The sequence below is a fragment of the Panthera uncia genome, chromosome A2 (assembly GCF_023721935.1).
Source record: "Panthera uncia isolate 11264 chromosome A2, Puncia_PCG_1.0, whole genome shotgun sequence".
Classification (NCBI taxonomy): domain Eukaryota; kingdom Metazoa; phylum Chordata; class Mammalia; order Carnivora; family Felidae; genus Panthera; species Panthera uncia.
Genome location: NC_064816.1, coordinates 10,932,203 through 11,003,449, shown reverse-complemented (window position 1 = coordinate 11,003,449; position 71,247 = coordinate 10,932,203). Strand labels below are relative to the sequence as shown.

The window sequence follows — 71,247 nt, the reverse complement described above, 5'->3', positions numbered from 1 at the left end:
TGTGAGGGGAGTTTCGCTGACCCTTCACCCAGACCCTTGTTCAGTAAGAACTTGGAGCCCCCCACCCCCGCACGCCCACAAGGGAAATGCTCACCAAGGTCACCCAGCTGGCATGTGCCAAAGCCAGGATTTGAACCTGAGTCTGTCTGATACCCTGGGACCTGAGACCACCACCGCTCCAGCCCCACTGCTGTGTTTACTAAGCCAGTGTGGGGTGGAGGAAGCAAAGGGCCCTGTGTCCTCCTAGAAATCTCGGAGACAGACTCCAGGGGAACTGTGTGGGTTACAGAGCTTGGCCACAAATGCCGAAAAGCAGGCATGACCACGAGCTCTGTGGCACCATCATGATAATTAATGATAATTATAGTTAACACTGACATGGCTCTCAATCAGCTCATGCTCTTCTAAGTGCCTTGCATACATAAGCTCATATATTAATTTTCACCTAACCCTTTGAGATAGATAGAGGCTATTACTATTTCCATCATATAGCAGGATAAACTGGAGCACAGAGAAGTCAAGTGACTTGCTCAAGGTGACACAGCTAAAAAGTAACAGAATCAGGATTTGAACCCAGGTGGTCTGACTCTAGAGTCTACTCATTGAACCACTACACTATACCCTGAGCAGACTTTTGTGCTTGACCTTCAGCCCCAATTACCCTTACAAACAGTAGCCACCACCCATTGGGTGTCAGTGCCACCACTATTGGGAAACAATCTTTGTGAGTGTTTGGCATTTCTGTACAACTTGCAAACAGTGGCATGGGCAAGGTTTTTTTGGTTGTCTTTTCAAGGATGTTTGTATAGCAAACAGCCATGGAAGATAGTTTCTTCCTGCAGAGCAGAGAGCAGGTTTGTTTGCTGTCCCTATGATAACGATAATGCCTCCCTCTGAGATAAAGGTGGAGCGGGTTTGTGTGTAATCTACTAGAAAAGTCTGGGATTTCTCAGCATAGAGCTCCCCGGCTGTGGTTCAAAGACATTTTGTGTCCATTACCTACCTGGGATCACCTGAATGGTCCCTGTGGGACTTGGGAAGAACTGGCACAAACAGGAAGTTCATGCCACCTGCACTGCAAGTAATAAAGTCTTTTGTCTCTGACCCTGGAGTCTCGTGTCTTCTGCCAGCATCCAAAACTGTATCAGGTTAAATTGTCAGCTTGCAGGGAGGGTGACAACCCAGACCCTTCATAGTTCTTGGTACTTATTTGCTCTCTCTGATGCCACGTGTCACCAGGGTGTCTCTCATGGGATCCTGGATTTTATCCTCTCACCTCTGCTGTTGCCTTTCTGAGCTGGTGCAGAATGGAGTGGTGAAGAGTTAAAGCATGCAATCCTTTTAAGGTTTATCTCTCACCTTTGGTGCTACTGATGTTTCAGGCCAGATGGTTCTGTGATGGTTCAAGGCCGTCCTGTGCAGTGGATACTGTGGAGCAGCATCCCTGGCCTCTACCCATTAGATGCCATGAGCACCCCACCCCCAGTCATGACAACCCCAAAATGTTTCCATACATTGCCAACTGTCCCCTGGGAGTGGGGGGGGGGCAAGCTAAATTGTTCTTGAGAATCACTCCTTCTAGGAAGGATCAACATCTTTCTACTCCCCCATTTATATGGAAATGATTCCTGAAATGCCCTCAGTTTGAACACTGGCATATCAGAATTCCTGAGACTTTGAAAGAATGGATTAATGATAAAAAGTAACAACATTGTGCACCCATGTTCATAGCAGCATTAGTCACAATAGCCTACAGCTGGAAGCACCCCGTGTATCCACTGATGGATGAATGGATAAAGATAAATGTGTCATATCTTGATACAATGGATTACTCAACCTTCCAAAGAAAGGAAATTCTGACACACACTGTAACATTGTTGAACCTTGACAATGTCATGCGGAGTGAAAGAAGCAAGGCACGAAGGCGTAAATACTGTCTGATGCCACCTATAGGAGGTCCCTAGAGGAGTCAAATTCATAGAGACAGGAAGTAGGATGGTGGGTGCCAGGGGCTGGGGGAGGGGGATGGCGAGTTAGTGTTTCAATGGGGACAGAGTTCCGGTTTTTCAAGATGATAAGAGTTGTGGGGATGGACGGTGGTGACAGTTGCACAACCACGAGAATGTACTTAATGCCACTGAAGTGAACACTGAAAAACGGTGAAGATGGAAAATTTCATGTTATGTGTTATGTGTATTTTACCATGGAATATGCAACATGGGGACTTAATTAGCCTTGGCTGGAAGTCAGGGAGGCCTTCCCCAAGGAGGTGGCATTGAAGTGAGGTCTAAAGGACGACTGAGAGGTGGGGTGGTAGAAACAGGTGTTGCATATATAAAGACCACAGGTGAGTGGTCTTTTATTTATTTTTTATTTGTTTTTATTTTTTAATTTTTATTTTTTAAATTTAATTAATTAATTATTATTATTATTATTATTTTTTTTTTTTTTTTTGAGAAAGAGAGAGAAAACATGAGCAGGGGAGAAGGGGCAGAGGGAGAATCTCAAGCAGGCTCCACGCTCAGGGTGGAGCCCAACTTGGAGTTCAATCCCACGACACTGGGATCATGACCTGAGCTGAAATCAAGAGTCAGACGCTCAACCCACTGAGCCACCCAGGTGCCCCTTACCACATTTTTTAGAAGTAACAATTAATAGCATTTGTTGAACACTTACTATGTGCCAGGCACTGAGTGTTTTAGATGCAATGTCTCAGCATTTACAAACTTCAGTCATTCCTATATCACCTCTACCTTCCTGTGCATGTCTTACTTTGGGTTTCCCTAAAAGTAGACCCCAAAACGAGGATCTTGCCCGTCATGGATGCCACACCTTATCCTGTGTCACCCTGCTCACATCCCTGTGCTTTACGGGTTAATACCTTTATCTTAAGAGAAAACTCAGGCTGGCCCAAAGCTACGTGGGAAGGAAAAGGCTGGCTTCCATTCTCCCCTCCTCTATAACATGGAATTGTGACCTTGTAGTTGCAGTATCTTTTCCAGTCTGCCTTGTGGTTAAGCCACATTGGTGGCTAAGTCCTCACTGCTGAGATGGGAATGTAAGTTATGTGTGTGCCCTCTGGGCTAAAGCCTGAGGACAGAAGACCTCCCTCCCTCATGCTCTTTGGCCCCTTGTTTGCAAGCTGGAATTTGGACATGCCTATGACCCAGCTTGCAAACAACCCCAGTGTCTTAGGGATTGATGGAAATTGGTACCTAAAACGGCTGCATGAAGAGAGCTTCCTGCCGACCCGGGACTCAGAGAAAAATCAGCTTCTGTCTTGGTTGAAATACTGCATTTTGGGATTCTCCCTTTTTGCTGGAGCTTTAGACTTTTGTCCTAACAAATAGAGTAGCCGGTCCTGGAAGTGGGGTGCTGCCATGGCAGTAGGTGGCATTAGCTTAGAGGCTGGGTTGTGAGGACATGGTACCCCAGGCTAGAGCTGGGCATCCTCTTCAGGTCACAGCCAAGGTGAAACTATAATCGTTGAGAACCTGGAAGATCGTTCAGGTGGTTACGAAGCCTGCATCTCTAGATGGAGGGATTAGAAGGAGCAAGAACAGGGTCACCTGGGTGGCTCAGTCGGTTTAGCATCCGACTTCGGCTCGGGTCATGATCTCGCGGTCCGTGAGTTCGAGCCCCGCATCGGGCTCTGTGCTGATAGCTCGGAGCCCGGAGCCTGCTTCGGATTCTGTGTCTCCCTCCCCCTCTGCCCCTAACCCACTCGCATTCTGTCTCTGTCTCTCTCAAAAATAAATAAACATTAAAAAAAATTTAAAAAAGAAGGAGCAAGAATATCATTGTGAATTGGCTGCTCCTTGCTGAGTTTTGCAAAGTATTACAAGAAAGATGTGGACTCAAGGGACAAGAGTTGGTGCATAGAGATAGAAAAGTCGACAGATGAGAGTCCTCAAAGGGTTGGAGAAACCCCATGATCCTGATTTTGGAACCCGTGGTTAAGCAGGGCATTGCCTTCTGCAGGGTAAGAGGCATCCATTTCAAAAAATGTCCATTTTATTTTATTTTATCTTATTTTTGAGATTGAGAGAGAGAGAGAGTGAGTGAGAGCATGAGCAGGGGAGAGAGGGAGAGGGATGGGGGGAGAGAGAAAGACAGAGAGAGAGAGAGAAAATCTTAAGCAGGCTCCATGCTCAGTGCAGAGCCAGACTCGGGGCTCGATCCCACGACCCTGCAATCATGAGCTGAAATCAAGAGTTGGATGCTCAACCGACTGAGCTACCCAAGTACCCCAAGATGTCCATTTTTTTCAAAAATGTGTTTCCATCCAATTTTATTTACCCAAACAGGTGGTGGGCCAGATTTGGCCCATAGGCTGTAGTTCGCTGACTCTTGTCCTGACTCAGATTGTTTTGTTTGTTTGCTTACTTGTTTGTTTTTAGTTTCAGGTGTACAACCTAATGATTCGATATTTGTATATATTGTGAAAGACCACGGTACCTCTCGTTAATGTCATCACCACACATGGTTATACTCTCCTTTCTTCTTGTGAAGAGAAATTTTAAGATCCACTCCCTTAGCAACTTTCATATATGGTAGAGTATCATTAACCACAGTCACCAGGCTGGACATTGCACTCGATGACTTATTTATTTTATAACTGGAAGTGTGTACCTTTTGACCACCTGTACCCATTTTCCCTATCACTCACCCTTCAGCCTCTGGCAAGCATCCATCAGTTCTCTGGATCTAGGAATTTTTTTTTTTGTTTTGTTTTGTTTTAGGTTCCTCATATAAGTGAGACCAAACAGTATTTGTCTTTCTCTGACTTATTGCAATTAGCACAATGCCCTGGAGTCATCCATCTTGGTGCAAACAGCAGGTTTTCCTTTTTTTTTTTTTAAGAGGTGGGGAGAGGTAGAGGGGGAGAGAGAATCTCAAGCAGGCTCCACACTCAGCGCAGAGCCTGACGCGGGGCTCGATCCCACAACCCTGGGATTATGACCTGAGCCAAAATCAAGAGTCAGACGCTTAACCAACTGAGCCACCCAGGCTGCCCTGGGGTAGAATTTCCTTCTTTTTCATGACCAAATAAGTCACCCATCTTGAATAAACGTGACACAGTTACTAATGGACCCACCAGATAAGGAATTAGGGAACCCTCAGCATGAAGTTCCCCTTTTAGAAACCTCTGGATAATCTAAATAATGGACCACTTGAGTGACCCCACTTTCCCCTTCCAACTCCCTAATTCTTGCTCTTATGCTTTAAATTAGCCAATACAGGGGCACCTGGGTGACTCAGTGGGTTAAGCGTCCAACTTCGGCTCAGGTCATGATCTCACGGTTCATGGGTTTGAGCCCCACATCGGGCTCCATGCTGACAGCCCAGAGCCTGGAGCCTGCTTCGGATTCTGTGTCTCCCTCTCGCTCTGCCCCTCCCCCACTCGCACTCTGTCTCAGTCTCTCAAAGATAAATAAATGTAAAAAAAAAAAAATTCTAAATTAGCCAATAGAGAGTGAGCCCCCCAAACCCAAGGCACCTCATCCATGGACCCTAGTAAACACAGAGCCTGAAGTCTATGTTCTCTGTCTCCCTATAACCTTGCTGCGTGGCCCCCAGGTGTGCTGTGTACCCTCCAGAAATATGCAGAAGAGTCTTATTTGTTTCAAAGTTCCTCAATAGTTGTTGCTAAGGTGTACCTTGTAATTGTAGCAAGAACCATGAGGGCTGTTCCACCACAACACTGACTCCTGTCGAGGGGGAAATGTCTGTGGCCACCCTCACAAATAGCACAGGCTCAGGTGAGTGCCTTAGGCATTCCTAGCCAGAGCATCACCAACAGTGGGCTGAGACCAGCACACAGGTCTGCCAAGACCTTTGTTTTCAAATGACCTCAAGTAGCCACCGTTAATGTGCTAGAGAGACGTGAGCACATCAAGGAATGCAAACATTCTGTCTGGGAAAGAACTTTGGGCGTGGTTACTGACTCAAAGCAAATAGCCTACTAAGAGTTCTAGAGAGTTCCTTCGAAATCAAGGGCCCCCGCCTGTGCCTTTTGGCACTAATTTGCATCAGAGGAATCAAAATCTATGACAGCTGCAGAGTTCCTCAGAAGGGTATCTCCTTGATCTCAGTTGATCTCAGCTCAGGTCACGATCTCATGGTTCGTGAGATCAAGCCCCGAGTTGGGCTCTGCACTGACAGCGTGGAGCCTGCCTGAGATTCTCTCTCTCCCTCTCTCTCTCTGCCTCTCTCTCTCTCTCTCAAAATAAATAAACATTAAAAAAATGTTATGGGTTGCCTCATGTCTCCTCCCCAAATTCATATCTTAAAAATAGGATTGTTGCAGATATAATAGTTAAGATGATGTCATTCTGGAGTAGGGTGGGTTCCTACTCCAAGAGAACTGGTGCCTTTATAAAAAGGGGGTGTTTGGAGACAGCCATGCACACCAGGAGGATGCCATGTAATGACGAAGACATGATCTACAAGTTAAGGGACACCAAAGATGGCCAGCAAAGCACCAGCTTCTCCCCAGCTAGAAGAGAGGCTCGGGACAGATTTTCCCTCACAGCCTCAGCAGGAGCCAATCTGCCAACACCTTGATTTTGGACTTTAGGCCTCCAGAACAGTGGGAGAACAAATTTCTGTGTAAGCCACCTCATTTGTGGTTGTTTGGTTGGTTGGTTTTGGTCTTTTTATTTGTTTGTTTGTTTTTACAGAATCCCCAGGAAACTAATACAGCCCATACGCTGTTCATCCTGACCAATATAGAAACTGGTACCAGAAGTGAGATGTTGCCATCCCACAAATGAAGAACCAGTTGAATGAGCTGCCTGGTCCGGTGGTTAAGGACACAAATTTTGCAGGCTGGGAAAGCTGGTAACCGTTGTTATGCCAAAGAACCTCGTCCAGAAATACTGCCAAGGGTGACAACCTGACAGGTAGATCATATGTCTCCTGAGCCTGTGTTTGCAGGATTGGAAAGAGCTAGAATGTCACCGTGAGTTGGCTGCTGCTTGCCGCTTGCAGCAAGGAATCACAAGAAAGAGATGATCTTGGAGGAGAATTGGCCACGTTTCAAAGTCAGAAACATCACAAGGTTAGAAGAGCCAACAGCTTCCTGTTCCTTCAAAACAGTGTAAATAAGGATCTTGCCTCCCACCTAAGGCTATTGTTTCGGGTGACCATTAACAGGGAGTGACAAAAGTGTAGGTAGTTCAAGGAAGCAAATATTGCAAATTAAATAAACACAAGAGCTCTGGCTAGAAAAGCCCATCGGATCTGGTGCCTAGCAATGGAACTCACTGGAAACAACAAGACCAGATGTCTACTCTAAGCTTTTTGAAGGAACTACGTTGTTAAAGAAACAAAGAGTGCAGTCTGCAAAATCTTATAACTCTTGAGCCTTTGCAATCAGGTCTTTTTATTATAGTTGCTTAACCTGAATCTTAACCAAATGGGGCTTGTGTTCTGGTCTCTCTCATCAGCAGAGCACTTCCTTTTTTTAGGCACTTCCTTTTTTGAAAATTTTTATTTGAGAGAGAGAGAGAGTGAGCTCAGGGGAGAGGGGCAGAGGGAGAGAGAGACAGAAGATCTGAAGCAGGCTCTGTGTTGACAGTAGAGAGCCTGATGTGGGGCTCAAACTCATGAACTGTGCAGTCATGACTAAAGCCGAAGTCAGATGCTTAACCAACTGAGCCACCCAGGCACCCTGAGAGACAGAGAGAGAGAAAGAGAGAGAGAGAGACAGAGAGAGAATTTAAGCAGACTCCACAGTCAACGCAGAGCTGGATGCGAGGCTCGATTCCACGACCCTGGGATCATGACCTGAACCGAAATCAAGAGTCGGACACTCAATGGACTGAGCCACCCAGATGCCCCAGAGAGCACTCTCTTTTAGCTGTGATGTGTTCTTCAGGCTGCAGTGTGAGCACCACATGGTCAGTGGTTTTGTTTGTTCCCTGCTGGACCCTCAGCCCTTCAAAGAGTGTCTGCAATGTAATAGATGTCCAATAAATAGCTGTTGGAAGGATGATGTAATAAACAGAACCAAGAGTGAAGTGAAAGAAATATCTAAGATTGGAACTATACAGGGCAATTTAGTACAGATGGGCCCCAGATTTGGACACTGAAACATCCCAATGTTATGGTCACTGAATAAACACTGGCTTCCTACCAATGAGGGCCCCCAAGGCGCCCGTCCTGTCACTGCTGTGTAGGCTGTACATGAAGGGGTTCAGCATGGGAGTGACCACCACGTACATCACTGCAGCCGCCGTGTCCTTCTGGGCCGTGTGGGAGGATGTAGGGCTGAAATAAACCCCGAAGAGTGTCCTGTAGGACAGGGACACCACAGAGAGGTGAGAGCCACAGGTGGAGAAAGCCTTCTGCTTGCCTCTCGTGGATGGGATCCTCAGCACGGAGGCAAAGATGCATGTGTAGGAGACCAAGGTACCCACAAAGGGGGTGATGATGGGTAGGGTGCCCCTGGTGTACAACATTGCATTATTGAGAAAGGTGTCAGAGCAGGCCAGCTTCAGCAGAGGGCTGAGGTCACAAAAGAGATGGGGAACCCGGTTGTGGGTGCAGAACAAGAGGCGAGTCAGTAATACTGTGTGGGTCAGGGCGTTCCCGAAGGCTGCAGTCCAGGATGCAGCCACCAGGAGGCTACAGAGGTGTGGCGTCACAGACACGGCGTAGTGCAGAGGGTGACAGATGGCCGCATAGCAGCCATAGGCCATGACCATCAGAAGGGAGCTATCGATGCCAGCAAACCAGATGAAGAAGAAGATCTGGGTCAGGCAGCCTGCGTTAAGGGATCCCTTTGTGTCCTGACGCGAGGTTGGCCAGCATCTTGGGAATGGTGGTGGAGGTGAAGCAAATGTCCACAAAGGCCAGCTTAGCCAGGAAGAAGTACGTGGGCGTGTGGAGTTGGGAGTCAGTGGCGATGGCCAGGACGATGAGCAGGTTCCCCAGTCCCATGACCAGGACATGCTCAGGAAGAGTATGAGGAGCAGCTGCTGTTGCTTGCGGTTCCCTGAGAGGCCCAGGAGCAGGAACTGAGAGACCCCGGTGAGAGTTGCCCCTTCCACCGCCATCTTGGAGCAATCAGAAAGGAAACCCAGGAGTTGTCCAGGGTCCTGACTCGGCCAGCCCTTGCACCGAGCCCTGGATCTCATGCCCTCTGGCTAGTTCCAGGCGTTCATCCATTCTTCCCATGCTCTCCCGCAACAGGACCCCCGCCCACCCACCTTCTTTGCTGCATGATTTCCATCAGTGAATACACCGTTCATTCCCCATCATCCACCTGCAGATGGGTGGACTGCTGCCAAGCACCGGGCCCATTTCTCACCCTCACCCCCTACACCTCTATGCCCCAGGGCTTCATCTGGGTACAGTCACGAGCTCAGCCTGCACATGTGGGGATGTGGGCATTAATATTCCCTGGAGTGACTTATAGCCCGCAAAGGACAGGGCTTTTTGGGCGACTCCCCTGGCTGCATCACTTCTGAGCGATGCAGTGCTGAGGTGTGCTTTCTCTGGGATCCCTAGGAACATCACCCTAGGAACATCAGCTGCCCCAAAGTGGGAATCTACTCATCCATGCCTCCCTTTCCCAAACATTCATTGGCTCTCCTGGGACTACCTCCTAACGAAACTATTTGCACTATTTCCTTGACTCAGAACCTGCTGTGGGGAGAATCCAAAGGAAGACTCAAGGATTCCAGAATTTCTTCCATCTTTGAGAGAATCCCTTCTCTGTCCCAAATAGCTCTCCAGCTACTGCTCCCTTTCCCTGCTTCCCTGGACTGCCATACTTTTCAAAAACATTGCCTGTTCTTACACGTCAAGAGGAGCCATGACCCCCCACCACCCCTCCAAGACAGCCAGCATGTGCCGGCACAAGTGTCCATTGATAAAATCCGGAAATGTTTGGCACAGGCTAGAGCATACGCTTATAGTCCTTCCAAAGAATAGTAAAATTAATCAACAATACAAATCATAACATAAACTCAATACTTCAATTCATTGCTGTTGAAGGTTGCAATGAGCTCTGATACATTGGCAACATCTGAGAAATATTTGCCAAACCTTTTGCCAGTTTGGCTATTGTCACTGTGAGCGGCATGGTCATGTGCTCATGAAATGCTCTGCACTGTAGGAGAGGTACCAGTGTGTCAGTATCCTCAAATCCGAGGTGGGCTTTGGTCTTAGGTAAGATTTACTTCGGCGTTTACCATTTGTGCATTGTAACTTTTGCGTAAGTGATTAAGTGTGCGATGCTTGGATAATGATCAAATCAAGTTTACAATAAAACATTAAAAAGAAAAGATCCAGGGGCCGCCTGGGTGGCTCAGTAGGTTAAGCATCTGGCATTGGCTCAGGTCATGGACTCGCAGTTCATGGGTTCAAGCCCCTCGTCAGGCTCTGTGCTGACAACTCAGAGCCTGGAGCCTTCTTGGGATTCCACGTCTCCCTCTCTCTCTGCCTGCCCCCCACTCGTGCTCTGCCTCTCTCTCTCAAGAATAAATACGCATTTAAGAAAATTTTTAAAAAAGGATTCAGGATGAAAAGGCAACAAGGTTTCAATAAGCTTTTTCATGTTCCTAGTAAATATGAACAGTACTCTGAATTTGTGGGAGAGGAGAGGAGGAATGCTATTCACTGTGAATTGTAACCCTGCAACATCTGATGATAGCAGAAGTCAGAGCATCCTGAAACAGTTTTGCTTCGATGTAAGACTCACTGTAAAATATGACAACTAATTTATATTTTTGGCAAATAATTATTTAGCAATAAAAATATAGATAGTTTATAGGAAGTAACAGGTGAAAGAGGTATTATATCCAAATACTGCTCACAAGCTGTTCACTCAAGTTTATTCATTTTGGAGAAACAGAGACAGAGCGTGAGTGAGGGAGGAGCAGAGAAAGGGAGACACAGAATCCGAAGCAGGCTCCAAGCTCTGAGCTGTCAGCACAGAGCCCGATGTGGGGCTTGAACTCACAAACCGTGAGATCATGACCTGAGCTGAAATCAGACGCCCAACCGACTGAACCACCCAGGCATCCCGTAAAAAAATTTTTTTTAATGTTTATTCATTTTTGAGAGGGAGAGACAGAGTGCAAATAGGAGAGGGGCAGAGAGAGAGAGGGAGACACAGAATTGTAAGCAGACTCTGGGCTTTGAGCTGTCAGCACAGAGCCCGATGCGGGGCTTGAACTCATGAACCATGAGATCATGACCTGAGCCAAAGTCGGACGCTTAACTGACTGAGCCACCCTGGTGCCCCAAAAGTAATATGACTTTTTAAATTTTTTTTTTAACGTTTCTTTATTTTTGAGACAGAGAGAGATAGAGCATGAACGGGGGAGGGTCAGAGAGAGAGGGAGCCACAGAATCTGAAACAGGCTCCAGGCTCTGAGCTGTCCGCACAGAGCCCGACGCGGGGCTCGAACCCACGGACTGTGAGATTGTGACCTGAGCTGAAGTCGGACGCTTAGCCGACTGAGCCACCCAGGCGCCCCAATATGACTTTTTAAAATACTCCGATGTATGGTTAAAAGTAACTGAGACTTTTAAGAAACAAAATAATTAATAAAACCTCAAAAACTATAATACCCATATGGGCATGACAGTACCATTCAGACTTGTGGATCTGTGCGTGGCGAAACCCATTTACTGAAAAGAAAAAACAGCTTTGTGAAAAATTACCTCAAGTAACTAAAACCTCAACCATGATCAGTGTCACTAGAATTGTTTCTGTAATTTATTTTAAAAGCGAAATTCAAGACCTTGAAAGCAGTTTTAGGTTTGTGGTTGATTGCACGAGGCTGTGTGATTTATTTCAGAACAACATTTGAACTAAATCTGACATAAGTAAAAAATAGAGTCAAATTTATTGGATCTGAAAAGGTGGTCACATGATGCTTGTGACAGCTTGGTGGTGTTTTAGAAATGTCATCTCCACGGAAAATATGTATGTGAAGACTTTCTGGGAGTTTGTAGAGATATAATGTAAGTCCAGAGTTTTGGGCAAAGTGTGCAAAACATTCTGGATGTTTTAATTTGGTATCATTCAAGTCTTTCTGTTTAGTTGTTGCTGAATGAGTCAAAAAAGATATAACTAAAATGGAATACTTTAAATATTTCTCTTAAAACTTTACATATGCCACCACGCATCCAGGAAATGCAGAGAATAAACCAATGTATCTGAAGAACTGGAGACGGAAATAGTGAAAATTGGAGGCGTATTTGGACGCAAATGGACAATCTGAGAGGAGCCAAAGCTGCAAAGAACAGACTGGAAATCAGGTCAGGTCTTGTAAATCCTTTTCTCAATAAAATTGTGGGAAAGGAGTCAGCCTTTAGAAAATAAAGGTGTGGGGCGCCTGGGTGGCTCAGTCGGTTAAGCGGCCGACTTCGGCTGAGGTCATGATCTCGCGGTCCGTGAGTTTGAGCCCCGCATCGGGCTCTGTGCTGACAGCTCAGAGCCTGGAGCCTGTTTCAGATTCTGTGTTTCCCTCTCTCTGACCCTCCCCTGTTCATGCTCTGTCTCTCCCTGTCTCAAAAATAAATGTTAAAAAAAATTAAAAAAAAAAAAAGAAAAGAAAGGTGTGTGTTTTTCGGTTTGTGTTTAGTGTTTAAGATTTGGCTTTAATAAATACATTTCTAAGAAGGACATCAATACTCTGGTTTTACAAAAAAAGGTTTGGTTGGGTTATTAAAGCTGATGGTAATTTGATGTATAAAAAGAACTGAACACATAAAAATAATTGAAAAAAAACCCCACCGAGACGGAAGTGAAAGATATTACAAGAATGAAGAAATGTGCGATACTATCTGAAAACCAACAAAATAAACATCAATCCCCAGGTGCGGGGAGTGGGAGACTATTTGGAGGTCCATGACTAGATTTTATGAAAATGAATTTGTTGTTTGATGACACGAGTAAAAACAAATCCATTTATGGAATCCTAAGAGTTGATCAAAGTATATCTGCGAAGCTCTGTGGGACAAATGTTAATGCAATCAAGCTCTTCAAATAAATAGGACAATTAAACCATTGCTAGAGCTTAATCACGTGAAGAGGTATTGAATATATAAAAATCTCAGGATTACAAGAGCTAGGACTTGGCTTTCAATTTGAATTGTTTGTTCAGTAGAAGGTGAGAAAGGGGGCGCCTGGGTGGCTCAGTCGGTTGAGCGGCCGACTTCGGCTCAGGTCATGATCTCGCGGTCCATGAGTTCGAGCCCCGCGTCGGGCTCTGTGCTGACAGCTCAGAGCCTGCAGCCTGTTTCAGATTCTGTGTCTCCCTCTCTCTGACCCTCCCCCGTTCATGCTCTGTCTCTCTCTGTCTCAAAAATAAATAAACGTTAAAAAAAATTAAAAAAAAAAAGAAGGTGAGAAAGGACTCAGCACCTTGAACATTGGTATTGATGTTAAGAGGAAATCTTGACTTTTTGAAGCTACAAGTGACCTAATGACAATCACCTTGAACCGTACCTCCTTCCATCTTTCCCTTCTCATTTATGATCTCACCTCCTACTCTCCACTGCACTCATTTCTGGTATCACTGATGTTCCCGGAACAAGCCAGACATGCTTCTGCCTCAGGGCCTTTGCACTTTCTGTTCCCTCTGCTTAAACATTCTTTTCCCCCAGATATCCACATGGCTCTGTTTTCCACTTCTGGCCCCTAAAATAACATATTTGTTAAGCAGGCAGGAGGAGCTTTTACAGAAGTAAACTAAATCTTGTCCTTTGTGTAGCATTTCACTCCCCCTCCCCGTAATATGTAGAGTACAATTCTGAATCCTGGTGCAACCACTATAGAAAACTATATGGAGGTTCCTCAAAAAATTAAAAAGGAAATGAAAACGGAATAGCTGAGAGCTATCTGCAATCCCAAGTTCATTGCTGCATTATTCACAATAGCCAAGATATGGAAAACAACCCAAGAATCTGTCAGTGGATGGTCAAGAAAATGTGGTATATGGGGTGCCTGGGTGGCTCAATAGGTTAAGCATCCGACTCTTGATCTGGGCTCAGGTCATAATCTCTCAGTTCATGGGATTGAGCCCCAAGCCCTGCACTGATACCTTGGAGCCTGCTTGGGCTTCTCTCTCTCTCTCTCTCTCTCTCTCCCTCTCTCCCTGCCTCTCCCCAACTCACGCTCTTGTGCTCTCTTTCAAAATAAATAAATAAACATTTTAAAAAAGAAGAAGGTTGGGGCGCCTGGGTGGCGCAGTCGGTTAAGCGTCCGACTTCAGCCAGGTCACGATCTTGCAGTCTGTGAGTTCGAGCCCCGCGTCGGGCTCTGGGCTGATGGCTCGGAGCCTGGAGCTTGTTTCAGATTCTGTGTCTCCCTCTCTCTCTGCCCCTCCCCCGTTCATGCTCTGTCTCTCTCTGTCCCAAAAATAAATAAAAAACGTTGAAAAAAAAAAAAAAAGAAGAAGGTTGTATGATTTCACTCATATGTGGAATTAAAGAAACAAAACAGATGAACATAGAGGAAGTGAAGGAAAAATAAGATGAAAACAGAGAGGGAGGCAAACCATACGAGACTCTTAAATACGGAGGACAAACTGAGGGTTGCTGGAGGGGAGGTGGGTGGGGTTGGGCTAAATGGGTGATGGGCATTGAGGAGGACACTTGTTGGGATGAGCACTGGGTGTTATATGTAAGTGATGAATCATGAAATCCTACTTCTGAAACTGGTGGTACACTATATGTTAACTTTCTTGGATTTAAATAAAATTTAAAAAAATAAAGAAAAGGGGCACCTGGGTGGCTCGGTCATTTGAGCATCCAACTCTTGGTTTCGGCTCAGGTCATGATCTCACAGTTTGTGGGTTCAAGCCCCACATTGGGCTCTGTGCTGACAGCTCAGAGCCTGCTTGGGATTCTCTCTCTCCCTTGCTCTCTGCCCCTCCCCCACTTGCACTGTCTCTGCCTCTCTCAAAATAAATAAATAAACTTAAAGTGAAATAAAATAAAATAAAATAAAATAAAATAAAGAAGAATGTTGTTTAGGTAAAGTTTAAAAACATGCAAAATGATTCTATGGATTGTTCATGGATATGTCCCTTGTAGTAAAGGTGCAAAATGTGTATGGGAGTGATCAACACTAGCTGTAGATGTTGGGTGTGTCAGAGAGAAGGGTAGGGAGGGCAGCGACATGGGCAGTATGGGAATATGGGAATGGTAGGGGGGGGATGTACATGGATGTTTTACTTCTTCATTTGAAGGATGAATACAAACTATGTTTCAGCCTGAAGCATGATCTATGCAATATCACACACACACACACACACACACACACACACTGGTCCCCACATACCTTGAAGGAACTCACCAGGAGAGATGGGTGGGTAAGTAAATGATAGATTCCACCTCACTCTCAGGTCAAGGTCACTGCGTCCCTCAAGCTCCCATCCCAAGGCTCCAGACACATCTCTTGGGTGCCCCACCCTTGCTGAACTTGCTCTGGCTCCCACAGGCCCCGTGTCAAGCCCAGCTCAGCGTCTACCCCCAATCCTGTTCTACCTCTGTGCCCGGGCTTAGCGCTGCCCTCACTGACCCCCCCAGGCACCTGGGTCAGAGATGCGGGTGGTAGCCTGGTCTCCTTCCGCCCCACTCACTGCATCCTGAAGGTTCTACCTGAGCTTCCTCTCTTCTTCCTCTCCTCCCAGTACCCTACTGGGTTCCTGTCTTGTCATTCTTCAACTTCAACCCTGCTCCTTCTCTGGACTCTTTGGTTCCAGATTTCCTCTTCTGGATGAGCCTCCATAACGGCCACCACCACAGTGAAATGACATGCCTCTCCCTTGCTTAGAACCCTGCACTGGCTCCCCATTGCCCTGCTGCTAACAGTTAACCTTTCTTACATGCCTCCTGTGCATGCCACGGCAAGGAGTTCGACATGCTTCGTCTTACTTTACCCTCTAAGATGGGCACTCTTACCTCCATTTCTAGGATCAGCAAGCCTGGAAAGGACAATCAACCACCCACCTTGCAGTTTCTTTTGCTCCAATCCTCCTCAAGCTCTCCAGTGAGGACCTCTTAGCACAGGACACTTCCTATTTTATTTTGTTTTCATTATACCGACAAATAACTGAAGCCCAGAGAGGCAAAGTCACTCTCCTGAGGCACACAGCAAGCCTGGCTGGAGACTCCACAGTCCCCTGCTTGTGGTTTACCCTGTCTGCCTCCCTTTCTCCCCACTCACCTACGGAAGGTGTCACCTCTAGCCACAGAGATGTGTCTCCAAAGGTGAGCCAGCTTTTGCTGGGAGAGCATTGTGGGCCACACGTGATGTAGAGGCAAGTCATTGGACTCACAAGAGGGAGCTCAAGGACCTGACAGAGTCAGATTTATCCCTCCATCCCATTCCTCGAGCCCAGTCCCCGAGTCCTCGAGTGTCTTGTTGGGGCACGTGCTAATTGTCCGCTCCACACTCTGTCCTACTGGCCTGTCTCTTTGGGGGGGAGGGCGACTGCAGCTTGCTCTGGGCCTTTCCCTCTACTCCTGAGCTGCAGGTGGCAGGGGCTCTGGTCTTATTCGGGGGACCTTCCCTGTGGGGCCTGAGCCCAACAGACTCCCCCTTCCACCCCCTCAGCTCTGCCTGGAGCTGCCTCACCACTGGGCTATGTCCGTGGCTCCCCTTTGCTGGAAGCAACAGACTACTGACATTTATTTCTTAATTAAGGTAAAATTCTTAATTTCAGAATTAGCCATTCAGAAGCGACCACTTCAATGGCATGTAGCATATTCCCAATGTTGTGCGACCACCACCTCTATCTAGTTCCAGAACATTTTTATCTCCCCAGAAGGACACGCTGTCCCCCTTCTGTACTCACTGACCGTCCCTCTCCCCCAGACCCTGGCAAGCACCAATCGCTTTCCATCCCTGTGGATTTGCTCGTTTTTGTTTTTTTATTTATTTATTTTTTTTTATTTTTGGGACAGAGAGAGACAGAGCATGAATGGGGGAGGGGCAGAGAGAGAGGGAGACACAGAATCGGAAACAGGCTCCAGGCTCCGAGCCATCAGCCCAGAGCCCGACGCGGGGCTCGAACTCACGGACCGCGAGATCATGACCTGAGCCGAAGTCGGCCGCTTAACCGACTGCGCCACCCAGGCGCCCCATTGCTCGTTGTATATAAATGGAATGATGCATGTGGGCTTTCGTGTCTGGCTTCTTTCACTCAGCACGACAGCTTCTAGGCTCATCCACACTGTAGTGTATGTCAGTGCCTCATTCTTTTTCACGGCCGAGTAATATTCCGTCGTATGAATGAGCCACATTTTGTTTATCCATTCACCATAGACATTTGGGTTATTTCCGCCTTTTGGCTATTGTGCATAGGGCCACTGTGAACACCTATGTACTGATATCTCTTCGGGTCTCTGCGTTCAGTTCTTCTGGGTACATCCCTATGTGCGGAATTGTTGAGTCATGTGGCAATTCTGTGTTCAGCTTTTTGGGGAACTCTGCCAAACTGTTTTCCACAGTGGCTCTCCCACTTTATGTTCCCCCCAGCAACGCATACGAGTTTCATCTCCTCCACATCCTCACCAACACTTGTTATTGTCCGTCTTTTTTTACTATAGCTGCTAAGGGGTGTGAAGTGTTATCTCGCTGTGGTTTTGACTTGCATTTCCTTCCATGAATGATCCAGTTGTGCATCTTTTCATGTTCCAAATACTTCGGAGCTTGCATAGCTACTGGTAAAATCTATTTGGGCACATACCCCTGCTACATGTATATTTATTGAAAAACAAAGTACTATTGTGAGCATTATAAAACACTCCTCCCAAATTGAAGTTAAAAAGAGGGTCACCCGGGTGGCTCGGTTGGTTAAGGGTCCAACTTCGGCTCAGGTCATGATCTCACAGCTCGTGAGTTCGAGTCGTGCGTCGGACTCTGTGCTAACAGCTCAGAGCCTGGAGCCTGCTTCGGATTCTGGGTCTCCCTCTCTCTCTGCCCCTCCCCTGCTCATGCTCTATCTCTGTCTCTCTCTCAAAAACAAACAAAAACATTAAGAAACTTTAAAAAAAAAGAAAAAAAGAGAAGCTCTGAGGATGACATAAACTCTTGGTCACTTCCAATCACCCTGATTAACCCTGACAATGGTTAATGCTTCAAGGTACCCTGGGACCAAGTTCATGGCTAAGGTTGTGGATAGAAACCCTTATCACAAGGGCTTTTTGACAACTGAAAAATATTAGACCCTTTCCAATCACAACTAATTTCTTTGCCACTGCCTTTCCCTGTCACAATGGGGCTGACACAGAGTTTATTTTAGGGGTAGAAATGATGCCACCAGCATTTTCTGGTCGACATTGTCCCCAATATGCTGTCTTTCATGACAGGGGTTCATTTTTGACGATGAGTTAATATAAAAATGGTTAATACAACCCGTAAATCAATTCATCCTGGCACACAGAAATCGCATTAATGCCCCTTAAAATAGGCTGAGAGCTAGAGTCAATCTGGTGAAATAGAAAATGTTAGCAAAGTACACTTCCCTGTTACTTTTTAAGCCCTTTTTATTTAGAAATAATTTTAGACTCACATAAAAGTCACAAACATAGATGAAGTGACTCCGTGTATCTTTCACTCAGCTTTCCCCAACAGAAACATTCTTATAATTATATAATTATATATGAAAAGCGTATTAAAGTTATAATTATATATTGTATAACATATATGTATATATAATTATAGATTTATATTCTGTATATTTAATAGTATATAATTATGGTACAATTATAAAAACCAGGACATTGACAGTGGCACAATACTATGAACTAAATACCTTTTTTTGGAATGCATCACTTTTTATATGCCCTCAATTGCTTTGAAACGCTTTATGAAATTTTGTCAGTTGCATGGAGTTATGCCATCACCACCACAGTCAGGGCACAGAACCATTTCATCACCCCAAAGAAACTCCCCCATGCCTCCCCTTTGCAGTCAATATACTCCCCCCTTCCCTAACCCTTGGCAATCATTATCTGGTCACTATAACCCCCATAATCCTAACATTTCAAGAAAGTTGTAAATAATATCAGGCAGTATGTGACCTACTCAGCATCCAGGTTGAGAGCCATCCAGTTTGTCACTTGTATCAATAGTCTGCTCCTTTTCACTGCTGAGTAGTATTCCATTGCATGGATGGACCACTGGACAGTTAGGCTGTTTCCAGCTTTTGGTTTTTGCAAATAAAATTGCTATGAATATTCGTGTACAGAAGTCTTCATGTTTCAAGGGTTTTTACCCAGGAGTGAGATTGTTGGATGATGTGGTAAGTGTAAATCTAACTTTATAAGAAACGGTCAAATCCTTTTCCAGAATGGCCATTCTATTTTGCATTCCCAGCAGAAATGTGTGAAAGTCCTGGTTGTTGGCACTTGGTATTGTCAGAGTTTTTATTTTAGCCATTCTGATAGCTGTGTTCTGATGTCATTCTTGGCTTTAATTTGCATTTCCCTGATGGCTAGTGCTGTTGAACGTCTCTTCATGTCTTTGTCATCTGTATATCCTCTTTGGTGAAGTGTTCGTGTGTGCAAGTCTTCTGTCCTTTCTCTAATTACTGTTATTTTAATTTTTAAATGTTTATTTATTTTTGAAGGAGAGAGAGACAGAGCATGAACGGGGGAGGGGCAGAGAGAGAGGGAGGCACAGAATCCGAAGCAGGCTCCAGGCTCTGAGCTGTCAGCACAGGGCCCGATGTGGGGCTCAAACCCACGAACTGTGAGATCATAACCTGAGCCAAAGTTGGACACCCAACCAACTGAGCCACCCAGTCACCTCTCTGATTACTGTTATTTGAAAAGTTTTTGGAAGAGAAAATGAATGTACTTGAAAGTTATTCTGTTTTCTCCTTACATGCAGGGCCACTATACAGCAGAACTTCTCAGTGTGGAGGGTGTGTGTGTGTGTGTGTGTGCGTGTGTGTGGGTGTGTGAACCATTCTCATTGCTGTCTGCGTGAATGGTGCCCCCATGAGGTTAGTGCAGTGCACACACCCCACTCCATTGTTCCTGCCAGTCCTGTCTGTTTCTCACTGGAGCATCTTGCCTGCCCCCAGGTTGACAACAGCGGACGCTGATCTATTCTCTTGTGGTGGGATGTTGTCCCTCACCTGCTTGGGAATAGGTATTCCTTACAACCTAGCTCCAGTGGACCTTGCCAGTCTCCTCTACAGCCAGTTCCTATCTCCACTCTATCCTAAAATCATGCTTTCTCAAGCCCCAGGGCCTTTGCACATGTGGGAAAGCCACCATCTCTGCAGACTAATGATTCCTTATACTATGTTCTCCATGCCAAGTTCAAGCCTCATTTCTAGGACATTTTTCCTTCACTGTTGATCAACCCCCAGGACCCTCACTCTGACCCATCCCTAAACATTTGTGCTGGTTGGGGGGGGGGTGGTCTGTGTCTCCAGACTGGAACTTCTCAAAGGCAAAGTCTGGAACTGAGCTTTCTCTGCCACACCAACAGTATTCAGCACAAGACTGAGCAAAGAGAGCCAGCAGAAGAGTGGTCTGTTGTTGAAATAATAAGCATGGGTTTATTTTTTTAAGTTTATTTATTTATTTATTTAGAGAGAGAGAGAGAGAGAGAGAGAGAGAATCCCAAGCAGGCTCCATGCTGTCAGAGCAGAGTCCAACATGGGGTTGGATTCCAGAACCATGAGATCAAGACCTGAGCTGAAATCAAGAGTCAGACCCTTAACCGACTGAATCACCCAGGTGTCCCTAAGTATGAGTTTGAAGAAGATTTTGACAGCTAATATTCAGAGTTTTGCAATGAAATCATATGAATTTTGAGTTGGGTGGGAAGAGCCTACAAGAACAGCTTTATCATTCTCATGCCCCTGTTTGGACCTTCCTGACGGCCTTCCTTCACTCACTCATTCATTCATTCGATTGTTATTGAGCACCTGTATGTGCCAAACCCTGGGCCAAGGGAGGAAAGACAGCATCTTTGGCCCTCGTCCAGTTCACATTTGAATGGAGAAGGCAGGCAGAAACCCAATAATTGCACAAATAATAAATATATGGTTACAACGTGACAGGGGCTATAAACCATGTGATGCTAAGAGCAAAGGTAATGGGGGCCTGAGTTGGGGTCAGAGAAGGCTTCCCTGAGGAGGTGGCCTTGAACTGAGATGGGAAGAATGAAAGGGAGTGGAGTTGGCCAAAGTAGAGAGGGAAGCGTTATTCAAGCCAAAGGAACAGCAGGTGTGAAGGCAGGAGGCAGGACATCCCCGGGGCACCTGCACTCTCAAAGATCCTGTCCTGCCTCATAACACACATCTTAGCAAGCCACTCGCAGTAAATGCATTTCTTCCTCTGTTAAAAAAAAATCGTAGGGGTGCCTGGGTGACTCAGTTAAGTGTCTGACTCTTGATTTGGGCTCAGGTCATGATCTCGCGGTTTGTGGATTGGAGCCTCACCTCTGGCTCTGTGTTGGCAGCACGGAGCCTGCTTGGGATTCTCTCTCCCCGTCTTGTGCTCTCTCTCTCTCTCTCAAAAATAAATAAATGAACTTAAATAAAAAGTAGAAAAGATTGTTATACTTTTGCTTTTGAAATTATTTAGGGGCCATGAAAATTACTGCACCACCTGCTTGCTGTGCTTCTACAGGGATTCTTGCAAACAGAGAACATCTAACCCACAGGTAACTTTCCAAATGTAACCACTTTTTGGGGAAATGCTACCGTTCACAATGAAAGGTGTTGACATCATGCTAGTGGAAGAAGACATTTCCTCCAAGCGTTTATTGATTTTGATTGTGCAGCCTTGCTTTTATGTTTTCAAACGTCAGAGTGTGTAGTTTTTAGTTTTTTCTTCCAGGTTTGAACATTTTCAGACTCCCAGAAAAATCTCCTGGCGTGTCGGCATACTGGCGCCCCCCAGCGCCCATACTGGGAAACGCACCCTGCAAGGATGTAGGGTCTTGGCCGGCCTGGGGCTGTGAAAAGTCAACCTGCAACCCAGCTCGCCCCACCCGCTGTCATTGTTGTCCCCGCCCGGTGAAACCCAAATTGCAACTAGAAGGAAGTGTCTCCACAGCACAAGATTCCTATTACGCCTCTCTGTCTTTGCAAAGGAAGTTCCCTCTCTATTCTTTTACTTATTTTTTTTTATTTCCAAACTAGATTGAGGTATCATGGCTACACAGAAAACGGCACATATTTATGTATTTATTATTACTTTTAATGTTTATTTATTTTTGAAAGAGAGAGACAGAGCATGACGGGGGAGGGGCAGAGAGAGAGAGAGGGAGACACAGAATCCGAAGCAGGCTCTAGGCTTTGAGCTGTCAGCGCAGAGCCTGATGCGGGGCTGACCTGAACCAAAGTGGGAAACTTAACCAACCGAGCCACCTAGGCGCCACATTTAGAGTGTGCAATTTGATAACTTCTGATGGGTGTGTACATGCATGCTTTTAAAATTATATATAATGATTTATAATACTAATTTTAAATATATAATGATTTATAATACTAATTTTAAATATATAAAATACAAATAACATAAAATTAAAATAAATTCAAATTGATGAAATAATTGCGAGAATATTACAAAGAATTCTTCCAAGTCCTTCTCCTACTTTGACCAATTGTTAACCTTTTTTTTCCCCACATTTGTGTTATAGTTCCAACTCTGTATATATACATTTTTTTTTTCTGAACCACTTGAGGGTTTTTCTGAACCACTTGCAGACAGAATGCCCCTCTACCCCTACTTTATGTGAATTTCCTAAGAAGAAGGGTATTCTCTTATGTGACCACAGAAAATTTATGAAATTCAAGAAATTCATCACAGACACATTTTATTATCTAATAGCTAGTCCGGATTCCAATGTCTCCAATTGTCCCCACATGGCTACACTCCATAGTGGTTTTCTTCTGTGATCCAAGATCCAGAAGGTACAAGCAGGATCAGGTGTATGTAGATCCAGTCCAGGATCAGGCATCCATTTCTAGTTATTATGGTTCTTTTGACTCCTTTCATAAAGACCAGCTTCTCAGCTTTTCTTGCTCTTTCATAACATCAAACATGTAAAACTATACTTGATTTTTTATGATAAATTTTCCTACAGGATAAAAACATTGAAAGAGTTTTATAATGAATTCTTTATTTATTTTTAATTTTTTAAATGTTTCTTTATTTTTGACAGAGAGACAGAGAGACAGAGTATGAGCAGGGCAGGGGTGGAGAGAGAGGGAGACACACAACCCAAAGCAGGTCCAGGCTCCCAGCTGTCAGCACAGAGCCCGACGCGGGGCTTGAACTCACAAACCGCGAGATCATGACCTGAGCTGAAGTCGAACGCTTAACCGAATGAGCCACCCAGGCTCCCCGATTACAATGAATTCTGATATGCCTGCCACCCTGGTTCAAAGGTTCTCAAAGTTTCGACATTGACATATTTGAAGAAAACAGGTGGATTTTTGTTTAAGTTTATTTATTTACACTGAGAGAGAGAGGCCAAGAGAGGAGAGAATCCCAAGCAGGTTCTACACTGTCAGGGCAGAGCCCAACACGTGGCTTGAGCCCATCAACCAGGCTGTATCCCACCAACTGTGAGATCACAGCCTGAGTGAAACCGACTGAGTCACCCAGGCACCCTCTGGTGGATTTTAATGTGGAATGTCTCTCAGTGTGGGTTTATCGGACATTTGATCATGATTAGACTCAAGGTTATAGTTTGGCAGGAACCACAGACATGTTGCGTCCTCCCTGGTTCATGGTTTCAGGAAGCACACAATGCTATTTCTTTCTCCTTCTATGGGCACCTGGAGATCTCATGTGCGGATGTTTCTGGGGAGACCAAGGGAAGGAGTGTCCTGAGGAAGAGCCAGCAAAGGCTGCTTGGGCAAGTGCTTCTGTGGGCAGAGGGTGTGAGGGGCTGCTACGTACGGGGACCAGAGAGGATGCGGTGCTTCCCAGGGTGTGAGGAGGGACATATTCTGGTTCAGTGCTCACATTTTCCTCTCTGTTTCTCTGAGTCAGTGCTTCTCACTTTCCAGCTTGCTTCCAATGAGTTTCTGCCACTAGGAGTGTCTCATGAAGGCCCAGAAGGTTAGAGGAAAGTCAGATCAGAGGGAGACAGGTGGCTGTCATAATGCCGGAAGCTCTCCTGGTAGCATCAGCAGGTGGCTGAGGCTCTGGCAGCCGCGGTGGCAGAACTCCTTCGTTTGAGGAGGAAGAAACCCTCTCTGGTCCAGACTTTGAAGAAACCCTCTCTGGTCCCCACGAGCCCCTCTGCTTGCCGCCTGTCTCTCTCCCCTTCCCGGTGGGTCTGTAACAGCCTCCACTTCCTCATTCATTCATCAAACCCTTATTGAGCATCTCATTTGGGGGTACTCCTAAACCTATGACCAGACACTCAGATGACCAGTGTAAGATCCCACCCTTACCCACAGCAGAGACATAAAGAAACAATATCACAGACAGGGGAACCCAGACGCCACATGAAAAAACACAAGGATGATCAACCTCATCAGTAATGGGGGCGGGAAGCCACTACGAGATGCTGTGTCACACTCATTACCCAAGGTGGATGAAAAAGTCTGGCAACAACAACAAGGTTTTCTGAGGCTTTGGGACAAGGAAACCCTTATCCACTGCTGGAGGGAGAGCAAATGGACAAGGTCACTTTGGAGAATAACGTGACAGTATCTGGAAAGGCTGAGAATGCACTATTCTATGATTAGTAATTCTTAGCTTTATACCCTACCGAGATATGGGACATAGAGATGTGTCCTGTGGGAAGCGTGGGGTATATGTTTCCATGTGAGCACATGAGAGGCTGTGATCAGGAATGTACGTCAGCATGGGGCACCTGGGTGGCTCAGTCCGTTAAGCATCTGACTTGGGTTCAGGTCATGATCTCGAGGTTTGTGAGTTTGAGCCCTGCATCGGGCTCTGGGCTGACAGCTCAGAGCCTGGAGCCTGTTTTGGATTCTGTGTCTCCCTCTCTCTCTGCTCCACCCCCACTCATGTCTGTCTCTCAAAAATAAATACAAACGTTAAAAACAAAGGAATATACATTAGCAAAATGTGGTATATCCATGTAATGGAGTACTACACAGCCCTAAAAAGGAAGGATGTTCTGACCCAGGCTACAACATGGATGAAACTTGAGGACATCATGCTGAGTGAAGTAAGCCAGTCACAAAAGGACAAACACAGGTCGATTCCACTTCTGTGAGCTCCCTAGAGGAGTCACAGTCACAGAGGCAGGAAGTAGATGGGGCGAGCCAGGGGCTGGGGGAGGGGATGGGGAGTCAGTGTTTCATGGGGACAGAGCTGCAGTTTTACAAGACGAAAAGTGTTCCAGAGACAGATGGTGGGGAGGGCCGCTCAGTGGTGTGAACATACTTAGTGCCACTGGACTGGACACTTAAAAATGCTTAAGATGGTAAATTTTACATCATGTGTATTTTAGCCACAAGAAAAAATTTGGAAAGCAAACCATTGGCAACACTGCTCATAATGGTGGAAGATTACAAAATAGCTAGATGACCCTCAGCAGAAAGATGGAGAAATACATGAGGGTGTATTCCCACGGTAGAATACTGTCACCCCGGAAGCAAATGAACCAGAGCCACGTGTGCTGACTGATATAAATCTTAAAAACATGGTTCTAAGCAAAACACAGCAAGCTTCAGAAGGATGTGTAGAGTGACCGTGTTTATATAAAGATTGTAAAACCCCTAGGGGCATGACAAAGGCCGTATTTAGAACAGTGGTTACCTTGGAGGAGGGAAACGATGGGACAGGGGAAGGGACTCACGAGGTCTCAGTTGCATCTGTGACACCCCCCTGTGAGGAGGGTTAATGTTTGTTTATTGTAAACTATACTTTAAATTTTTTTCCTTTTGATTTTTGTTACTATTTTTTTGACGTGTGCCTTACGAGCGATGAATGGCATACATTTGGCCTGTGAAACCGGCCACAAGAAAGATATTGAACATTTTTTTGAATGCCTGAAATCCAAAGGCTTCTTTTTTTGTTTCTCTCTGTGCGTGTGTATGTCTCTGTTTCTCTCTGTCTCTGTCTCTCACTGTCTCTGTGTCTCTTTCTGTATTTCTGTTTCGGTCTAAGTCTCTGTGTCTGTCTGTCTCTGTTCCTTTCCCTGTCTCTCTCTGTGCCTCTGTTTCTCCCTGTCTCTCTCTCTCTCTCTCTCTCTCTCTCTGTGCCTCTGTGTCTGTGTCTCTCTGTCTCTGTCTGACTGTCTGTCTCTCTCACACACATTTGATGAAGTTCTTGGTTCCTGTCTTCCATTCTCAAAGAAAAAAGTGGGAACAGCAACAAGTAGGCTGGGCCCACTGGCCCGTATCTGGGTTCTGACCACAATGCTCGGGCTGATGTCGCCCTCCTGGGCATCCACTGGTGGACATCCTCCAGGACTTCCCAGCCTCCCTGATATTCCTTGAACCCCCAAACCAGAGCCTGGGTGTTGTCACCCCTATCTGTGCTGCCTCACCTCCATGGCCAATAGGTCACCACTCCCTGCTTCTCTTACTTCCTAAAATATCCCTCCTTCCTGTCCCCTACTCTCCTTTCCAGCCCCCTGCCTCTCATCTCTCTCCTGGACAACCATTCTATGCCCTCACTGGTCGCTCTATTATCTCCCCTTTCTCTCTTGTCCCCTGGACAATCCCCAAAGTAACCTTGTAACTAAGTCCAAACTCCTTGCACGACAAGCCCATAAATCAAGAGGCATGATGTTGGGATAGGAAAGTGACTTTGTTTGGGGTAGGGAGCCAAGGATGGCTGGCTCTGTCCCAAAGAGCCATCTCCCTGGGCATGAAATTTGAGCTTCTTTTGTGTTAGCAAAAGGGGGAAACAGGAGGAAGTTGGAGTCAAAAAGTGACCGACATCCCAGGAAGGTCGTGAAACTTCTTGGTTCTTGGTCAGCTGATCCTTATATACAGAAATCTGCTCACATCGTTCCTGAAAATCTTGAACTTAGCGCAGTCATTTCTGTACATCCTTTCTCATCTCAAGTGAGGTAAGTTTCAGGTTTAAAAAAGCAGTTTTTGCAAATCTCAGCTGTAAGCAAAATTCCTTTGATGATTAACATGTCTCCCCGCAGGGCTCATCAGAAGTTTCTAAGCTACGGATCATAGCAGCAAGGAAAATAGGAGGAATATGGAGTCAGACGTGCTAAGTTTCTCCTGTTTGCAACCTCACATGCCTCCCTGCCAGCAACCCTGCAATAGCTTTTCCTACCAAGAGGTCACCTGTACTGAGGGTTCACTATGTGAGTGATTCTGTGTATCTGATTCTCCAAGGTAGCTACTATTACTCCCATTCCCTAGAAGACTTTGAGGTGCAAGGAGGTCAGATGACTCAGGTCTATTTGCTTCCAAAGCCCATTCGTATAAAACATCCCAGCCCAGGAGTTAGCACGGCTTACACACATGAAGACTTTCTAGTCCCATTCGTACAATATGAAGACTAACTAGTCAAGACTCAGAGAGGCAAAGTCACCTGTCCAAGGTCACACAGCGGGTCTGGCTATCTCCAGAACTCCTGCTCTTTCTTTCTGCTCCCACCTGTTCTACCTCTCTTCCCACTCACCTGGCACGTGAGCTATGATGTCAGGCACTAAGCCCACGGTGGTCCATACACTTCTGTCTTCTGGATCTGAAGGTATCTGATAAGTGGTGAGTTGGGTTGCGTGGAGAATGGGGTCTGGGGCTTTGAGTGATGGGGAGGTAGGTCTGTGGTCCCCCAGGAAGGAGTTTCAGTGCTCATAGCCCATTGCCTTGGGGGTGAGCCCCTGAGTGCCTTGTTAGGGATCCAGAAGCCAAATAATCGTCTGCTGTGTATAGAACCACCACTAGATGTGGCCTCTTGGGGAAAGTGAGTAACTCTCATCATTTCTTTCCTTTTCCTTTTCCTCCACTTCTGTAGAGGCCCTGATCTCTGAGACATTTTTCTTGGAGAGAACTTTCTTCCAGGGCTCTGGAAGTGGCAGAACTTCCCTGGCACCCTTGCGTCCTGTGACAAACCCAAGGTGCTCTTCTCCTGCTCAAAATCCTACCATGGCTCCCATCCTTAAGCAGGACCTCCACACTTCTTTTTTTTCACACAGCTTTTTATAGGAAAAAAGCATGTAAGCATATATTCATGCTTATTTATAAATAGATACATCTGCTACAGATAGAATATACAGTATTTTATGAACCACATCCTGTAAATGCTAACTTACAAAAAGCAAGAAGAAAATGAACCCTATTTAAGTAGATTTATAATTATGGCAGCTTCATATTATTCTTAGCTTACACATCCAGGCACATATAATGGTTAATATTAATGCTTACACATGTGTATATAAGACAGTCTTCTTGATACTTTCACATTTTTTGCCGGGAGGCGGACTTCTATTCCTGCTATTGCATTTATCAATTGCTTTACAACACATAACCCCCAAAGTTAGTGGATTTAAACAACATCAATAAGAACATTTATTTTGCTTATGAATATCTTTGTTTTGTTTTCTTTTGTTTTTAGATTGAATCCCCCCCCCAGCTTTATTGAATTATAATTCAGTATATATTTAGGGCACACAATGTGATGATTTGGTATGTGTATACATGGTGAAATGATGACCACAATCGAGTTAACACATCAATAATCTCTTGCAGTTACCAAAGTTCTTTGTGTGATGAGAACACTTAAGACCCACTCTCTTAGCAAATTTCAAGTGTATGATACAGAAGGATTAACTATAGTAGCCACGCTGTGCATTAGATCCTCAGAACTTGTTCATCTTATAACTCATAAAGTTTGTACCTTTTGACCAACACCTCCCCATTTCTCTCCCTTCCAATCCTGGCAACCACCATTCTGCTCTGTTTCTATAAGTTTGATGTTTTTCCCCCTCCCAGATGCGGCAGATAAGTGAAATTATACAGTATTTGTCTTTCTCTGCCTGGCTTATTTCACTTAGCATAATGTCCTCCAGGTTCGTTTATGTTGTCACGAACGGCATTATTTCCCTCTTATCTATATCGATAAATCTCCATCTGTATATCACATTCCTTTATCCATTTATCTGATGATAGACACTTAGGTTGTTTCTGTATCTTAGCTATTGTGAAAAATGCTGCAATGAACTTCAACATCCAGATATCTTTTTGAAATACAAGACAATATCTCTGAGGAACATGAATGCAAAATTCCTCAACAAAATATCAGCAAACCAAATTCAATAGCACATTAAAAGAATCATACATCATGGGGCGCCTGAGTGGCTCAGTCAGTTAGGCGACCAACTTCAGCCCAGGTCATGATCTCATGGTTTGTGAGTTTGAGCCCTGTGTCGGGCTCTGTGCTGACAGCTCAGAGCCTGGAGCCTGCTTCCAATTCTGTGTCTCCCTCTCTCTGCACCTCCCCTACTCATCCTCTATCTCTCTCTGTCTCTCAAAAAATAAATAAATGTTTAAAAAAAATTTTAAAAAAGAATCATACATCATGATCAAATGGGATTTATCTCGGAAATGTAAGGAAGGTTCAACATATACAGTAAGTAAATGTGATATGGAACACTAACAGAATGAAAGGTAAAAATCATATGATCATATCATTAGATGCAGAAGAAGCATCTGACGATACTCAACATCCTTTTGTGATAAAAACTTTCAACAAATTGGATATAGAAGGAATGAACCTCAACATAATAAAGGCCACATATGACAAGCCTATAGCTAACATCATACTCAACAGTGAAAGGTTGAAATCTTTTTCTCTAAGATCAAGAACAAGACAAGGATGCCCACTCTCACCTTTCCTATTCAATATAGTACTAGAAGTCCTAGCCAAAGCAATTAGGCAAGAAAAAAAAATAAAGGGCATCCAATTGGAAAGGAAGAAGTAAAACTGTGTTTGTTTGCTTATGGATTTTAATTTGAGACGGGCTTGGCAAGGCCAGTTCACCTCTTCCATTGGAAGGCTGAGGGTGGGAATCATTGAACACAGTGCATTCTGGATGTCGGCTGGACTTCGGCTGGGACTGGCTTGCAACACCTCTGGGTGGTGCCTCCATGTTACACCTTGGCTTCCTTGCAACATGCAGCTGGGTTCCAAGAGTGAGCATCCCAACAGGACCAGGTGGAAACTGTATGATCTTTAATGATTCAGCTTTGGAAGTCACATTGGGGCCACTTTGACATAGTCACAGTGCCCCTCCCCCCCCCCCCCAGATTTAAGGGGAGGATATTTACGCCCCACTTTTTGATGGAAGAGTATCAACATCACATTGTAAGAACAGTATGTGGGACGGCAGATATTAGTATGGTCATCCTTGGAAAATGCAATCTGCCAATGTCACTGATTATGGTATTTTCCTCTCACATTTTACCCAGTGAAGGGTCCTAGCCTCAGTCACTTTCATAGGTATTGTGCTTGCGTTGTTAAAATTAATTTTTTTCTGCAGATTATTTTCAAGGAATGTTCTTTAAGTTACTTGTCTGTTACATGGAGGGTGGTTTAGGGAAATCTGGATAACTCAAGCCATTCGTGCACTTTACCAAGTATGCAATCCTTCTATAAGACAAATTAAGAACAATATACATTAAAAATATATTTATCTGTGAAAATATGTGTATTTTTCTCTGTGGAAAAGAGGAGGGGTGCCTGAGTGCCTCAGTTGGTTAAGCGTCTGACTCTTGATCTCAGCTCGGGTCATGATCTCACAGTTTGTGAGATTGAGCCTCACATCGGGCTCTGTGCTGACAGCATAGAGCCTATTTGGGATTCTTTCTCCCCTCTCTCTGTCTCTCAAAATAAATAAATAAACTTTAAGAAAAAAGAAGAGGAGGAAATGATCTCTTGAGGAAAAAGGGTATTTCTCGCTTGAAATCATTTTGTTACCATGAGTATATTGCTTATTTAACCTTTAGCTGGATACTTTGAGCATCAGTGGACTTTCCCATTAAGTTAAAAAGCAAAAATATAAATGACTTCCACTGGATTTTTTTTAACCCAAGAATGAGTCTTTATTACCAAAGTAATTTTTTTGTTTTTTTAAACTTATCTTGAAGAAGTTATAGATGCACGAGAAGTTTCAAAAATAGTACATCGAATTCTGCAAACCTTCCACTCAGTTTCACCCGGTAGTTACATTGTATATAAGTATGTAGTACAAAATCAAAACCAAGGAATTCACATTAGTACAATGTATCTATATAGTTGTATGCAATTTAATCACAGGTGTGGATAAAATTGTCATTTTGAGGGTGTCATAGAAATGGAATCACACAATGTGTAACCTTTTGTGATTGGCTTTTTGCACTCAGTGTAATGCCCTGGAAATGTGACCAAGTTGTTGTATGTATCATGACATTTTATTTTTTTTATTACTGGGCATGTCATGGGCTGAATTGTGCTCCCCACTCCAAATTCGGATGTTGGTGTACTAATCCTTAGTACCTTAGAATATGACTTCATTTGGAGATAAGGTCTTTACAGAGATTAGTAAGTTTAAAATGACCTCTGAGGGTGGGCCTTAATCCCCTATGACTGATGTCCTTATAAGAAGAGGACAGTTGGACACAAAGATAGACACAGAGAAAAGATTATGTGAAGACATAAGAAGACAGACACCTCTGGCCTCTGGAGGTGTGAGAAAATACATTTTTGTTGTTTAAACCACCCAGTCGGTGGTACTTTGTTCAGTTAGCCTGAGATAACTAATACAGAGGGTTGAATACTATTGTATGGTTTCCCGGTGTTTGTTCAAGCATTCATGTGTTGAAGGATATTTGAGTCATTTCTAGTTTTTCACTATTACAAATGATAGCTGCTGTGAATATTTGTGTACAGGTTTGTGTGTGTGTGTGGGGGGGGGGGGCTGTATTGTCACTTTTATAAATTCCGAAGCCAACAATTAGTGAAATTGATGTAACATTTCACTTGACAGTCATTTCTTTAAACACTTGTTGATTTCAACTTTGTGGTTTTACTTTTGTGCTTTGGAGCAAAACTCTGCTTTTCTCCTTTTTTTTAAATTTTGTTTTCATTCCTAGGTCCCAGTTAGGTTCAGAAGCTCCTGGGATGCTGCAGACGGCCAGTGGGCAATGCCCAGGTTTGAAGCTTGAGGAAAGAAATAAAGGCCTCGTTAGACCCTTAAGTTATGTGAAATATGCCTCTGGAAAATCTTGGGAATGATCCACCTGATTTTGAAACACTAGCGTCCCCTAGCGCTTGGTTTGGGTTACACATCATGGAAGAGGGTTTCACCGTGAGGGGGGGTGAGGAAGGAATTCCTCCACATCTATATTTATATCTTCTTGATGAATCGACCCTTTTCTCATTATGATGTATCCTTGTTTTAAATATATAATTTATTGTCAAGTTAGCTAACATACAGTGTATACGGTGTGCTCTTGGCTTCAGGAGTAGATTCCCATGATTCATCACTTACATATAACACCCAGTGCTCATCCCAACAAGTGTCCTCCTCAATGCCCATCACCCATTTAGTCCACCCCCCACCCACCTCCCCTCCAGCAACCCTCAGTTTGTCCTCTGTATTTAAGAGTCTCTTATGGTTTGCCTCCCTCTTTGTAACTGTATATGTTTTTTTCTTTCCCTTCCCCCATGCTCTTCTATTAAGTTTCTCAATGTCCACATATGAGTGAAATCATACGATATCTTTCTCTGACTGACTTATTTCATCTAGCATAATACCCTCCGGTTCCATCCACATTGTTGGAAATGGCAGGATTTCGTTCTTTTTCATCACTGAGTAGTACTCCATTGTATATATAAACCACATCTTCTTTATCCATTCATCCATCGATGGACATTTGGGCTATTTCCATAATTTGGCTATTGTTGAAAGCGCTGCTATAAACATTGGGGTACATGTGCCCCTGAAATGTCCTTCTTTATCTCTGGTAATTCTCCTTGCTTTCAAGTCTGTTTTTTTTTCCTGATATTGATATAGACACTCCACCTTTCTTATGATTAGTATTTTCATAATTTGCTTTCCATACTTTTATAAGAGATACATAGCCAAGGAAACTTGAATGGCCAATAAACTTAGGAAAAGATTCTCCCTCTCACTAGAAATCAAGGAGATTGAAAGTACACCAACGAAGACATAGAATTTTCCTCCAAGAAACTGGCAAAATTTTGAAGTTTTATTATTCAAAATGGTGTTGACATAGTTGGGGAAATGACCAGTCTCCTGTGTGGGTGGCAATCTTTGCACGGTAATTTGGCAATATCTATTAAAAAAAATGTGTGTACTTTATGATGAAGCCACTCATCTCTTAGAGATAACAGCTGGGTGTGATGAGATTGAGAGGAAGTGAGAGACTCAGTTCTTCTGACAAGGTCAGTGGTGTAGGTGAAGGCAGAGGAAGAGCCCGAACCAGGCCTGGCATCATTTTCCCCACTGAACTTGCTTAAAGCCTCTCATGCTAATGTTCATGAAAGTCTAAGAAATAAAACTAATCAGCCTCACAGAACCTTACTCTTTTCTATATTACCTTTGTTGTATCGAGTACAATGAAATATTTCTTAAAATTGTTTTAGTGTTTGGTTATTTTTGAGGGAGAGAGAGACAGAGTGCGAGCAGGGGAGGAGCACAGAGAGAGGGAGACACAGAATCCGAAGCAGGCTCCAGGCTCCGAGGTGTCAGCACAAAGCCCTACGTGGGGTTCGAACTCACGAACCGTGAGATCATGACCTGAGCCAAAGTCAGACACTTAACTGACTGAGCCACCCAAGCGTCTCTACAATGGAATATTTCTTTAAAAGTATCTCAGATTTGGGGAGAAATATACACACATCCAGTCTGTTTTTTGTAACTTCAGGGAAGCTTTACTGGGTCTGGGAAGAGCGGGGGTAGAAATTAAAGAGAAGAGCAATAGAGAAGACTCAGGATCCTGGCCAGCTTATTCTCGCTGGTTTGTAAAACTGCACAAAACATGCCCTCCCCGCCCCTCTCACCTGCCCAGTCCTGAGAGCAGCAAAACCATTATAAGGGACTTCCACTCATGTCTCCTGACCTTCGTTTCACCTATGACCTCAGAGTGATCAGCTCAAGGATGACTGTGGCCAGTAAGAGACAAGAGAATTCTCACCAGAATGCTGTATTTCCTTGCCTTGATTTTTACAATTTCCTTTCTAGTCTTCAGGAGACATTTGCCAGTTGGAAGCACTGTGATATGTTGAACACAGACTCGGGCAGCCTGGGTTAGAATCCCAGCTCCCTAAATATGGAGAACAAACTGAGGGTTGCTGGAAGGGTTGTTGGTGGGGGGATGGGCTAACTGGGCCAGGGGCATTAAGCAAGGCACTTGTTGGGATGAGCACTGGGTGTTATACATAGGGGATGAATCTCTGGAAACTACTCCTGAAATCATTGCACTATATGCCAACTAACTTGGATGTAAATTTAAAAAAGAATCCTAGCAACTTCCTAGCTGGGTTATCTTGGATATGTTACTTAAACTCCCCATGTTTCAGTTTCTTTGTCTATACATAAGACAATAACAGTATGGACTCAGAGGGTTGTTGAGGGTATATGCTGTGACAATAGAAACCCTGTTGGCTTTATAAATAAAAGTTTATCACCCACATAAATTCCAGTATAGGTCATCCCTAATACCATACTACACTACTCTGATACTATACTGTAGTCAAATTGTGATAGTATATTGCAATATTGTGTACTACAAATAGTATAGTATTCTACAGGTATCATCCCTGATACCTATGTTGACTGGTCCAAGAGAGCTCTGAAAATGGAACTTGGGCTTAAATGTGGGCTTGATGACATAGTTCAAATACTTAAAAGCCCTCACTCAATAACTCCTTTCCTCGACACACACAATACCTCCACACACATAGATTGACACCCATCATTCAAATGCTTAGGATAACGTGTCAACTCAGCCTTGGTATGCATAACAGCTCTGATTCTTAACCCAAAGATACATTAGGTAAATATCTCTGCAAAGACAAAGAGTAGGGATGTATCATTCTTCTGGAAATCCTTAATTGAGTAATCTTAACTCTTGTAGTCAATGGTGATGACAAAAAAAGTTTAAAAATGGCAGCATCCAATCTTAGAAGGCCTGGGCATTCAGATAAGAGTGGTCTTCACCATCTTACAACCGCTTCATAATAATTGAGATAGTAAATATAACACATGCTTGGACTGTCCAACCAGGGTCATCGTGAGTGACAGTCTTCCATTTCAGTGAAACCTAAAAATATGACCCAAACAAAGATACCACTGAGAACCAACATGGCTTACTCGGATTTCAGAGATGGGATCCCAGACCCATCACTCACTCTGCAGAAATGTATAAGAATAGGGTGTAAGCCAGAACAATAACAGGTGACCAAAATATCCCCAAGCTGTTGGGTTAACATTATTTCAGTAAAATTTCCTTCTGTTTAACACTGAAAAAACAAACAAACAAACAAACAAACAACTCTTCCTCTTATTTAAGCGATTGGATTCTTGTTTTCTATAAATCCCCAAGAGAAAAAGCAACTCTTGGAGGAGAAAAGGAGTTGGATATAGTACACCTTGCACCACATGAATTGTAAATGAAGGATAGGCCTCAGCTGTAAGGGAGGGTCCCAGAAACAACCCAGAATCCTCCATGAGGTCATCTCTTTGACATAAAGCCAGTTCTGCCAAGAACCTTGACCAAAGCCATTCGAACCTCTCTGTTTCTCAGGCTATAGATGAGGGGTTGAGTGTGGGGGTGATAAGGCTATAGAAGAGGGAGACCACATTGTCCTGCTGTGGGCTGTGGTAGGTGCCTGGAACCATGTACATGAACATGGCTGCCCCATAAAAGAGCCCCACAACAGTGATGTGAGAGGAGCAGGTGGTGAAGGCCTTGTGTCGGGTCTCTGCTGAGTGCATGCAGAGAACGGCCCTCAACACATGGCTGTAGGAGGTGGCAATGAGTGACAGGGGCAGAAGCAAGATCAGCATTCCTGAGATGGACAGCGACAACTCATAAGCAGAGGTGTCTGCACAAGAGAGCTTCAGCAGAGCTGGTAGCTCACAGAAGAAGTGATCCACAGTGTGTGAGGCACAGTAGGGGAAGTGCAGGGTGATGGAGGTCTGGATGGAGGCCACGAGCACACCTGACAACCAGGAGGTGCCCACCATGAGCAGGCAGACCTGACGTCTCATGAGTACAGGATAATGCAGGGGGTGGCACACGGCAACATAGCGGTCGTAAGACATGAGGGATAGCAGAACACCCTCAGAGACACCCATCAGCATCAGGAAGAACATCTGAGCTGCACAACCCCCAAAGGAGATGGAACCTTCTCCCTGCAGGAAGTTGGCTGCCATCTTGGGGATGGTGACCAGTAGAAAGCCAACATCCAATAAGGAGAGTTGACTGAGCAGGAAGTACATGGGCCTGTGGAGCCTGGAGTCTGTGAGGATCAGGAAGAGCAGGATGGCATTTCCCAGAAGGCCCATAGTGAATATGACAGCCACAAGGGAGAATAGGACCAGATGTGGCCCCGAGTGGCTCAAGAGCCCCATGAGAGTGAAGTCTGAGGTCACTGACTGATTTGATTCCCCCATCCTCCAGGAGGCATCACCCACCTGCAGGAAGAAGGGAATATTTGGAAGGAGTCTCAGTGGGCAGTAGTTTTGTCTTGTATGCCAAATAGAATTGTTTGGTAAGGGTTGCTCTGGAGTCTCAAGAAGGATGAAGAGCACAGTCTCAGTAAGAAAAAAAATAATTGATTCATTATATCTGCTTTGGTCAGGAGGTAGGGAATAGCAAAGTCTTGCTTTTACCCTCCAGGCAAGCCCTATCCACCTGTACTTACAGTTAAACTCTCTATCCCCAAGCTAAGGAGTCCAAGTCAATCCCAGTGCAATATTGGAATATGCCCATCCCAGATGTCCTGGAGCCAAAGCAGAGGTTGTATTCCAAAGAGATTAGATATCAACTAGGGAGACTTTGCCAAAGATAATAGGAGAGGATGAGGCTGGAGAAGGAATGTAGTGTGTTTGGATTGTTTGGCATATAGTTAAGAGAATATACTCTGGGCTAGAGCAAGATTCGAATGCCAACTCAGCTGTGTCCTAGCTTTGTGACTTTGGACAAGTTATTTAACCTTTCTGGGAGTCAGTTTCCCCATCTGCCTATGGAGATAAATAACACCTCTTCGTAAGAGTAGCTCTGAGTGTCAAATGAGATAGTGAATTAAAGAGCTCAGCACAATGACAACCATGTGGTAATTTCTTGATTTAAGTTCACAACTATTACTCATATCGTAAAGGAAATGTAAACATTAAAAAAATTCAGCTATAGTTGGGTAATGTATGCCTGGTGCTTAGCCCAATGTCTGGGATATTGTAGTACTGTTCAATAAATATTAGCTCTTTTTGTTGATGTTATTCAACATTATAATTCTTGTCCAGTTGCATGGCAAAAACTGATCAAGTTTATTCTCAGTCCTGCTCTCTTGAAATGACAATTTCCCTGTCCTTACCCTAAGTCAGTGGTTCTCAACCAGAGGTAATTTAGCCCTCTTTCCTGTCCAGAGGACATTGGCAATGTCTGGAGATATTTCTGATTGTCATGACAGAGTGCTAATGGATCTAGTGGGTAGAGGTTAGAGATGCTACTGAATATCCTATAAGGCACAGGATGGCCCCCACCACAAAGAATTGTCTGGTCCCAAATTTCAATGGTGCCAAGGTCGAGAAACCCTTCAACTGATATCCATCAACTCTTCTCTGACCTGGAGCTGAGCCTCTGGGAGATCTCTTGAGTCCATTGTCTTGGTCATCCAACAGAGATGAGCTTCGTGTCCCATGCATGCCTGGAGATTAATCTGTGAAGTTGAATTTCCAGATACATTTTAAAGGAAATATTAATAAGACTAGTCCCAACTGAAATCCCTGGAGAACTGCACTGTTTCCATGACTCTGTATAGAGAAGGGTTTATTCTTTTAATCATTATTCCTTGGGGCAAATTCATAGCCAAACAGTCCCTCTGGACCTTGTCAAAGGATTTGCAAGTGGACAGTGTACTTAGCTCTTCTCATTTCACCCATATCTCCTCCCCCTCAACCCATACACCAAAGGGAAGAAAAGGAAGCTAATTCCTTTTAAGCATTTACTATGCATCAGACACCCTGCTAAGGTCAGAGAAAGGCTGATGGGTTTCAGTTGAGGGTTTCTCAACATTGACGCTATTGACATTTTGGGCCAGATCATTTTAGGTATGTTACAGGCATTTTTTAAATTTAATCTTGCTGGTAGGTATTATCATCTGCCTTGTATAGGTGAAGGAGCAGGGATTCAAAGAAGGGCAATAGCTGAGTATATTAGGTTGAATAATGTTTCTCTCAAATTCATGTCCCCTTGGAACCTCGGAGTGTGTCCCTATTTGGAAAGAGGGTCTTTGCAGATGTAACTGTTAAGCATCTTGAGCCTAAATCATCCTGGATTCAGGGTGTCCTCTAAGAGCGGGCACAGGGAAGGTGGACATGTGGAGATGGAAGCAGAGATTGGACTGCCCCAGATAAAAGACAAGGAGCATCAAAGGTTGCCAGAGATGCCAGAATCTAGAAAAGAGCCATGGGACAGATTCCCCCTCAGAACCCCCAGAAAGAATCAATCCTGTCAACACCTTGAGTTCGGACATCTGGTCTCCAGAACTGTGAGAGAACACATGTCTTGCTTTAGACCACCCAGTTTGTGACCCCTGCACACTCATACACCAATCCAAGGTTACCCAGCAAACAAGTGGTAGAATCAACTTTTAAATAATAGCTGGTGCGATTCCAGGGTTCCTATGTTTTTTCTTCACATCCTACTTTCTAACAAAAAATAATGGATTGTTCAGGTCCTGCTTCTCTAGGTAAACCCTTGGCTTTCCTGCTCCAGTCATGCTATGTTCTTCTCTTCTGTTGGAGAATTATCTACCTGTGTGGCCTGAGGCAGGAGCCAGGACCTCACCAGCTGTGGGTCCATGGTCTTGGATACTCTTGCCCTGGAGCTCTCCCACTCACTCACCTGGCTTTAGCATGGTTGTCCTTTCACTGGATTGGTCAACAGTCCCCTACTCTTCACCTTGAGAAACCATGCAGATCAACTCTGGTTTACCTCCAAGAAGTGTCAATTGGTCTGGAGCGTGATGTGAACTCAGTACCATTTGCCCTGGTACCTTGAATCCTCTATCTCTGAAGACTATATATCTCCCCAATGTCTTACCCAGTAAAGGCTCCCTTCCTTCCCTCACCCTCAACACTGTTTCCCTGACCTCACTTTCCCTTCCAGAATTTCCAAGTGGTCTCTTTGCTAATGCTACATCCACAGAGCAGCACACTCCCATTGCTGGCTTTTGGAAGCTCCTGTAAGCAGCTTCTCCAACAGGACTGTCTGTGAGCCCCTCTATCATGGTTTGTTTGCCTTGGGCTTTGTGCACATTCTTCCTTCAGGACAGGATGCTTCCTTCCACTCAACCCACCTTCCCCAGCCAGGCAGCAGGAAGCACGGGACAGGGACCAATCTTGGCTTTGGGTGTGTTGTCTCCTTGTTCTAAGTCAGCCAGCTCCCTCATATCTTAGGATCAAGAGTCTCTCCAACTCCAGCCAGTCTTTTTTTTTTTTTTTTTTTAAGTAAGCTCTATACCCAATGTGGGGCTTGGACTCACAACCCTGAGATCAAGATTTGCATGCTCTACCTACTGAGCCAGCCAGGCACCTCTCCAACCAGTTTTTTGAGCTGACTTTTAAACTCCTTCCTTCTTACCTTTTCCTCATTATTGTTTGCATTTCAGACCTGATGCCCTTTGCTGAAATGAAAAGTGAGAGAAGAGGCCCTGGAGTTAGTGGACTCCCTGTTGCCAGTAAAACCTTCACACCATCATTCCCCTATGAGGAAGCATGGCTGAACCCTCCCTCCATCAGACAGAGGGCAGCTTCTATGAAAGTTCATGTGTGGACATTAAAATAGACACCCCACCCCCACATCCCAGGGTCTGGCACTCTCAGGCTCTTGGCAGTGCTGACGGATCGAGATAAAACAGATGGTAAGATGCTCACCTGTGAGCCGGGGAAGATGAAGAGGCAAATACAATCCCTGTCCCTGAAAATGCCTGCATACACTCAAATTCTGCACCATCATAAAAATGAATATAAAACTATCAACTTCTGAGGCTCTTTCTTGCCCTCAATATCTCCTCTCTAACCATGCCTACTGTCCAGAAACCTCCACAAGCAGTGGGGTTCCGGGCTCTCACTTCTACTTGCCAGGGTCTGAAAGACCCCCCTCTAGGCCCTCACAAATATTTCACTTCTTATGCTTGGACGCTTTCTTGATAAAACCTCCCCAGAATCCAGCATTAAATTAATCCTTTGATTCATTAATCTTGCCTTGGTCTACGGGGTGACTGACAAAATTGTCTGAGGATAGAGGCCCTGGGGGACTGTGTTACATCAGAAAGCTTCTTTTTATCTCCTTTTGTCAGAGAGAGAGAAAATCAATAGCCATGGGAGCTAGAGCCCTTGAGACTGAAATTATGCCAGGAGATACATTTGCCCAGCCTTCCATTCCAGGAAGGTGGGAAGCACTGTGGGAGATAACTGAACTCTCCAAAGAATCTAAAGGCCAACAATAGTGTCTGATAATTCAGAAGTCTTTATGTGTCCCCTTGTGAGAGAAGGGGATGTGGGAATCCCGTCTCCCCCCGCCTTTTTTAAAGCATGGATACACATGAACATAAACACACACAAAATTAACATTTCTGATTTTTAGAGAATTTTTTTGAGCGAAATAATGAAGCTGTGATGTTAGAAGAATAACCAGGAAATAGCCCCCACTTATTCTGCCTATTCTAGAGTAATTCCTGTCTCTCTGAGGGCACTCACAGAATGCACAGGCACATATTTGCATTCAGTCAAAGAGGGCAGGCGCTGTCACCGAATGATCAATCATAGTCTGTAAGTCAGGAAATGAATGGGAGGACACTGCCCAGGCCAGCAGTGCATCCTCACCCCCGCTCCCCTTCAACCCCCTACTCCCACCTCCTTCCACCCCCACCCCACTCCCTCCTGCCCCCAATAATTCAAGAGAGGAGGGTTTGTTTGGAAGAGAAGGGGGGATTTATTTTGGGTGCTGACAGCTGGGGCAGGTGGCAACCTCTGTGCCGGCAAGAAGGAGACCTAGATTTTTTTTTTAACGTTTATTTACTTTTGAGAGAGAGACAGAGCACAAGCGGGGGAGGGGCAGAGAGAGAGGGAGACTCAGAATCTGAAGCAGGCTCCAGGCTCTGAGCTGTCAGCACAGAGCCCGATTGGGGGCTCGAACTCACGAATGGTGAGATCATGACCTGAGCCACCCAGGTGCCCCAGGAGTCCTAGATTTTTATAAGGAGAGGTGGAGGGGTTGGTTTGCTGCAGGAAAGCAGGCAGAGAGCAGACAGAGAGCACGTGATCAGGGTGTGGAGCGGGATGGGGCTGGGTCTGTGTTCAGCACGGGATCTGAGGTTCTCAGGCAGGAAAGGGGATGCGTGGGGTGTGGGCTTTTCTGGTCTGGCAGTTGGAATGTTCCGGTCATTGCAAAACACCTTCCTCAATGCTTAGAGAAAGTGTGATAAGAGATAAGCATAATGGGTTTTAGTGTGTGAGTTAAGCCGTCTTGTCTCTTTCTGGTTTTAACTTGGTTGAGCAAGAGGGCCCCATAACCGGAGGTCTGGAATCTGTTGAGTGTTTCTTGGACAGCATATATGATGACTTTTGAGAAATATTTGATTAATATTAAATATAAATGTATGAATATAAATTTAAAATGTACTTATAAATACTTTATACATACAAAATAAATATATGAATATTTATAAATAGTTACATAAAGTTTATATAAGTTATGCAATTTGTATATAGATAAAGGAGGTAGTTGGGGTTTATGGGCTTTTTTGGATTGGTTGATATGCACATGGAAGATATGCTCCCAGATGAGTTGTTTGCTATCTCTAGAAATTGTCTAGTCTCTCCAGGATCAGCAAGGCCCCAGCTGTCAACACATCAGAAAATAAAAAGGCACGACTAATACAAAATACCAATGCAAATCCAGTAACTGCTGACTGTTTACTAAAAGGTGATGTGTGTCAACTGTGGTTTTAACTCCTTGTAAATAAAGCAGAACACTTACATCTTTGTAACCAATTACAGGCTACCCGCAGGCATTCTGGGCCTTTTCTTTGTTCAATAGTAAACTGAGCTAATTCTGTATTTAGGAATTGGCATGTTCTTTGGGTTTTGATTTTTGTTTTTCCAACACTTCCAAGTTCCCAGACAGTGAATCCAGGTATAGGAAGGCTCTGTCCTTATCCTTGACCTTCCTTGAATAATTTCTCTCCAGGACGGTGGAAACAGAATTTATGGGAATCATTTAGAAGGCAGCATTGCCCAATACCAGACATAAAAATGTTCTGACTTTGTGGTTACATAGGAGCCAACTGTGTTGTGTATGAGTAAGACCGCGTTGTTGTGCTGCTGACCTCTAAAATAGGTCCTCAGAAAATACCGTTCTGATAGATGGATCTCCAAACTGAAAAAGCCGTCTTTTTTTTTTTTTTTTTAAGTTTAATCACAAAAAGCAAGAGGACTATAAAAGTCCCTCATTCCATTAGCAACCATATGGCAGTTTAACTTTGCAAAGTATTTTTGTATCCCTTTTTACATTATTAAACCTTTATTATGAAACATAATGCATATACGTAAGATGTATAAACAAACACGCACAATCAGTGGATGGTTATATGATAAATGTTCCCACATTTACAACCCAAGTGCAGTAAAAGGTGCTCTCGCCAGACCCAGAGGCCCCCACATAGTTCTCTCTCATCACATGGGTTAGTTCTCCAGACTTATCCAGTATCCTGAATTTCTGATAATCATGTACTGATTTTCTTTACAGTTTTCTACCCATGTATATATACACCCCTAAAGAATATAGTTTAGCTTTGCCATTAAAAAAAAATAACTCTTAGGGGCGCCTGGGTGTCTCAGTCAGTTGGACCTCCGACTTCAGCTCAGGTCATGATCTCTCGGTCCGTGAGTTCGAGCCCCACATCAGGCTCTGTGCTGACGGGTCGGAGCCTGGAACCTGCTTTGGATTCTGTGTCTCCCTCTTTCTCTGCTCCTCCCCTACTCATGCTCTGTCTCTTTCTCTCTCTCAAAAAATAAATAAAAACATTAAAAATTAAAAAACCCAACTCTATTGATGTATAGTTTACTTAAAATGACCTCATCTTAAGATATATACATATTTATACATGTATGTATAGGTTAGGGTTAGGGGCAGAGGGAGAGAGAGAATCCCAAGTAGGCTTTGCACTGACAGTGCTTGATCTCACGACTCTGGGATCATGGCCTGAGCCGAGATCAAGAGTCGGATGCTAAATCCACTGAGCCACCCAGGCGCCCCTTAAGTTATATATTTTGATGAGTTTGGCACAGAACCTTCACCACAATCAAGATATAGAATATTTCCATATTTCCAGACAACTATATTCTATTTTCTGTTGTTATAGGTAGCTCTGTATAGATGAGACCTACAGTAAGCTAGTATTTTTGGTCTGATTCATTCAACATGCTTGCTTGTATGTATGTATGTACGTACTTTAGAGAGAGAGTGTGTGTGAGCAGGGGAGAAGGGCAGAAGGAGAGAGAGAGAATCTGAAGCAGGCCTCATGCTCAGCGTGGAAGGTTGTGGATCCTACAACCCTGGGATCATGACCTGAGCCGAAATCAAGAGTCAGATACTCAACCGACTGAGCCAGCCAGGTGCCCCTCAACATGCTTTTAAGAATCATTCATGTTGTTGCATGGGTCAGGAATTCACTCCTTTTACATTGCTCAGTGGTGTTCCATTGTGTGGATATTATGATTTGTTTATCCATTCACGAATTGATGACATTTTAGCTATTTCAGCCTTGAGGCTATTAAAAGTAAAACTGCTAAGAATATTAGTGTTTCACATTTTTTGAACTTTTTCTCCACAAATTTCAAATTGAAAAAATTTATTTATTTTTTAACGTTTATTCATTTTTTTTTTCAACGTTTTTTATTTATTTTTGGGACAGAGAGAGACAGAGCATGAACGGGGGAGGGGCAGAGAGAGAGGGAGACACAGAATCGGAAACAGGCTCCAGGCTCTGAGCCATCAGCCCAGAGCCCGACACGGGGCTCGAACTCACAGACCGCGAGATCGTGACCTGGCTGAAGTCGGACGCTTAATCGACTGCGCCACCCAGGCGCCCCGCGTTTATTCATTTTTGAGAGACAGAGTGCGAGCAGAGGAGGGACAGAGAGAGAGGGAGACTCAGAATTTAAAGCAGGGTCCAGGCTCTGAGCTGTCAGCATAGAGCTCAACACGGGGCTCGAACCCACAAACCACGAGATCGTGACCTGAGCTGAAGTCAGATGCTTAACCAACTGAGCCACCCAGGTGCCCCATCAAACTGAAAACATTTAGATCTACAGAAAGGTTGTAGGAATAGCGCAATGAACCTGTGTGCCCTTTGTCTAGCTTCACCATTTATCAACTCTGTGATATATTTACTTTACAGAGTTATCTATCTATCTATCCATCTATCTATCTATCTGTCCATGTGTCCGTCTATCTATCTATCATCTATCTTCTATCTATCATCTATCATCTACCTACCTCACATATACTCTTCATTGCTCTTCCATTTGAGAGTGGGTTGCACAAATTGTTTTTGAATAATTGCTTTAGCTTCTGAGGAGATAATTTATGTAATCTTGTGTGGGTTTTTTTCCATCAGAATAAAATATGAAAGACTCATCCAAGCTGCTGTATACAGCTCTTGTTGGCTCATCTTCATTGATTTATGTTTTCTGGTTTTCCATCATATGGATATACTGCAACTTATTCTTCTATTCTATTTGATTATTCTCAATTTTGGCCATTACGAAAGATTGTGATGAGCATTCTTGAACACACCTCCCATGCAAATAAGCACACAGCTGTGTTTCATATACACCTACAAGTGCAACTCCAAGGGTATGTGTGTTCTCAGCTTTGACGTCTGTGCTCAACTGTTTTCTAGAATTACTGCACCATTTTTAAAAAAATTTTTTTAAATGTTTATTCATCTTTGAGAGACAGAGACAAAGCATGAGCGGGGAAGGGGCAGAGAGAGGGAGACAAAGAATCTGAAGCTGGCTCCAGGCTCCGAGCTGTCAGCACAGAGCCCCACGCGGGGCTTGAACTCACGAACTGTGAGATCATGACCTAAGCCGAAATGGGACACTCAACCGACTGAGCCACCCAGGTGCCCTGAATTACTGCACCAATTTACACTCACGCCAGCAGTGTAGGAATGTTCCAGTCGCTCCGTATCTCCAGCAACACTTCCTGACGGACTTAAAGATTTGCCCCAATCTGATATGCATGTAATAAAATTCCCTTGTCATTTGGTTTGTGTTTTTCCCGATTACTAATAAATGTGAGCACTTTTTCCTATTTAAAAAATTATCAGGACTGCCTAGAAGCATGAGGAAACTCTCTGACATATACCACTATGGTCATAATTGTGTGAAATACGTATGCATGCAGCTAAAGATTACAATGCAATATGGAAAATAGGTGGTATGTTAGTTTCCTGGGGCTTTTTTGTAACAAAGTACGGCACACCGAGGGGCTCAAACAACAGAAGCTTATTGTCTCACAGTTTGGGAGGATAAAAGTTCCAGATCAAGGCATCAGCAGGTTGGTTCTTGATGGGGCGGGAGGTGGGGGGTGTAAGGGAAGGATCTGTTGCTAGCATTTCTCCTGGCTTTTGTAGCATGCTGGCCATCTGCAGCGTTCCTTGCCTTGTAGAAGCATCACCTTGACCTCTGCCTTTATCCTCACATGGTATTCTCTTTGTGGACTAGTTCCCATGTTTTATAAGGACACCTGCCAGGTTGGATGAGGGGGCCCACCCTACTACCCCTCATATAATTTCCTCTTAACTGATTACATCTGCAATGACCCTATTTCCAAATAAAGTCCCATTCTGAGGTCTCGGAGGTTAGGGCTCTAACACATAAATTTTGGGGGGTGGGTAGAGGGTTACCATTCAACTCATAATAGATGGCGAGGCAACTTTTCTTTCCTTTCTTTCAAGTGCATAATGCTGATGTTGGTAACACAGCAGAGAATGATGGGGAAAACTGCTTGGTGTCAGAAAGGATTGATTTACATCCCAGCTATGCTTTTTATTAGCCTTGAGTTTTCACCATGCCAAGCTTTTCATCTACCCTGTGTTGAACAGTCGCTATCTTGGACAGTTTTTTGTGAAAATGAAATGGGATAGAATGTATAAAGAAAGGGCATTTTGGGGCATCTGGGTGGCTCAGTCGGTTGGGCATCTGACTTTGGCTCAGGTCACGATCTCGTGGTTCATGAGTTCGAGGACCACATTGGGCTCTGTGCTGACAGCTCGGAGCCTGGAGCCTGCTTCAGATTCTGTGTCTCCCTCTCTCTCTGACCTTCCCTGGCTCATGCTCTGTCTGTCTCTCTCTCTCTCTCAAAAATAAATAAACTAAAAAAAAAGAAACGGCATTTCATCGTATTTGACAAACAGGGCAGTCAGTAAATACCAACTCTTTCTTCCTTTGTCATTGCATTATACTCAACATTTTACAACTTTAAAATAATAGTTAATCAGCTAGCTAACTAGAGGAATGCATGAATGAATGCATGAATGAATGAATGAATGGTGCTGGGAAGTGACACCCGCCTCAGTAGCCAAGAAAAGAGTCACACACGGGGCGCCTGGGTGGCGCAGTCGGTTAAGCGTCCGACTTCAGCCAGGTCACGATCTCGCGGTCCGTGAGTTCGAGCCCCACGTCGGGCTCTGGGCTGATGGCTCGGAGCCTGGAGCCTGTTTCCGATTCTGTGTCTCCCTCTCTCTCTGCCCCTCCCCCGTTCATGCTCTGTCTCTCTCTGTCCCAAAAATAAAAAAAAAAAAAAAGAAAAAAAAAAGAAAAGAGTCACACAAGTGATTTCCTAAGGCCAAATGTCCACCACTTACTGTGCAAACCTGGGATGACTGTTTACACGAAGCTGTTAGAAGCAGAGAGGGGTGATGGTATGAGTATAGGGGTTTGGATCCAGTTCTGGGTTGTTTTGTGTCTTAACCACCTTGGGCGGAGATCAAGTTTGCAGGGGAAGCTCGGTGCCCGCTGCCTCTGCCCCAGGTGCCCGGGTCCCTTCCCCCATCAGATTACTTGATCACAGGCCATCTAGAGATCTTGGGGCCCCACACTGAGCCAGGAAGGAAGACAAATGTGGGAGGGTTGGGGACGAGGGGGTTTCCTTCTAAGGGCTGGGTAGAGTCACCCGACAGCCTGCAGGGCAGGGGCATCTCAGAGCTGAGTGAATTGTAGCCATGGCTGAAGCCAGGAACTTCCCAAACCCCAATGAGATTACCGCATTGAGAGCCAAACTCCCCCCGCAGCCGGGGAACACTGGTGAGTCAGGGAGCTGGGACCAGGGGCCCTTTTCCATGTCAGGAAGAGCTGGGTGCTGGGTTGCCCTGATTCCCTCACAGGTTGGAGGAAGGGAATATCAGGTTTGAGTCTTCCTGAGCCCCTTTTCAGCCCATCCGCCGTCACCGCCGTGACTTCTTATACTAGAGAGATGGCCTTCTTTTTCCAGCCCTTTCTAAGTCCTCCCGTCTGGTAGGTAGTGAACCCAGAATACCCCGGGGATACGGCAGTTTCCTGAAGACTGTTTGAGGCATCTCAGGGGGTGAGAGAGTGTATATCCTTGGGTAGAGGGAGGCTTACCTGGTTTCCCCCAGGTCGATGGGGACAGACGTCCAAGGATAAGACCTGGAGATATCTCTGCCTGGCCGTGTCCCTGATCCTGCTTCTCATGTTCATTATCCTCTGTGTGGTTCTGCCCAAAGGTAAGGCATCTGGGCCAATGGGGACAGGGTGACCACAGGGAAGCAAGCACCTTGGCTCCTACCCTGCAAAGGCAGGTCTGCAGGGCTGGTGCAGGGGTGGCCGGTCTGTGTCCCTAGTGGGATCATAATGGCAACAGAATGGAGCTCACTCCCCCACCAGTCTAACAGGCTGGGGGGCCTGCATGGGCCCAAGTCAGTCTGAGTTGTTGGTGAGTGTCTTCCCAAAGCTCATCCCCCAACTGGACTCGAACTCCAGCCTCCCTGCTAAAAGTATACACCTGAACAAAGGTCCTGTCTTGCCGCTTACTAGCTGGATGCTTTAGACAAGGACCTTTACCTCTCTGGGCCTCAGTTTCCTCATCTGAAAAATGGGCGGGGCATTTCAGAGCCCCAGAATGCCTTGCTCTGGGAACGGGAGAAAGTCTTGGCCCCTTGGGGTTTGAGGAATATGGAGAGACCCCAGGAAGGTTCTGGGGTCCAGAACACTTACTTGCGCCTCTCCCCAGTCTTGAAGAGGACACAGCAGGTGCAGAAGGAAGTCATTCAACTGAATGAAAAAGGTGAGTGGGGTTCAACATGGTCGGCCTCCTGCCTCTCCACCATATCTCCTCCCTCTGCCAAGACCTTGACCAGCCCTTTCTTTTTGGGCCTCCCAGTGATGCAGGGACTGGGGCATGCTAGGCACGACCTGGACTTCATTCGGGGTGAAATGTTCCGGCAAATGAAGGCTGTACTGGCAGGCAATGGTAAGGAGTGGGGGAGGGGAGGTGAGAGGGAGGGGTTGTGCTCCCGTCACAGCACCTGTAACAGTGGTGGGGCTTCTGGCAAGTGGCTCTCAGAGGGGCACCCCGATGCCAATGGCTCCTCAGATCTTTTCAGAAAGTTCAAGTGACATGATCAGATCACACTTAGAGTGGAGGGCTCCCAGGAAAACAAGACTTTTGAGACAGCCAGATCTGGTCTAGGCTTGTGGTTGTGCATGACCTTGGGCAGCCCATTTAAACCACTCTGAGCTTCAGTTTCCTCAGCTGTAAAGTGGGGGGAAATTAACACTATCTTCTTTAAGACAGTCAGGATCTGGAGCCTCCACTCTTAAAAACCACACTAGTGTGTTACAAAATGTGGTCAGTCCTTACCAGCACGTTAGAAGTACCTGGAGAACTTGCCACAGTGTAAATTTCTGGGCCCCAAGCAAACAACACTACTGGATCGAATGCTGCTGGAGGGAGTGTTCTTGGTGCTACATACTTTTTATATAACTTTTGCGTGAGTGGATGAGATGCGGTATACGTACATTTAGTTCTTATTATTCATGTAGCTATGTTTTATGTGGCCCCTGCAAATGATGGATTGGCGAATACTGAATCATTGCAGAAATAACAGTATTAGTTTTACTTGACCCCCTGGTCATAACATTTTGTCAACTGATCAATACATAACCTTGTTTTTGTGTGTTTCTGTATAAATGTAAAGTTTGTTTATTTTTATTTTTTATTAAAATATTTTTTAATGTTTATTTATTTTTGAGAGAGACAGAGAGACAGAGAGCGAGTGGGGGAGGGGCAGAGAGAGACGGAGACACAGAATCCTAAGCAGGCTCCATGCTCCGAGCTGCCAGCACAGAGCCTGACAGGGGGCTCCAACTATGAGATCATGACCTGAGCCGAAGTCAGACACTTAACCGACTGAGCCACCCAGGCGCCCCTAAAGTTTATTTATTTTGAGGAAGAGAGAGAGGAAGAGAGAGAATCCCAAGCAGGCTCTGTGCTTTCAACACTGAGTCTGACCTGTGGCTCGATCCCAAGAACTATGAGATGATGGCCTGAGTCAAAATCAAGAGACGGATGCTTAACCAACCGAGCCACCAGGCTCACCTGTTTAAATATATTTAATAGATATCGTTTCATTAACATTGAACTCATGGCCAACAGCACTATAACTCATGCCTGAAGGAAGCTTACCTAACGCGCACGCATTTTCTCTGTAAGGCACGTCTCAGCCTTCTTGTGCATGTAGGAACACTGACAGTGCTTTAGCACGACTCTTGAGGGCCTTTGTAAACAGCAAAATCGCCTACAGAAGGCATAAAAACATGAAGCGCGTGACACGAAATGGCCCACCAAAGGTGAACTTGCTTATGGTATGAGAAAAGAAACAGCAAGGCAGAACTTGCCTTATTCTGTCTGACTCCAGCTTTTTGCCACTCTGTGCAGGTCTGTGAGTGACAAGGAAAACCTCACAAGTATTGATTTGGGGGTTACGAATCAATGTTAACAAGTAGGTGAATTTGCAAATACGGAGCCTGCAAATAACAAAGATCCACTGTGTGTGTGTGTGTGTGTGTGCGTTCACTAACTGGATATAGATGAATGCAGTGAGAATTCTCTGTATCACTCCTGAGCCCTCGCTGCCGAGTTCCCACCTAACTCCCAGGAACCACTGTAGTTATATTGTATAGTTTTTCTTCAGAGCACAGTTTCTTCAACTGTGCACCATTGATGTTTGGGGCTGAATCATTCTTCCAGTGGGGGGAAACTGTCCTGTGTAATGCAGCATCCCTGGCCTTGACCCACCTGATGGGATAACCCTTTGTGAGTTATGACAACCAAAAAAGGTCTCCAGGTGTTGGCCATTGTCCCCTGGGGAAAGAATCACTTTCCCCACAAAGGAGACCACTGCTCTAGAGTTTCTTTAAGCAAATGAGGAATGTCAAAACCTATGTCCCTCTATTTTACACTAAAGTAGGATATTATTCACACTGTTCCTTGAGTTCCTTTTCCCCATCTCATAGGCTATCTATAGCATTTTCCTATTTCCATCTGATGAGGTTCAATAATGGGGGGTGCCATCTTACCAGGTAGTGAGCTTCCAACTGTTGGGTGTGTTCAAGTGGAGACCACTGGGAATGTGACCAGGGGGTGATGGGGGACACACCCCTTCACCGGATGGGAAACTGGATATGCCAGCTTGGCTAATGGCTCCATTCTCACAGAATCCTCATGTGAGCCTTGCCCCCTGGACTGGAAGTTCTTTCAGGGCTCCTGCTACTTTTTCTCCCTGGACAACCTCACCTGGACCCAGGCTAATGATTCTTGTGCCCAGAAGCAAGCTCACCTGGTTATCATCAACAGCCGAGCAGAACAGGTGGGAAACGGAAGGTAGAATCTTAGCAGGTTGGGAGAGGGATTATAAAAGAACTTGGGGGTTCATATTTCCGTCCCCTTTGGGGTCTAGCACAATACTCCTAGTATGGTCTTCAAGACCTGCTTCATCTTGCTTCAACCCAAGCTCACTACTGTGACATGTGGGGAATGGACCCTGTGCACTGAGGTCCTGCCTCCAAGCTCTGATTCATGTAGGTCCCTCGGTTTGCAGTGCCCTTACTCTTGCTGTGTGGAGAACTCCTACTCACCTGTCAAAACCCCAATACAAACATCCCTTCTCCATATTCTCTCATGACATCATCAGAGACCTTCACCACAGAACTTCACACTGCATCAGGGTTGTAAGTGTGGGGCTGGATCTAAATAATATCTGGCTCTCCTGGTCCAGAAGCAAGGCTTGGCCCGAAGAAACGCATCAAGAGTGTCTTTTGAGCTGGGTTTCCAGCCAGAGATATTCCTACAGCCTAAGATCAAACCTTGCTCTGGTATGCATTGACCTTAAAAAACAGTCACAACCAATATTTGTCCAGTGCTTCTTTCTAGGTGCACATACCTCACACAGTCTATTCTTTTGATCTTGAGAATATGCTATGAAGTGGAGATTCTATTCTTTCCATTATACAGATGAAGAAACCAAGGGGTGGATTAAATGTCTGAGGCCATACGATATGCACATAGTAGGTCTGGAGTTCGCATTAGGATAGAAAGTGCTGTGCGTGGCTGCCTCTGTCTGCTTGCCCACCCAAAATCCCCTCTACACCTTAGCCCTCCTCCGGTCCCCGGACACTCCAACCTCTGTCCTTTCAGCTCTGATGGAATTTTACCTCGCAGTGTGCCTTCTCCCATCTAGGACTTCCTGACATCAACTGAGCAGGTGACATCCTGGATAGGCCTCTTCAAAGAGGGCCAGAAAGGAAACCACAGGTGGATGGATGGCTCAACCCCCACCTACACGTGAGTCTCCCTGTCTGTGATGCAGATGTCCCTAACCACCCAAGACAGTCTTCCCCTAAGATACTGGCAGGGCTTTTAAAGAGAGATTTTATGACCACTCTGGATGTTCCCCTGTCATTCATTCACTATTTACCTGAAGCAACTCCCCAAACACAAGCCCTTTCTATCATAGCAGCTATTGTTATTTTATTACTTGGGAATGGTGTTCCCATTTAAAATGCTTGAGAAACAGTAGATTCAATGCCAAACTGGTCCTGTGTTGCAGGACTTCTCAGAGCCTTGGATGTGCCTATTCAGGAGTATAATAACGTAGCATTTGCCAACTGTATGAGTTTCCTGTAGTCGCTGTAGCAAAGAGCCACAAACTGGGAGGTGAAAACAACAGAAACTTATTCTCTCACAGTTATGGAGGCCAGAGTCCCAAACCAATATGTCAGCAGGACTACACTCCCTCCAATGCCTGTAGTGGAGGATCTTTTCCTGCCTCTTCCAGCTTCTGGTGGCTCCAGTTGTTCCTTGGCTCATGGGCCCATCACTCCAATCTCTGCCTCTGTGGTCACATACCCTTCTCCTCTCCCCTGTGTCTTCTCTCTTCTGTCCCTTATAAGGACACTTACAGTTGGATTGAGGCTCACTCAGTCAATCCAGGATGATCCCCTCTCAGCATCCTTCACTTAAGTTAATCTGCAAAGACCTCTTTCCCAAGTAAGGTCACACTCACAGATATCTGGGGTTAGGATGTGGGCATATCTTTTCAATGAGGACAACACTGAACCCACTATACCTTCCTGGCAGTTACCTGCCTTCTCACACTCTTTGCTTTTGGACATTTCCATCTGCCAGCATCACCCTTCCCTGTCTGGCAAACTGCTCTGGATGGGTCCAGGCCCAGGGCATAATTAATCACCTTGGCAAACTCACCTGCCGTCTGAGCACGTACCATATACCTTACATTCCCTGGTCATCACATCCTCAGAATGTGCTCCCATTTTGCAAAAGAGGAAAACAGAGGCTCGGATATTAAGACTGTTGCCCTGGTCACATAGATGACAGGTGGCAGAGCTAGAAGTTGGACAGGGTGAATCTGGCTTCAGGGTGAATGGACCTCAGAGAAGGGGAGAGGGTCAGCGAGATGAAGGAGTCAGAGAAAGTGGCCCCAGAACTTGGAGACTCCCCTGAAGACTGTCTCTCCACTTGGAAACAAAAAAAAATGGGAAGGGGTTGACCAGATGACTACTGTAAGATGGGCTCAATAAATGATTCCCACTTGGGGCCTCAAGAACCTTAGGGCCAGACCCTCACTCATAGAGAGCAGGGTAGGGGGCTCAGGCACTGGCCCATCTACTCAGGAATTTGTGGGCATCTCTTGACAGTAACTGGGAGTCCGAGAAGCTACATGATAATGGAACTGCCCCCGCCTGCATGATGATACACAGCCATGGATACTGGAGCAACTTCTCTTGTGAATCAGGGAGATTTGCTTTCATTTGTGAGAGGCGACAGAACTGCTAACCAAGCCCTTATACTGCACTTCCTGGGACTGACGCAGAACCCTTGATATACAGCCTCAAGCCCTATCCCTGCCTTCTCTGGGTTCTGAGTTCACAGAGGCAACAATAGAGGACATTTCTCCAAAGCCTAGTGTCCTTTTCTTGGCATTGGGCTTGCTCACCCTTTATTTCCTTTCCCGATTTCTGCTGAGTGGAATGTTCCAGAAGCAGTCCTGGGCCCATCCCTGCATGAGAATGATAATTCTTAACTTCCATTAAATCCAGGCTTGGCCACGATCTTGCTTGAGCCAATGAAATGTGATGGGAATTGACATGTGCCACGTTAAGCAGGAATCTTAAGAGCCTTGTGTGGTTCTGCCATCTTCATTTTGCCCTTGTCAGAAGACCACCTCTCCCTACAAAGGACAGCTCCTTCAAATATGGTCTTGCAGTGAAGAAGATCCCCTTCAGGCAGAGCTTCTGCTGACCCATAAACATGACCAAGAAGTGAATTTTTTTGTGGTTATTGGCCACTAAGATTTTGAGGTCACCAGTTGTTACCGCAGCATACTAAACTTATGCTGACTGATACAGGGGATGAAGTTCCATTTCATAAAACCCCAAGATCTAGGGCTTTCTTCCAACACAAAAAGCCTAAAGCTTGTGGATACAGGGCGATTGGGTCCCTCACATTCATTCAACATTACCATTACCTCAGCCAGCCTCTCCAGCTTCCTCTTCAGCATCTCCCTCCAGGCCAGTCTCCTCTCTGGTTCCCAGTGAGATTGTTCTAAGACATCTCCAAAGCCCCTTCACCATCTGGCCACTTCCCTTTCTTCATGCCCCTCACACCTCCATGTGTTTGCTCTTGTAGTTTTCTTTGCCTGGAATGCTCCCTGCCCCTGGCTTCCTGTGGGACATTTCCTCATCCTTCACTGGGCCCAAATCAACTGGTATCATCTGCATGGGCTACTCAAGAGTCTGACTCTTGCTTTCCTATCAGAGACCTTTATTAACTTTGTGATTATGATTTACGTTGTACAATGCAGTGGATTCTTAACCCATTAAAAAAAATCCTTCAATCCCTTAACTGTGTCTTGCCATTTCTGTTAATTCCAAAACCTATGTCAGTTTCCTCCACATTTGTAAGCCTGGATTCTTGAGACCAAGATCTGTGAGAAAGTGCAGGCATCAGGCATTAGGATTAGGCATGGCCATTCCCTGCACCTGGCCCAGGCTCTCTTCCTTATACGTGTGTCACTCATGGCTAGATAGTCATGGCACAAGAAAGTTAAGATCTGTCAGAATAATTGTTCTCCAACAAGTTTCATTTTGAACTGGCCAAAATAGCAATTTGGTCTGGTCCCTGCCATCTCTCTCGTCAGAATCTGAAACTGTATGGGGATGAGATACATGCCTGTATCCCTGCTGCAGAGAAGAGAAGAGAAAAATAAAATGTGATTCTCTTCCAGGACCATGGAGATGAGTGGTCAGAAACTAGGAGTGGCCTCTTGTTCTTCAGAAAGTGTAGCTGAAGTTCAGCTATTAGAAAAATGCAGTCGCCAGGTTGACCAGATGTCTCACAATGATTTGGCGAAGGGGACCAAACCATGTGCTCTCTCTGGATGCATTTTGCAACTGATTCATTCAGTAAAAACTCACAAGTACCTATAATATGCCAGAGACAGTGATTAAGAACCAGGGTGGACACACCTGTCACCAGGTTGCCTTGATGGGGCTTTGTAGTTTATGGCAGAGGGGGAGCTGATAGAACAGAGGTAGAGAGCAAGACGGAGTCACTCATGTCAAGCAGTAACTTATGTCAAGCAGGAACACACGCAGCCAAAGACATACACCGAAACCAGCACAAGCTGATGGCATCCAGAACTGGTAACCTGCAGAGCCAAAAGAGGTCTGCTGAGGCCCAAGACTGATGCAGCTCTTTTTCAAAAGGGAGTATCCGGGGCGCCTGGGTGGCTCAGTCGGTTAAGCGTCCGACTTCGGCTCAGGTCATGATCTCGCAGTCCGTGAGTTCGGGCCCCGGGTCGGGCTCTGTGCTGACAGCTCAGAGCCTGGAGCCTGCTTCGGATACTGTGTTTCCCTCTCTCTCTCTGCCCCTTCCCTGCTCATGCTCTGTCTCTCTCTGTCTCAGAAATAAATAAACATAAAAAAAAAGAAATACTCTAGGTATTTCTTAAAAAAAAGGGGGGGGGGGAGTATCTTTGCAGCAAACTGTCAGAGTCTCCAGACGCTGCCCCTTTCACATCTAACCGCATTGAAAAGGCGACTGCCCACAAAAGGTCTGCCCGATGTTCAGAGATCATCCTCCAGCACTTGAACATAATAACATAACGTGCCGGGAGCGGACCCAGACCAGACTGAAGCCTCATCCCAGCTGTGCACTCACGGACTGACCTCGCATTTGCTTTGTTAACTTCTTACCCCTTGCGGTGCCTTGTTAGTTGTGTGACTTTGTCTTGCACTTTGCTTCGTGTGACGTGAGTGAAGCCAAGTTAAACACGTAGTAAAATGTCACTGAGTTTGGAATCCTGAGCCTGCTTTACAATTACGTTAACCTTGCCGTATGGCTGAACAAAGCAGACCCCGTGGGGACACACACAGCGTGTGTACGTGCCTCCATAGAGTGCTCGCGACGGGGGTTCTGAACAAGCAACAGTGGGACCTGATCCTCACTGGGGAAGGATCCAAATCCAGGAAAATAATTTCATCGCAGCCCCCCCTGACTCTGAGAGAACATCCATTTATTTGTTGACTCCGATGCTACAGCCAGCCCAAGAAAGTAGCATTTTGCTCGTGTGGACTCTTTAACTCATATTTGCATAAACTAGTTTCTCCCCCTGAGAAGGTAAACACCAGAAGGAACCGCATCTTGCTTGCTCTGTGTTTGAATTTCTAGAGCCTGGAACGCAGAAATCTCTCAATAACGTTTGGTGAATGAACGGATGGATAAGTTCCAAAGGCATGGGGCAAGGTAGGCCAACAGTGAGCTGCCTCCGTTCCCTCTGGCCACAGTCCTACAGGGCTCCCCTGAGTGACAAAATAATAACATGTGCTAAGTGCCAGACAGTTTATACGTTAGGTAGATGCTATTACTATTAGCTTCCCCGTCTTCAGACAGAGAATCGGAGAGGTGAGGTCATTCCCAGGATTTCCACCTGAGTCGGTCTGATGTGAGTCAGTGCCCTGAGGCACAAGGGCTACCAAAGTTACCACACACAAGATCTGTCCTTGCCTATTAATCTGTGTTTAAGAACCTGAAGACAACTGAACAGTTTGCACTGGTGGCCAGCTAGTCTTTGTTGAAAGAAGTAAACGACAAGCCCCAGGAATTTGCTGGAAGCCATGTCTTGGGGTAGCAGGCGATTAGAAGCATTGTCTCAACCCACCAACCCTAGCCTCATCCCATGCGTTTAGAGCTCATCAGCCAAGGCCCCTGGACACACTTCCTGGAGGACGCAGAGAGGTGAACAGAATTAGGGTCATCAGGAGTCGGTCGATGGCATTAAAGAACACGCTGGGACCCCTTCCCTGCACAGCCTGCCAAACCCCCTCGCATACCAATCCCTGGAAGCCAAGATAGGGCTCATTACTGAAAGAGTCACAGGACTTCAAGTGACAGCTGGGGACTCATTAAAAGTTGGCTCACAATTCCCCACCCTCCACTTCATTTGTGGAAATTAAAGAGTCCCTGTGGATCAGCCACAGCGCTGCAGGCAGATGAGATCTGATGCACAGCCCAGGGCTAAGGTGGAGACAGGCCAGGGATTCACCCCCCTCTGGAGAACGGGTCCCCAGATACTTTTCCGACTTAGACTCAAGCCCAAACCTGGCCATTTGATTAACATCAAAGACAGAAGTGGCAACTGAGGTGACATTCTCTTCCCCCAAGCCACAGGATTCCCAGAGCTGCAAACAGCCGAATGCTACAACATGCACACTGGGGCCCCGGGCAGCAGAACCCAAGCGTGCAAAGCACCTGCTGCCAGGCGTGGCCGCTGTGATCACTCCGCACTGCTGACTATGCGGGTGGGGGTGTCCAGAGCTCCGAGGGCGGCTGACAATTCTACTTCTGCAGCAGGCTCACTGCAGTTATGGGTATTACCTGGCCAACACCGCCCCTCCTTCCCCACTATACTGGCAGCCCTGAGAGGCAGGACCAATCTGAACTTGCTTAGCATTGTGTCCCCCCAGCCGGGCACCTAATAGGTGTTCAATAAAACTGGCTGAGAGAACAAACTAGCCTCTCACTACAACCCTATGGGAAGTCCGTGTGCTGCAAGGTCCCCCTGAGGTGTGAATGGCTATTCCCCAATTTATCTGAAATTCACTGACATCACAGCCAGTCTCCCTCTTGTAAACTGTGTGTCGTCTAATGCCTGTTGGGGTTATGGGGTAACGTACTCTGTAATCTGATCCCCACCTGCCATTTTAGGCCATTTTGAGCCACTCACCCCTCTTGCTGCCCAAGACTATGTCATGTTGGCCTTACTCTGTTCCTTGGATGGACAATGATCTTTTTGCCTCAGGTCCTTTGGACATGCTGCTCCTTCTGCCTGGTGTACCCTTTCCTCTCATTCTGCCCCTGGAACAAATGTCGCAGCTGAAATGTCACTTTATCCACGAACCCGCTCCCCTATGCCCACCTCTACCCTCCCTACTCTCTGTGGATTGGTTTTTGGGCTCCTACAGCCAACCGCCTTCCTTCCCTCAAACTCCTCACCCTCTCGTCTCCATTCAGTTATCCATCATGCACCCTCGCCCTTCTACTGTAATGTTCACAGGAGCAGGTATGTCAGTCACGGTGGGCTCCCTGGCGAAGGGCTCAGGCATTGCATACACAGCTGTTGGACACATGCTGGCTGGGGCTGGACTTCCTCTGAGCTGGAGATAAGAGTTACCTCGTGCACAGTCTTTGGGTACCGAGGCCGGACATGCTTATCAAACTAAGCAGCTGGTGTGCCCTGTTCCGACTTTACCCAGTTATCAAAGAGCAGATCAAGCATGAGGCTTCCTCCCCCCATGCACCGTGAGGGGATGAGGGGGGACTTCTTAAGCAAGACGATGACCAAGGATTTGAAGACTTCTTCAGCTTGACTTCACTGGGCAATCCGCAGTGGGAGTTTTGTCCTATAAACACTCACGGTGTCCCTGGTTTGTGCTACAGATGGAAAGTGACTGGACCCGAGCTCCACCTCTAAGAGCAACTGGACAGGAGGGGGAGATAAGCGAGCGCTGAGGTCATTCAAATCTGGGAGATAAATGCCATGATGATACAACCGACTCCCAGGACGCCACAGCCCCCTGACCTCCCTGAGAGCCATCGAGGTACCAAGAGCCAGGAAGGAAAGCCACTGACAGTGAACTCACCACCAACACTAGAGGGCGCCGTCCTGTACTTGTGTCTGGGCTCAGGTGGCAGACACAGGGCGCGGTGCGGTGGAGGGAAGCAGGTGCAGGGCGCTACTCTTGGGGACAGGCTGGGTCTGAGCCACCTCTCCGTCTGCAGCTGTGAGCAAAGACTCTGACACCAGCAAGGGCTGATGGTCGTCTGGGGGACAGAGCCACTTGAACAATGCTCCTCGGTCACCCCTGCTCAGACCCGGTGGCGAGACCCAGAAATGCACGGGCCTGTCTGGGAGAACAGCTGAGCAGAGCTGCAAGGCTGTGGCTCAAAGCGACTTTGGTTATTGGCCGTTTATCTCCGGTGGCCACACACTCATGCCGGGCACACAGCAGGTGCGCAGGAAATACCTGTGAGACAAACGAAAGCAGGGTGCCCATCGTTCAAGAAAACATTTGAAATGGGCCTGAGCGGGGAGAGGGGCTCATGTCGACCAAGCACCTACTGGGTGCCAAGCTCTGCACACATGCTCTCTGTTAGCCTCATTCAGCCCCATTTCACAGAAGAGCAGGTGAGGCCCAGAGAGGCCAAACCACTTGTCCGGGGCCACAGCGCCCTCTCCAGGCAGGGCTGCAACATGCAGCTGAACTGAGACCTTGGTCTCCACTCCTCCTGGGGCTTGGTATTGACTCCCGTGTGCGATGTTAGCCTGGTATCCTGACCTCTCTGGCCATCCAGAAGCAGCAGTAAAAGAGATTTCTCCTTCGTCCTGAGCTCATTTCTTGGTTGAGCTCATTTCGTGTGTTTCTCTGATGCCTTTCCCGATTTGAGTTGTGCCAGAAAATCCCCCAGATTCCCCCCACATTCTGGCTCTTCTGCTGTCCCAGTGGGATAGAGCTTAGAGGAGAGTGTTGGCTGGACCTCAGTCCAGGCTGGCACCTCCTTCCAGCCCACTCTCTCCTCCTGGGCCCTAGAGGGTCGGTCCTGCGGTGCCTCCAAGTCCCTTCACATTTTGGCTCCAGTCTGAGTCCCCAGCCTCCTCTGAGCCCATTCTGGACACTTCTCCATGCCTTGGCTCTGCTGGTTCCTCTGCCTGCTGTTCCGTCCCTGGCACCGTGTGCGGGAGACTTTTCATCCTTCCGAGTTCAGCTCAGATGGCCCGTCCCTCCTTTGCCGCCTGCACTGTGGGGTCTCACAACACTCACTGCATGCCTTCCTTCACTGTTTTCTTTAATGCATTTTTATTGAACATTTACTATGTGCAGGAATCATTTTTGATGTTGGGAACACAGCATGGAACCAGTGAGGCACTGTCCCTGCCCTCATGATGTCACAGTGTCATGGGAGACAGCGACCCATAACCAGGTAAGGACAAGACTGTATGATAGGGGATCTCCGGGGAAGCGAGGAGTCAGAGAGGCACCAGACCCAGCCAGGAGTGGGGTAATCACGAAAGGCTTCCTGGAGGAGGTGGCAGGTGATCTGAGACCAGTTAATTGAGGCAGATGGGAGGGAGGCATGAGGGATGTGGTGGGACCTGGGGTGAGAGTCTGGTACATTCAAGAAATTGAAAATGCTCCCATCTCATTTTAGCTTAGAGATGCAAAGTGGGTGTTGGAAGAGAGAGGGGGGGCTGAGAGGAAACTGGAGGGACTAACAAGGAGCAGACTTTTGGCTGCAGGGAGGCATCTGGGACTAGGGAGCCATGGATGGTTCTAAGCAAGGGGAAGGATGGAATCTGGTTTGTTTAGCAGGATCCCTCTGGTGTTGTGTGGGAAGCAGGTGCAGAAGTCAGAGCCAAAGCAGAGAACTGAGGCAGGGGGGATGCTGTGGTGGGTTTAAATAGTATCACTCAGAAATGTGTGTTCTTGGCACCTGGGTGGCTCAGTCGGTTAAGTGTCTGACTCTTGATTTCCACTCAGGTCATGTCTCCCGGTCATGAGATAAAGTCGGGCTCTGCGCTGACAGAATGGGGCCTGCTTCTGCCCCTCCCCTGTTTACATATGCAATCTCTCTCTCTCTGTCTCAAAATAAAGAAATAAACTTTTTTTTAAAAAAAACAGGAAAAACCCAACTACAGTATTAAAAAAAAAAGAAGAAGAAATGCATGTCTGCTTTGGAACCTCAGAATTGTGACTTTGTTTGGAAATAGGGTCTTTACAGATGTAAATAGATAAGGATCTCGAGATGAAATCCTGGGTGGTGGTCCCCGATATGGCTGGTGTCTAATGACTGGTGTCCTTACAAGGAGAGGATAAGATATACAGACATGAGAAGTTCATGGGAAGACACAGGCAGAGATCGGAGTGATGCAGTCAAGGTGCTGGTGACCACCAGAAGCCAGGAGAGAGGCGTAAGACTGACTCCCTCAGAGACTCCAGAAGGGGCTCCCCCTGCCCAAGCCTGGCCTCCAGAACTGTGAGGCAGCACACCGCTGTTGTTTTGAGCCACGCAGTTTGTGGCCATTTGTCTCCTTGGCCCCAGGAAATGAATACATGGGCTGGTGCTGTGTTCTAGGTTACACGTGCCCGCCCCAGGTGGGCGTGTCGGAAGTGACAACACAGATCCAGGAGGAGAGTGGAGGCTGAGCTGCGTTGTGGCCCGAGAGCGAGGCCAGCCCGGCTGCGGGTGGCTGGGGCGGCCTGGCACCGTCTCCTCCCTCCTCAGTCCTTCAGCCTGGGGCAGCCTGGGCCCAGAGCAGGGCCATGCTGTGGAGAGCCCATCTCTGTCCCAGTGCCTCTGCCTCTGCAGAGGCCGGACGTCAGCCCCTCCTCTGGACCACTGCCAGCGTCTGGGACGCGGGGCTTCCTCACCAAAGTGGGCACCAGCCTGCTCTGGGAGGCATCCTCTCTGGAGGCCCTGGGGTGCCTGTTGGTGGGGTGTGGATGGAGCTCGGGCACTGGGAATGGGGTGTCCACACTCCACACTCCCTGAGAGGGAAGGGGAGGGGCATCACCTCGTTTTGTGTTCCCTGCCCTGTCCCCTTAGAGGTCGTCTTCGTACCTCCTTGTCCCCACCTAACCCTCTTCTGTGGGGTTTCAGAACAGCCCAGCTCCCAACTGGGCACAGAGGGCCTCAGGGAAGGTTTGGAGGCCACATGTACCCCTGTGGGCTAATCTCAGGGAAGCCTCTGGCTGTCTCCCTGAGGCCCCCTCTTGACTCTGGGGCCCTGAGGGTGCCCCCCCCCTCCCCCCCCCCCCCCCGCCCCCAGCACAGATCTCCTCTGGGATGCCTTTGGAGAAGAGCTTGAAAATTGCAGGAGCAACCTCCCGCCCTGCCTACCCCACTTTGGGGCTTCTGGTGTTGAGCATCAGTGGGGAGACCCAGGGCTCCCTCTGCTACCCACTCAGAGCGCTCCCGCCGCCGCCAACGGAGGGTGTGCGCCTGGGTGTCTCCCGGAGGAGGTGACGCAAGCCCGGGTTGTGGGGAAGGACTGTGGGTAATCAGAGTGTTGGGGTGGATCTTGGGACCCAGAGCCCAGCCGAACGAAGTCCAAGGCAAACAGGATCTGAGCGGAGGCCTCTGATTCCCGAATTGTTGACCCAGGCTGGCCGCGTACGCACAGTGCACGCACATCCGATGCGCATCCTGGCTGTGGCGGTAGATCTTAGGGTGAAGGTTGTCAGGGACACGGGCGTCAGTCACCGTCTTCCGGCTTCTACTGTGAGAGCGTCTGTCTGTGTGTGCCTGCAGGCTTGCCTATAGCCGCAACTCCGCGGGTGTGTGAGTCCTTCCCCAGGCGGGGTCTCTGATCTGAGTAACTGTCCGGGTCTGATCGCAGCAGGTACATGTGGGCCCCCTGTGTGCATATCTGGTGTGAGAGCTCACAGCAGCTGTGCGGGGTGGGAGGGGACGGGAGGTGGAGTACAGGTATGTGGAGATGGGGGGGCACACCCACCCACGTGTAGATGTTGGTGAGACACAGGGGGCACCGGGTCCCAGTCCGTAGGAACAGGAGGCCCCCCACCCACCCCTGAGCAGAGCGGCCCTGAGGGCCTCCCCTTCTGCTCTCACACACACCTGGGCAGAGGCTCAGGGTCTCCTGCCAGAAGGAACAGGAAAGCATAAGGGGGGTGGTGGGTTCTTCCTCCCTCTGCTCCTGACTGGCCCTGGGCACTCAGACCCTCCCTCTCCCTCTCTGGGGACGGTCTGGGCTGTGAACCAGGGGAGCAACAGCGCAGAAGTAGAAGGGGGCCAAGGAAGGCCCACTTTGCTTTCTTTTATTATTATTATTATTATTATTATTATTTTAGAGAGAGAGAGTGCATGCACAAGTAGGGGAGAGGAGCAGAGGGAGAGAGAATCTCTTTTTCAATGTTTATTTATTTATTTTGGGGGGGCAGAGAGAGAGGGAGAGGGTCCCAAGCAGGCTCCACACTCAGCGCAGAGCTCGACCCAGGACTCCATCCCACAACCCTGGGGTCACCACCTGAGCCAAAATCAAGAGTCCGACGCTCAACCAGCTGAGGCACCGGGCACCCCAGTCCCATTTTGCTTTCTAAAACAATGGGGCAAAAATCACATAATATAGAGTTAGCAATTATAAAGATGGCTTTTTTTTTAAGTGTGTTTATTTATTTTGAGAGAGACAGAGACAGCACGAGTGGGGGAGGGGCAGAGAGAGAGGCTGAGAGAGAATCCCAAGCAGGCTCTGTGCCCTCCGTGTGGAGCCCAGTGTGGGGCTCGAGCTCACGAACCGCAAGATCATCACCTGAGCCAAAATCTAGAGTCTGATGCTCAACTGACTGAGCCACCCAGGTGCCTCCATCCTTGCCATTTAAACTTTCACAAAGTCGTGACACACGCACCTCTATTTGGTTCCACACCTGTCACCAGCACAAAGGGAGATCTACAAGCCATTAACAGTCACCGTCCGCTTATCCTGCGCCCATCCACCCCGCAACCACTGGTCTGCTTTCTGTCTTGATGCATTTATCTCCTTTGGATATTTCTAATAAACGAAATCCTACAATGTGCGGTCTTTGTGGCTAGCCTCTTTCGCTCAGCATAATGTCTTTGAGGTTCAACCGTGTCGTAGCATGGGCCACGTGTTGTGCTTTTGGTATCCTGTTACATGGGCATGCCACTTTTCATTTATCTACTCATCTGTTGATCCATCCTGCGATTAAAAAAAAAAATGTTGCATTTTTGCATCAAGCCTGTTGGTGGCAGAGAAAGGAAAGCAGAGAGACAGAGAGGGGACACCAGATGGAGCAGGTGTTTGGAAGGAAAGCTACCTTCACGAGGAGCTGGGCCAGATGTGAGTCTGTTGTCACTTGGGGAAGGATGTGGGAGAACCTGTAGCTGGGAGCCTTGCTTGCTCCAGGAAGCAGGAGGTTGGGGATAGCGGCGTGGCTAGGACTCAAGGAGGGGCGGGGATTCAGAGAATGGCATCGTGAGATGATCAGCGATACAGCAGGGGTCAGAGAATGCGACTCTGGTGATGCCAGTCAGACCATGTCCTTGTGAGGGACTTGCGCAAGTCAGGCCGCACAACAACCACAGTAGCTAAGAGCTGAATGTGCATCCCTTCACCTACGTGCCACGGCAGCTGTGTGGAATAAGCATTATTATTCCATGTTCCAGGTGAGCTAGTAAGGGATACTGCTGAGATTTAACCAGAGCCTACGTCCTCTCCAAGACACGTAGGAGACGAGACTTCCAGCTGAGCTGGCTGTTAGGGAGTAGCTCGCTCTTAAAATCAGGAAGGATTTGGAGTCACAAGTTGGGGAGAACATGGAGTGACCCGCATGCTCAAAGACAGAAAATCCTGGTGGTTGTACATGGAGTCAATAATGGTAATAGCAGTAGTCATAATAATTGTCAGTATTATTTTTTACTGAGTTTTTACCACGCACCAGGACCAGCGCTAAGCACTTGAGGCCCACAATCTTCCATGAACCCCGTGCAGCTCAGAGGAGTGCTGACCATCGTCACGAGCAGCCTGTGGCCGAGGGACCGGCCATGGCCTGCGGGGTGAGGGGGTACCTCCTCGGGGAAGTCCTCCCAGGCTGGGCTCAGCACACACCTGTAGCTCCTGCCCACCTGGCCGCCCTCGCTCTCTCCCCACCCAGGGATGGCGGCCATGCTGGGCCGAAACCACAGCTCCGTGTCCGAATTCATCCTCGTGGGCTTCTCCACCTTCCCAAGGCATCTCCTGCCCGTCTTCTTCCTGCTGTTCCTGCTCATGTACCTGTTCACGCTGCTGGGGAACCTGCTCATCATGGCCACAGTCTGGAGCGAGCGCAGCCTGCACACTCCCATGTACCTCTTCCTGTGTGCCCTGTCCACCTCCGAGATTCTGTTCACCGTTGCCATCACCCCTCGCATGCTGGTTGACATGCTCTTCACCCACCGCACCATCACCTGGGCGGCCTGTGCCAGCCAGATGTTTTTCTCCTTCACGTTTGGCTTCACCCACTCCTTCCTGCTCACCGTCATGGGCTACGACCGCTATGTGGCCATCTGCCACCCCCTGCGCTACAATGTGCTCATGAGCCCCCGTGGCTGCGCCTGCCTGGTGGCCTGGTCCTGGGTAGGTGGCTCGGTCACGGGGCTGGTGGTGACCACGGCCGTTTTCCACCTCACCTTCTGTGGACCCAATGAGATCCACCATTTTTTATGTCATGTGCCCCCTCTCTTGAAGCTGGCCTGTGGAACTGATGTACCAGTAGTGGCCAAGGGCGTGGGGCTGGTGTGCATCATGGCCCTGCTGGGCTGCTGTCTCCTCATCCTCCTCTCCTATGCCTTCATCGTGGCCGCCATCTTGAGGATCCCCTCAGCTGAGGGCCGGCACAAGGCCTTCTCCACCTGTGCGTCCCACCTCACTGTGGTCATTGTGCACTACGGCTTTGCCTCTGTCATCTACCTCAAGCCCAAGGGTCCCCAGTCTCTGGAAAGAGACACCCTGATGGCCATCACCTACACGGTCCTCACCCCCTTCCTCAGCCCCATCATCTTCAGTCTCAGGAACAAGGAGCTGAAGACAGCCATGACCAAGACCTTCCTCAGCAAACTCCATCCCTCCAGCATCTAAGTGGCCAGTGTGGAGGCAGTTTTTGAAGAAGGGGAAGGATGACCATACCCTCATCTGTACAGTGGGCTTAACAATGCTTACCTAGTGAGAATGGTATAGATTTGTGTGATGACACCCATGGCAGAGCAGGTACTAATAAATGTGAACTTTTCCGCTTCTTCCTCCCTTGGTTTGTGTCTTGGATATTAATTTTATTTTATAATTAAACAGCATTACTGAGATATAGTCCATGTGCCGTATAATTCATCTATTTAAAGCACTCGATTCAGTTGGTTTTAGTATATTCACAGTTATGCGATCCTCACCATGATTAATTAGGAACATTTTTTTGTCACCCAAAAGAGAAATTCATTCCCATTCAGTCACTCCCCATTTCCTCCCCAACCCCCTTAACCCCCAGCCCTAGGAAAGCACTTTTTTTCAAAAAAATATGTATTTTTTAAATTTTTAATTGCAGTAGAGTTGCCACACAGTGTTACCTTGGTTTCAATTATACAACATATGCTCAGCCAACTGTATACATCTGTCATCACACAATGCTGTTACAACACCATTGACACATTCCCTATGTTGTACCTTTCATCCCCGGGACTCACTCATCTACTTTGCCTGTTCTGGACATTTCCTACAAATGGGAGTATATGTTAGGGGATGTTTTTGACTGAGTTCTTTCACTTGGCATAATGTCAAGTTTCTTCCATGTTGTAGAATGTATCAGAACCTCATTCCTTTTTATAAAAAAATTTTTAATGTTTATTTTTGAGAGAGAGACAGAGAGAGTACGAGTTAGGGAGGGACAGAGAGAGAGGGAGACACAGAATCTGAAGCAGGCTCCGGGCTCTGATCTGTCAGCACAGAACTCCATACAGGGCTTGAACTCACTAACCATGAGATTGTGACCTGAGCCGAAGTCATATGCTTACTGACTGAGCCACCCAGGAGCCCCATCTTTTTTTTTTTTATATTTATTTATTTTTTTGACAGAGAAAGATAGAGAGACAGAGAGAGAGAGAAAGACAGAGGGCGAGTGGGGCAGGGGCAGAGAGAGAGGGAGACACAGAATCTGAAGGAGGCTCCAGGCTCTGAGCCATCAGCACAGAGCCCAACGCGGGGCTCGAAGTCATGGACTTGGAGATCATGACCTGAGCTGAAGTTGGACCCTTAACCAACTGAGCCACCCAGGCACCCCAGAACCTCATTCCTCTTTATTGCCAGACACTATTCCATTGTGTGGACATACTGGACTTCATGTGTCTGTTCATTGCTTGGTGAACATCTCAGGGTTTCTACTTTTGCTATTTTGAATATTGCCACTATGAATGTTTGTGTACAAGGTTTTTGCTTGAATATATAGTTTCGTACTATTGCGTATATACCAAGGAGTGGGTTTTCTGGATGCAATGGTACCTCTATGTTTAATTATGAAGAATGTTCCAGACTCTTTTCCAAAGTGGCTGCACCATTCTGTATCCTCACCAGCAGTGCAGAAGGGTTCAAACGTCTCCACATCTTTGCCAGCACTGGCTATTATCTGTCCTGTTCATCGTAGCTATCTCTGTGCTGTGAAGTTTATCTCTTGGTGGTTCGGACTTGCATTTCCCTAATGAGTAATCACGTTGTGCATCTCATCACATGCTTGGTGCCCATTTCTGTGTGTTCTTGGAGAAATGCCCTTGATACTCCCCCCAGTTTTAAAATCGGGTTGTTTGTCTCTTTGTTAAGTTGTGGCTAATTGTTTAGAGTTTCTGGTTACAAGGCCCTTAGCAGATCTGTGAGTTTCGAATGTTGTCTCGCATTCTGACTTGTCTTTTCACGAACCTGTTGGTATTCTTTGCAGGACGGAAGATTTTAATTCTGATGACATCCAATCTATGCATTTTCTTTTGTTGCTTACGCTTTTGGTGTTATGTCTACGAAACTATTGCTTAGTCCAAGGTCGCGGAGATTCACAGCTATGTTGTCCTCTAAGAACATTATAATTTCAGTTCTTACATTTAAGTCTTTGGTCCACGTGGAGTTAATTTTTGAACATAGTGTGAAGTAGGGGTGAATGTTGGTTCATCTCCTTGAAAATGACCATGTCTGTGAACTTCCATCGGTTGTCCATACCTGTGGTTCTATAAGGATGTGGGGAAAGGGAAGTCACCCCACGCATATGAAGATGCAGGGCAAGAGAGGGCAGGGGAGGGGAATGGAGGGGAGAGAGAGAGAGAGACAGAGAGAGAGAGAGGTTTCTTTCTGTACATTAGCAGTGGAACAGAGAGAGGAAGCCAGGCAAGGCAAGGAAAGAAGCGGTGGCTTCACCTGATGGGGCTGTGGGCTCCGCTGGGTGGGAAAAAGAGTGGGAGAGAGGAGAAGACCCTATTGTTGGTAGTGATGGTATCTTTGGGGAAAGAGACAGCCGATGGCTCAGAGCCTGGACACGAACGTGGTGCAGAGAACACAGGTGTTAGGTTTTAGACAGTTTCCACGTGACATCGACTATAAGGCTTCTTCCTTACCTGCCCACGAATGTGTGGCATTGTCATGACCTTGCTGAGCTGCACTGGTCTGCTGAATGCACCTTGGTCAGATCTGACTTCAAAGTGGACCCAGGAGGAACCAGGCTTGCTGCCTTGGGAGTCTATTGTTCCTCCCCCTGGGTCACCCTGATGTGGAGCGGAGCAAACAAACACGAGGGGGCATCACCACGCGACAGGTAGAATTCCCTCTAACGAGCTGGCTGTTTGCTACAGGCAAGGAAACCAAGGAAGAGAGAAAATACGTAGATGGTATTTCCAACGTGCCACTGACACTCTCTCTGATCTACCCACTCTTACTCAGGGAGCTTCAAAAATCAGCACAGCAATACCTATCTCTCTGGTTCCCATTTCCTGAAATGAATCTTCTCTCACATTTTACTTTCTATCTGCACTTTGAACATTTTGTTTTCCTTTCACGCAGGGTACCCATTTCTCCCTGATTACCCAACTTTTACTGGCGAAATGTCTAGTTGGCTTGGTAATGTGCCAAACGTTAGCGGCATGTGATATCGTTGACAGCTCACCCCCCTTTATATTGATTCCGTTGGATTTTTCCACTACAGTGGACTGGGAAATGCGTGAGGAGGAATTCAGACATGGAACTGTGGTGTAGCCCCAGCATGGCAGCCGTCCCTCTGGGGAAGGAGGGAAGAAAGCTCAGTGGACATCACTCAGGGTCTCCATGGAGCCCAGCCTGGAAGGACTTCCTCGAGGGGCTCCCTCAACTCCCCAGGCCATGGCCAGTCCCTTGGCCACATGCTGTTCATGATAATGGTCTGTGCTTCACAGAGCTGCTTGGGGTTTATGTAAGATCATGCCCCTCAAGTGCTTAGTAGACGGGTCCTGGTGAATAGTAAGAATTCAAAATAATAATATTCTTATGACTACTATTTAAAATCCAAGTGGAAGGAGCTCAGGGTCTCTGTGCAGCCACATCTGGGTTGAGTCCCACTTCAGAGCTTGTCAGTACCTATAGTCCTTTTTCTAAGTAGGAATGGAAAAATAAAGAAAAAACCCAAGTCTAGTCTTTTGTTAAAAAAAATTATGCTAGGATCTTTAAAAAGTTGAATTGGGGGGTGCCTAGGTGACTCACTCTGTTAAGCATCCGACTTCGTCTCAGGTCATGATCTCGCAGTCCATGAGTTCAAGCCCCGTGTTGGGCTTTGTGCTGACAGCTCAGAGCCAGGAGCCTGTTTCAGATCCTGTGTCTCCCTCTCTCTCTGCCCCTCCCCTGATCGTGCTCTATCTCTGTCTCTCAAAAATAAATAAACGTTAAAAAAAAATTTTTTAAAGTTGAATTGGAACAATCTGGTGCTGGTTGACGTTCCATTTTTGAAAGGATATTGTAAATCTTACAATCACTATGTCCTGTATGCTACATCAACTCTGAGCTGTGTGCAAGCTTAGTAAGAATTGTGTGGTGGCTTTCCACTTTTTATACAAAACTCTACCATGTTATCCACATGAGTTCAATAAATTTGTGTAATTTTTAAAACAGTGCTCCTAGGGGTGCCTGGGTGGCTCAGTCAGTTAAGTGTCTGACCCTTGATTTTTGGCTCAGGTCGTGACATCAGAGTTTGTGAATTTGAGCCCCACATCAGCTCTGTGCTGACAGTGTGGAGGCTGCTTGGGATTCTCTCTCTTTCCCTCTCTCTCTGCACCTCCCACCTTGCTCTCTCTCTCTCTCTCTCTCTCTCTCTTTGAAAATAAATAAATAAACTTAAAAAAAGAACAGTACTTCCCCAAAACTCCAAACCAATGTTGGGTTGGTTCCTTATTTCTTCCTATAATAAATATCTTCATATGAATCAATAACATAATGTAATATGATATTATATATTATGTTGCATTACATTTTTAAAAATTATTATTGTACAATATATTATATAACATTATATAATATACATAACAGATAATGTATTATATATAATATCACATTAATATATAATCATATATATTATAAAAATATATACTGTGTTTTTATTATATGATATATTAATGATTACATATTATCATTGCATTTATAAAATTAAATTATATTACATTTTATATGTAACATAAGTATATGCATTGCATATGAAAAATACTATAATTTATTAATATTAAAAGCATGTAATAATAATATACAATTATAAAATTTAATTATATTAAATTTTATACATAACATAAGTATATACATTATGTATGAAAAATACTATGCTTTATTAATATTAAAAGTGTGTAATAATATAAAAATAATAAAATAATAATAATATATATAATACATAATAAATTATTTAATATATTCTTACATCAAATATATTTTTATTTTTTATGTTATCATGTCATGTAATTATGTTAATTATATTTATATATGGAAATATAATATATATTATACAATATATGAAATATATACTATATTATATATTATGTTAATATATGCCATATTAATATAGTATATTATATATTGTGTTGACATTTGCCATATAATATTGTATATTATATATATTATATACAATATCACAGTATAAAATATATATAGTTCAATACATATTGTATTTTATAAAATGGAACAACACAATTATAGCATACTATAATCTATAATGTATTGTAATCGCACTAGAGCATTAGTTACTCACAAGATTGAGTTTTCCAGGCAGTTAACATATACTTATTAAGAACCTACTGTGTGCCAAGCATGGCAGAGCTGTGATGGTGTCCAGACAGAGTCCCTGCCCCCAGGAGCTTGCATCCTAGTGGGGAGGTTAACCGGGGAAAGGAGAACCAATGTGTG

The 71,247-nt window shown here is 46.1% G+C and overlaps 4 protein-coding genes across 4 annotated transcripts; 2 read left to right on the top strand and 2 right to left on the bottom strand.

The window, feature by feature from the left end:
- Nucleotides 1–8,077: 8,077 nt before the first annotated feature.
- LOC125930976 (olfactory receptor 1361-like) lies at nt 8,078–9,403 on the bottom strand. The gene is given in 3 exon segments (XM_049643133.1): nt 8,078–8,777; nt 8,779–8,954; nt 8,957–9,403. Coding segments are annotated over 3 exon segments (1,026 nt in total). The 5' UTR covers nt 9,144–9,403; the 3' UTR covers nt 8,078–8,114.
- Nucleotides 9,404–35,704: 26,301 nt separating this feature from the next.
- On the bottom strand, nt 35,705–36,580 carry LOC125930975 (olfactory receptor 2Z1-like). The gene has a single exon (XM_049643132.1). The coding sequence runs from the start codon at nt 36,578–36,580 to the stop codon at nt 35,705–35,707; it is 876 nt and encodes a 291-aa protein (XP_049499089.1).
- Nucleotides 36,581–47,424: 10,844 nt separating this feature from the next.
- Nucleotides 47,425–54,633, top strand: LOC125928746 (C-type lectin domain family 4 member G-like). Its single transcript, XM_049639418.1, has 7 exons — nt 47,425–47,506; nt 47,839–47,946; nt 48,453–48,506; nt 48,603–48,692; nt 50,939–51,090; nt 51,961–52,064; nt 53,438–54,633. Exons 1-7 carry the CDS (start codon nt 47,425–47,427, stop codon nt 53,574–53,576), a joined length of 729 nt encoding a protein of 242 aa, XP_049495375.1. The 3' UTR covers nt 53,577–54,633.
- Nucleotides 54,634–64,992: 10,359 nt separating this feature from the next.
- LOC125930974 (olfactory receptor 10H1-like) lies at nt 64,993–66,132 on the top strand. The gene has a single exon (XM_049643131.1). It carries the CDS (start codon nt 64,993–64,995, stop codon nt 65,950–65,952), a length of 960 nt encoding a protein of 319 aa, XP_049499088.1. The 3' UTR covers nt 65,953–66,132.
- The last annotated feature ends 5,115 nt before the right edge of the window (nt 66,133–71,247 follow it).

What these genes read in the sequence shown, in the direction of transcription:
- LOC125930975 (XM_049643132.1), bottom strand. Translation starts at nt 36,580, where the DNA reads ATGGGGGAATCAAATCAGTCAGTGACCTCAGACTTCACTCTCATGGGG.
- LOC125928746 (XM_049639418.1), top strand. Translation starts at nt 47,425, where the DNA reads ATGGCTGAAGCCAGGAACTTCCCAAACCCCAATGAGATTACCGCATTG. An exon ending in CCCGCAGCCGGGGAACACTG is followed by an intron (nt 47,507 to 47,838) that starts GTGAGTCAGGGA and finishes GGTTTCCCCCAG; the next exon opens with GTCGATGGGGACAGACGTCC. An exon ending in CTGTGTGGTTCTGCCCAAAG is followed by an intron (nt 47,947 to 48,452) that starts GTAAGGCATCTG and finishes GCCTCTCCCCAG; the next exon opens with TCTTGAAGAGGACACAGCAG.
- LOC125930974 (XM_049643131.1), top strand. Translation starts at nt 64,993, where the DNA reads ATGGCGGCCATGCTGGGCCGAAACCACAGCTCCGTGTCCGAATTCATC.